The sequence below is a fragment of the Sparus aurata genome, chromosome 7 (genome assembly GCF_900880675.1).
Source record: "Sparus aurata chromosome 7, fSpaAur1.1, whole genome shotgun sequence".
Lineage (NCBI taxonomy): Eukaryota > Metazoa > Chordata > Actinopteri > Spariformes > Sparidae > Sparus > Sparus aurata.
In genome coordinates, this window is record NC_044193.1 from 7,934,674 (window position 1) to 7,991,845 (window position 57,172).

Below are 57,172 nucleotides of genomic sequence, written 5' to 3' on the forward strand. Positions count from 1 at the left end.
ATGTGTTGTGTTCTATAAGGGTCAAGTAATCAGATGAATATGATGGAGTTTTAATAGTACAATATCTCCCCAGCAGTAAAAGGAAGCATGACATGTCATTGCACAAGTTACAGTGCAGGTACCACAACATTTGAATTCAGCTCTTGGGTAAATGTGCTGAGTTGTTTTGACATGGTAAGGGCATGAAGAAACATGGCACACCTGACGTTGTACCTCAGACTTCCTGGTATCAGTCTTCCATTGTACGGCACTGTGTGTATGTGTATCTGTGTGTGTGTGTGTGTGTGTGTGTGTGCGTGAGGTGACTCAGACTTTTGCAGAGTCACCCTTGGAAAGCTCTGACTCCCCTCACATTCAGGAATTTCCTGATCCTTGCTCGACTCCCAGTGAAAATGATCTGCAGGCTAAGAAAGAGACTTACAGGCAAAGATCGCCCCACCCACCCTCACAGCTGGCCAGCTATTGGGAAGTTCCAGGTTAATAACTAAACTGAGGACACATGCTGAAAGAGTCAGCAGGGCAGGGCAGATATCCTTTTCGGTCGATCGTGAATGTGGAGTCAGCACTGTGCACCATTAGGCTGAACGAGTGCACTTTTGACATTTGGACTATTTCAGAACAGTCATTTTTCTGACCTATAAGAACTCGAATTCCTCACCAAAATAACAACCATTAAAACGTGCGTGCCTAGTGGATGACACACATTGATAACACCCACTGAACGTTCAAGATGTCATTAATATGGCATAAAGCAACAAAATGAAAAAAAAAAAAACCTTCACCTCAAACTTTGTGAGTCATAACATAACAAAGTTAGGATGGGACGGCCTGTTGTTTCAAAAAGTACAATTGTGGCTTTCACATGACTTCCGGTCGCTTGTCACACCTTGATTGTAGTTTTCCAAGGTAGAGTGCATCTTGTTCCAGCCTGCTCGTTTGACGTCAGACGCAGAGTGGTGGTTGGGAGTGCTATTACTCACTCTAAGTTGCATTCCTCTCACAGCACGTACCAGTGAGTGCCTCTTATTTCCCAAACAGGAAGTTCTAGCCAAGACTGTTGCCAAATCATCTGCACTACATGAGTGTGGTGGAATTTACTCAAGATATTGCATGTGTCTCAAGACATGTTCTTCCTTCCTTAAGTCTTCACTGGCCATCATTATTGTGTTCATTCTCTGGCTTTGTCGAGTTGAGCAGTTTGGACATTGACTCTAAACTTCTCATGCCCGTGTATTAAAATTAAACTGTTTTATGTCTGTAATTCCGATGGTGAGAGCGGCAGCAAGAGCTGTTCGAATTTAAAGGAGGTGAAGAACATTTTGATGAAAGGTATTCTCTGTGTAGCTGGAAGCAGTTATGAGTTGAATAAAATGGGAGTAGAACTTGTGGCATGCAGCATCCCTATCCGCTTAAAAACTGAAAGCAGTTTATAGATTGCCAGCAGAGGAACACTTCCGACTCAACTTAATTACTGTCCACTATAAATAAAAGCATAGTTAATGAGCAAACCCAGGTACCATACAGAGAACAGGAAAGAGTGGGCTGTAGTAAAAAGCCAAGACTCCATATTCTCAGAGAGGCAGACAGCGAGCAGTGAGTTTCACAGTCCTACAGAGCCACCTGGTGGTGTTTCTAAAACACTTCACTCAGCCCCTCGAGAGGCCGAGAATAAACTCTACTCACTGTTAAATATACTTTCTGCAGCAACAATATAAAGTGCATGATCACAGTACAAAAGATGTGCTTCGCGGAGATGTTTCAGCACCCTTTAAAGACCCGCTCTAATGAAAACAAGTTATTAACCTCATTAACCATATGGTCTTTTGTGACACAAGACATATGATGTGTCGTAAATGTGTTTTAAACATGTTTTAAATGTGAATTGTGTGTCACTGTTGGGACACTGTAAGATTATATTTGATTTTATTTATTTTTCAGCTACTACACATTAACAAATAGGGACATAAACCTGCAACTGCCATCAACAGCATGTCGAATATCAGTTGTTCTGGTGGTTGGTTGTTACAGATGTGGGGATCTCCAGTTATGGTTAAGCAATTATCAGTGGTTAGACTGTTGGGCCTTGGTGGAGGTATGTGATCTACTGAGTGCCACATTAGTTCTCTAAAGTTATACAGAACTGTTATTAACCATTAATAAGAAGTACTCCTTTAGTTTGACCCCGTATTTCTACAACAGAAGCTGCAGATAGTGGACTGAAATTAATTTATTAAGACTAACTGCAGAGATGATCACAAAATACATATCTGATATCCTAGTGTGTAAACAGAAGGTCTCTAAGAATGCCGTTTTTATTACCGTTTTTGTTATCATTAACCACAATGTAACTTCACTTCTTTAATGTTGAGTTTGATGATGACACAGTGTTGGTTTGGTATGTGACCATGAGCATTGTATCTCGCATTTGTGGATGAGTTTGCCGTTTCATGTGATGCAAGTTCTTTCTAGCTAAATACCAACAAAACTAAAGGAATGATCTTTGCTTTCAGAGTGAGTGAAGGGACATACCAACAGTATTAATCCAGGGAGGCTCTACTGAAGATGGAGATAAATGCTGTAAGTATACAATAAGGGGATACAAACACGGGTGTCATCAGAAAAGATGTTATTTATGGTTTCTTTTGTTATTGTTTTTTTACATTTTAAAGTAAGTCCCCATCTACTCCAGCTGTTTGGGAGAATGCCAGAAATGTTTTGTGTACTACAAGACCTCTAAATGTTTCTTAAATGTAGCCAATTAGTGGCTTGGCGGACACATCATACTATGACCCAACAACGAGATAAAAACACAGTCATGTGTGAACTTTTATTACCACAGTCATTGTTCAGAAGTAGTACTGAGAATGAGGTTATAGATGCAAATCTGTTCTACAAACCAGAACAAATCGGCAGTAGACTTTTTCTTTTATTTAAAAAGGAAAACAACAAATGTAAATAAAAAAATACATGTTTTTGAGCTCAGCAAGTATAGAAAAACAGGAAAACCTGGTGCAATGGCTGCACAGGTGCTGAGACTTAATCTCTTGCCAAAGCAGAAAAAAAAAAATCAGCACACTGAAACCTGATTTGAAAAAAATATATATATCTAATAATAAGAGTGTGTCCCTGGACAGGGCATTTATACATTCTAAAGAAAGGTACAGCTGTCGGACTCAAGTACTGAACCATGTCGAGTCACAAAGGTAAACTGGATGCTAGCAGCTTAGCTAATCTCTTCTTAGGACAAACCTGTTGATTCACAAATGCAGCATGCTAAAAAAAACATGATCATACAATACAAAAACAATATTGCCAGCTCAGGGCCACGCCATGATACAACAGATCATCACTACAGTGTATTGTTTTCATCCCTGTGCTGGTGTTTGATTTTTGGTTTGTTCAGAATCCCTGGTTCCCTGTTCCAACTCAAGAGTTTGAGAACGTAAAGGGTGACACATTATTCAGTATTTGTATTGCTGGCGAAAAGAGTTGCGCGTTCGCTACTTTTGAGTGTCGTTGAGCTGGCATTCTTGTGGGTTTCTTTGCTGACTGAACACATCTTGTTACCACAGGTATCAGTTTCATTCAGTTTATTCTCTTGGCTTGAAAAGCCTCCGCATATTTTTTATCCACTGTGACTGAAAAGAACAGTAACTAAATGAAATTCAGGTGAAAAACACAAAAAATGTCAAGATTTTTTCCCCAACGTCAATTTGAGAATGCCAGGCGAATGGAGAATGAGACATGCCACCTTCTCTGGGGCTTTTCCACTGCGCCAAGTCAGACCGAATGGCACGGGTTTGCTCTTCCATTAACCAGTTTTAACATGGCAAGCTGAGCCGAGCGCCAAGGACGAACCCCTCTCTCCCTCAAACTCAATATATTCAACTTAATTCATGTCTGTGCATGAGACCGGTGAGAAAGATATTCTTTGAAGTATTTTTGTTCAGCGCCAAGCAATTTTGTAGCTGCAACTGAATCTCTGTGGTTGAAGTAGGGCTGTCACAATATCAGATTTTAACTACACAATAATATTAGCACGTTATCTAAAAAATAATAACAAATGACCCCAAAAATTGCATGCAATCAAATCCATCTTTAACTTTGCACTCTATGTTTTGTCTCTTTTTTGGGGGGGCTTTTTGGAGAGTTTGTAACTATAACTCAAAAAAGAACAGAAACAACTATTACTGGTAAAAAGGCCGCCAGATGACCTCGCGAATAAAACCTACGCTGGATTATTCACTCGATATCATCATACAGCAAGTGTATAAGTATTTAAAGTTTTAATAACAGGATTACTGTGAATATTGCGATGTCAGAACACCCCTAGTTTGAAGTTTGGTTAATCTTCAGCGACTCTTGCTTGTTCTCTCAGATGTCTGCTGTAAAGTTACTAATGGTCAAAACCCAACATTTCCTGATTTTGCTACTTCATAATAAAAGCTTTAAAAGAACTAAATAACGGAGGACTCTTATTGTGAAGAACTTAAAAGGAAATGACAAGTGTTTATCACCGAATTAGCAGAGCTTTGTTAGCAGCTATTCTTTGATAGTACTGCAGGGAGGAGAAGTTTTTACAACCTGTCTCCTGACCACCACTGAGGACGAGCGTGTCATTCATTCAAGACGTGCCATCAAGCTGGTAGCCCTGCTGTAATGGAAATGCAAATCCCTGCCACACTGGGCTGACATGCCGAGTCAAGACGGGCCAGTGTTCGTGCATGGAAAGGGTTCACATGTCTCTGCACCATTTTGTTTTTAAAAAAAAGACTTTTCTGTGTCACTGTTGAGCCACCAGGGAGACAAAACGCAGAGGGAACCAGTCTACATCTCACATGTGACGCACTGTAAATGTTATATTAATATTTCTCACAGAATTAAGTCAAGCATCAGTAGAAAGCTCCACTAACTACCACTCGCGCAAATGTTCTTACACAAATTCACACATACTGTATGTACTCGACTAACATGCCTCCTGCAGCCCTACACAGGCCGATAACGAGTCAATGCCCACACCAGCATGCATCTCTTATCTAGTGGGCACAGGGTCGCTTCACACTAACTTTCACATATTTCACCTTACTGTTTGGTTAATGTTGACCAAAAACAAAAATAACAAAACATTAAAAAAAAAATAAACATGTGTCCTGCTTACTGGCATATAGTCAGTCAGGCTGGTCAAAGAAATCTGGCTCCATGATACATTTGTGTAAGCAAAAGACAGTTATGGTGGAGAGAAAAAAAAAAAGTATAATCCTAACGGACACTTTAGGAAAGGATGAAAAGGAAGAACACATATACATTTGGTAAATAAGAGGACACGCATGTAAAATGGGCTGACAGGCCATTCATCCTGGTTCACAACGGAGCTAAATTAACCCTTTTCGTTATTGACACAAGCCCTCTAACCCTTAAAATTATCAACTTTGGAGCTCATCTTGTCCTGGGCATGAGCTAGACTACCGGCTGCCCTGCTGTTGAGTCTGCATTAAAGTCGGCACACGTAATGGGGATGTGACACCTGAAAAACTTAGGCCCTGAGCATCCAAGATGACATACTGAAAGAATGTTGTGTGGGTAAGAAGAATCGGCCCCCTTCATTACCGACCAGAAAACCCCTCACACTGCATTTGTAAAATAAACGAGTGAACCTGAATCTGCTGAAGTCCAAATATTCCGCTCTCTCGCAGAGCAAACCCAGAGTCAAAGCAGGCTGACTGGCCAGCCAAGTCCACTTTGCAACATCAGTGGAGAGACGGGGAGGAACAAAAAGGAGGAGAAAGGACAGACATCAGTGGAAATAGGCTCGATAACAGACATAAGCACTGAGAGCCAGTGCTGTGCACAGGCACACATTGGTTAGTAGAGGGGCCCAAGTCCCCGGCACAGGAGAATTTTCCTTCTGCTGCACTGCAGCCTCGGGTGTCTCTTGCTCTTCAGTCTCGTGCTGCTGCTGGGATTTGGTTGGAGCTCTGGAGGTGTGATCTTGGATTTCCGTGTAGCCGTCGAGCTGATTGGCACTGTCAGGAGGAGGCTGGGGGGCCGCAACGTTCCTCTTACGCAGCTCCGACTCTTGTGAGGAACTGAATGAGGCAAGAGTAGATCGTTAATGTCTCCAAAAGTCTGTTTTGTTGGATCAGAAGAGTTGAGAGATTCTCGATGAATGTTCCTGAAGATGTTTGCGCCAGCTCATCGAAATTCTAATGTAGGCTATTTAGGATGTGTTTCCCAAATAAAACTGGATTAAAGCATGCAAACGTGTTCACCTGGAGTGATCTGTTGTTACATCCAGTGACTGCCAAGTCTACAAGCTGTGTTGCTGACTAAACCTAACTGGTCCTACTGACAAAACTATCTTTAGCTTGCTATTAATCAAGGCACCTTAAAAAGAAGGAAGGGTTATAAGCTCACTGAATGTGGCTTTGGGGCCGGAGAAACACAGTTAAACCCAAACATGTCTATGTCATACGAGTTCTGATGAAGAAACAGCTCCAGATATTAATGGACACACTTCAGAGAGTAGGTTAACCACTGATTTTTTTATTGACATGTTGTTGGAAAGGCTGCTGTTTTGCAGTGTCTTTGCAGTCGTATCAGTGGAAATCAGTCAGACCTGCCTTGTTTGTTGATAATGTTATCAGGCTTGTCAAATATTTTGGGGGGGGGACATACTCTGAAGTTTGTTCTCTCATTTTCTGGAGTCGTTTCTCCATCATAAGTCATATGACATAGGTATGATGGGTTTTAGTGTGTTTGTCCATTCGTTTCCCGTGAACACCAATCATCTGTCACCCCAGCCTGGCCCCAAAGCAAGATTCAGTGACACAGTGACCCTTTCTTTTTTTAAGTTCCTTGCAAAAACCAGAAAGTAAACCCAGAAGCTGGAAAGGATTTTTGGCACAAACCACACATTCGTTCCAGATAAACTGAAACTTTAACACGATTATTTGGAAATTTACCCCAGACTGCGGATCTCCATCTGTTGGATGATGTCATCATTTTCAGGGAAAAAGGATGGCTCAACTTTGCCATTGTGTGGGTCTCTGGGAGGAGGAATAGGAGGAGGGGTGAACTCGGGAGGATCGTCTTCCTCGTTAGAGAGCTCTTTCCATGACTCCTGAGAAAAAAAAAATATATATATATATATATATATATCCCTTTGACTCATTGCAAGATTACAAAAATACTTGTACCATGTGTTTTTATTCCGTAGAGTCCAATGTACATGAGAAGTTTATCCAAATAAGTGAAGTTTGTAGCTGAATAGACAGGATGGACTTGCCTGCAGAGACGTATCTCCCTTGATGTACTTGGCACCTTCAATGACAGCAAGGTAGGAGAAGCGAAGCTGATCTGCTGTCTGAATCAAACCCATCCGATAGCGTCGCATCTCCAGCAGCACTTCACGAATCCGCACTGAAGACGGATCTTTTCGCATGGACATCTATATAACACAGCAAAACATTTTTTTTAAAGCACATGATGGATGCGACTGACATCTGAAACTCTACATTACTGGCTGCTTATAACAATGATCAAGGAATTTAGTGTTATTCTCTGCATTATTTCTCAATAGAGGAAATCTGTACAAACCAATAAGAGGCAGGTGTCAACGAGACAAAATGTCCCAGAGCGTCCGATGCCGGCGCTGCAGTGCACCACCACTGGTCCCTGGTCCGAATTCAGACAACCCGACTCTCGCACCTTGAAAAGGAAGTTAAGGAAGGAGGCAGGAGACTCTGGCACCCCAAAGTCAGGCCAGGTGGTGTAGTGAAAATGTAAAATCTCACGAGTCTCTTGAGTCTGTAAAGGAAGACAAGAGGGTAAAAAAAAAACATCCAGACATGTAAGAGGAACTGAAAGACCAAAGAAGAGAGCGATCTTTTCAAAATCGTACGAAGTCTGAAATCCTCCGTTTAAGGTGACATTGAGGATTTTTGGTATTGCAGAAACATCTTTTCCTAAATGCATTTAAGAAAAAACCCCATCTCATCTTGGTATAGAAATGTAGCTTTTACAGAATCATACTAGCTTAGGAATCTTAATTAAGGATGGGATAGATCCTGTCCTAAATCCAAAATAACTGTCAAAAATGGCAGCAACACTGTTTTTAGGTCTATATGTTGAAGTCTGACGTTAACCTGACCATGTATTTATGGATATACATCATCTTTTCCACCGACACAAGTAATGAAGCTAAAGCAAAATGCCCATTCTGATCATTATAGCATGCTAGCTAGCCAGTTTACAGCTCCAGTCAGGATTTCTTTAGTTGAAATCAGATACAAGGACTGAGATCAGACACAGTCATCAGTTTGAAAACTGCTTCTGTAATGGGAAGATTTTCCAATTTTTAAAACCCAAGATCAGATTTTAGGTTATTTTTCTGTAGTGGAACACCAGGAAATTATATGCACCCAATATTAAAGTCTGTATTCCTAATTTGAAACCATGTCTACGTTTACACACAATACCTTGAGATATAATACTTACAGACAGGTTTTCCAACTCCAGCTGACGGACTGTGTAGTAAGATTTGACGTCTTCTGAGACAAAGGTAAGCTTGAAATTGGTGTCATCAAAGATAGCATCCCTCTCCTCTCTGTGAGGCCAATATTGGGCACATTTTATCTAAAGAAGGTGCACATTCAATAAGGTAACAAAGAGAGAAAGGCAGTGAGGTTATTGGAGCAAAAACAAGACATGCTGAGACTGTCAGATTAAGAAAGAAAACAGTGCTTACAGATCCTTTCTCTATGACTCTGTTGAGCATCACCACACCGCGGCTCCTCTGCTCCCACACCATCTCCCAGAAGTTGCCACATGTATTTGGAAGGGGTCCCTGAAAAACAATGACTGTTGTGTTAGAAGAGTTATTCTGAGTCTGTCTGAATAAAGAACGGAGCATCAGTTTAAAGATCTCTGCAGGGCTACTATTCTTTAAAGGGGACTGCTTTAAACAGAGTGTGTATTGAATTTTCTGTCACCCATCTTAATTTCTAGCAAAACACACTTTCTATGTATTTTTTCCCAAATCAGATTTTTGTTTGGTTTAGTCACTAAAATCTCTCCACAGCATCCTCTTACTGTTGACAAATGGATGAGAGTAACTGATAAAAACGTTGACACACTCAACTGAACATTCACAGCATCAAGCTGTACAAGCAGCATCGAGTGAATTGTGTTTTTTTTCTAGCCCTGCATTAAGTGACTTAATCATGCAGCTCCTCTACGTTTTTAAAAAGGTTATTGGACCGTTTAATTCAATTATGAAGGTAAAACAAGTAATTTCGCCGCCGGGGATGTGACACTAAAAGTTATCCACCGTTTCATAGCTGCTCCAGCTAGTTAATAACAGCTGGAGCGGCTGGAAATTACAGGAAATTAACCAAAAGGCAGGAGAGCTCAGAGATTACTTTTTAAATTCTGGGATTAAAACTTGGATTCATCTTCACTTCAGTCAACCCGACAGCAGCAGCAATCCACCAAGGTGAACTCCGTTGCTGGGTGGTTATGTTCTGTAATGTCGACTGCTGGCTGGAGCTGAAGGGGAAATGTACTTCACTTCATGAACTTAATGTTACAGAGAGGAGAGAGAGAACCAGCGTCTCTGGTGGGTGCTGACTTCACTGAGAGCTGACCTGAATTAAAACTGGCATACACTACATCAACCCTGGATTTGTGCCATTCATTGCGATCTTACAACCTGATAAAGCAAAGTAATTTGGCTGTTTCGGGAAAATAATTGCAATTGGTCCAGCGGTCAAACTTGCATTGCGTGTTTGCAGCATAACAGGCATTTCCAATACTGGTGTTGGTATCAGAACAATCTAGTGGCCTACAAATAACAGGTAGGAACACTGTGTAAGGTAGTTTAATGTTCTAAAAGACCTCTATGCTTACCTGAGTAAGAATATAGTTCCTCTGTGCCTCTTCTACTGTTATTAGGCTGGCATTAATGTAGTCATTCGCACCCAGCTGCAGACATATTCTGCTGTGGTCAACTGAAGAAGGGGAGAGAGAAAAAAAGAGCATTATATAAATATGCATGTGTGTTGTTATCATGTCAAAACCCTCATGGGACTATAAATGCGAGTCTCAGACCGACACAGCTGCTGAGAACATACGACAAGTCCTCTTTAAACAAGACGCAGGTGTTCGATCTGAGCTTTAATACTGACATCGATAATGTCAACTTTTCATTTCAAGTTAAAAAAGTAAACAGCGCAAATACGTTTCAGATAACTGATGTTCATGTCGTGCTAAAAATAAGTCTGAATAACAGTTTCATGGCATGTACAGTAACTATTTGCAAGCTGGCCTGCATAATTTGCATAACTTAATCAGTGTGAAAAAGAGGAAACCACAGAGAGTTCAGCTGTTGGCTTGTGACGCTGTGGAAAAAGAGGTTTTATTGATAATAAGTCATTTGAAACGGCACTGAAACATTAAATGTATGGTGATTAATTATTCTTATTATAAAAAATGAGATCAAATCAGAGATTAAAAATATGAGGCATTTTAAAATCTAACTTTAATGTGATTAATGTCTGCTCCAGACACTTATTTGTCGATCAACTCTTAACTCCAACTTGTTTACAGTGTTTTATACGTGACTACGTATAAAATACGTTTGTTGGGATACATTATTCTAATGCTTTATTTCAGGTGTCAGAGTGTAGTTGAATGTGGTTGTTAATTAATGTGTACTGTTCCCTGTAGTAAACAAATTAACAGAGCCGGAACGCCCATGTAAGATTCAGTTGAGGAAGTCTCACCATGAGACTCACCCTCATCAATTCAAAAGGAGTACTTGAAATGTTCACAGTCTGCTCTGTCCAAAAAAAAAAACAAAAAAAGATGAACTCACATGGGCTAACATCTCTGTAACGATTCCGATTCTTGTTTTCGGGTAATTTTGCAACCTTGCAAGGGAGTTCACATGACTGCTGACGAATCTCCTGTGACAGAATAACAAAAGAACATTAGATCAACATCACATTAAATGTCTGAAGCGACAAGAATGGTGGAGGCTTTGTTTCCGTGGCTTTAACAAATTCAAAGTGTGGCTGCATAATACGATCAAAAAACCTAATTGCAGTAATTTACAGAGCTGATATGCAGTTTTTGGGGCTGATGCTGACACCAACATTAGAGATTTAAAAAATCCCGATATGAATAAATTGGCCGATATACTCTCATTATCTGCAGTGACCCCTCAAATGTGATTATCGAACACTTGTGACAAAAATCTGTATGGAAGAAGGATATTTTACAGTTTAACAATAAAATAACGTCAGTCTCAAATAATATCAGTGAATTGAAAAAGGAAAACCTCACTCGAAATCTGATAATTATAAATCGCCCCAGGCAACATTTTCTACGCTGTGAAGTGTTCAAGACCAAAAGATTTTCGTATTGGCCGTTATCAACAACATATACGCCGATTTCTGACAATAATATCAACCAACCGGTGTATCTGTCAGGCTCAAATTATTCTTACATGATGTTGTGATTGCGATGATTCACAACAGTGTGAATGAAACATTTTGCATCACACTCTTCATCTTCAGAGAAAAACGCTATTAAAATCCTAATAATGTGATATTTGTTTGGGTCTGTACCACACACACCAGGGAACTTGCTGCACTACAGTGCGTCACTCTTGCAATCTGAATATCACACTTAAATATACTGCAGTTTCGATTATATTTCGATTAGTTGTGCAGCTCTTAGGGATGCACGATTTCTTTTATTAGCCGATATAGTAATAACCTGCTTCTTGTGGCCGGTACCGATAAGATAATTATGTGAACCTGCGGTACAAAGTGCTTAGATGTAGTGGGTGAAGGTGATTGATTTAATAGTCGGTATCTTCATAGATCATAGCTCTTTTCTCCCTCCTCTGTGAACATCACAGCCATGTTGTCTTCCTCTGAACCTGTTAAAATACGTCAACAATCGCAACTACATGTTTCTTCTTCTTCTTGTATATGGTCAATGGCAGATAACAAACCAGCTTTGCTTGTTAGGTCAATGAATTGATCAAATTGGCCTCGTGTTTTCGACTGTTTATCAAATTGGATTTCACTGATATTGATAAAAAAAGCTAATATAATAATGTTCCAGTTTAGCAGTCAGATATTGTTATCATGCATCCCCAGCAGTTCTGATTGAAAGCAGAATCTAAGCACATATCTTGAAATGGGGAGTTTTGCTGTGGAAAATAAACACACCATCTGATAATATTGTATATACATATATATAACTTCCTAAAAGTGTCCCAGTCGTGTGGGTGTGGGGTGTTGAGCACACACATTAATGCTTACAGGGTAAAAAATATATACATCAGCTGATTCAACTGTGATCAATGGGTGTTGTGGGGAAAAAAAAAGCTGCAATATGAGGACATGAAACAAGAACCGTTCAGTCTGTACAGGCACAATGTTAACAGTGTAGTGATGGTGGGATATTCTGCCTGCTTGTGACCCAGACTCACGCATCAATCATCGGATTGGTCCAGGCAGGCGGAACACCGACCCAACTAAAGCCGAACGAGGCTGATAACTACAGAAACGCTACGCAGCTTCACACTCGTTGAGCTTTAGCTATCATTAGGCCTTAAAAAAAAAAAAGTATCAGCTTCCCCCCCAAACGGTCCATTTCCACCTTGATTTTCGCCGAGAGGTCCTACCTGATAAATGGCGCTCCAACTCCCGTTTTCATCGATTTCCCGAAACTCGGCTTCCATTTCTGACAGTCCAGCTGCCACTCCTTCGTCCTCTTCCCCAAAGATACGGACACACCGCAGCTCCCCGGCGATGAAACTAATTGTTCCGTGTCAGTGTCCCGCAGAAGCTGACAACTGTTCCGCCACTATTACACAGTAATTCTCAGTAGGGCAGCTCAGTCTGCCGTGTTACCTCTATCGGCCTGCTTTTTAGCGGAAACACGCCGCCGGCTCCTCCTACACGGTATAGCTGCCGTCCTCGGGTGGCTAAAAAAAGAGCAGAATGTGTTTTTTTAAAGAGATAAAAACCCACTCGGGATTTTCCGCCTCTTAAATGTATTCAAATGTCCTCGTCAGACCGGGACATGTAACTTTATTTGTGAAAGACAGTCACTTTACCATTCCTACGGCGGCTCTAGAGACAGTCGAGCGGGGACGCGCGGAAGGCATCTTGTTTCTGGAACGCAGCCGGACACGCGCACGTACACCCACGTAATGGTCTGTTTACGTCCAATCTGTGGAGTCTCTCTGCTGCTGCTGTGACCTGCTGCAGCTCAGTCAACGAGATATTCTAGCTGCTCTAAACTCGTATCGGGGATGATATGACATTATTGTGAACTATTAGGACGCATGTGTCGTCAAGGAGGTTCGCGCACAGTGTGACGTAGCAGAGGTCGTCATGGATTAGCTGTAGTTGAGTGGCTTTCTCCAGACAGTGTGACTGACAGCAAGGACTGGGACAAGGGACTTTGGTGCTACTGACGTTAGCTAGCAACGCAACTTAGCTAAACGTTTTGACTCAGCCTTACCGCTGCGACAGGTATTATGTAAATTCTTGACAAGTTCTTCTGTGTGTGTCGCTTCATGTGTTGTCTTCCTCTGGCCGCCAGCTCACTTTACATGGCTGTGTTTTCCTAGTTGTTGTCTGGCGTTGGCGTTAGCCCTCAGCTGTCGTTGGCTGCTGCTTGCTAATGTGTAGCTATAGTTATTGCCTCCCAGTGGTGGAAAAAGTATTCAAATCTTTCAACGGTAAGTTGCATTAGCATGACCACAGTGCACAGTTACTGAGTTAAAAGTAAAAGATGTGCATTCAAATGATTATTAGTGATAAAAAAACAAACAATCAAACATTTATGCACCAAACTTAAAAGGGCCATGTTAGTACATCAGTTTACCACATCATTTGCATGATACATTTCCATCTGCTGATCACAGCTATCAGACAAATGAGATACATCATTATAAAGTATCATATTTACATTTTATGATACAGTGGAAACCCTACAAATTGCTATGAACACATCTAAACTAGGGCTGCACAGTTAATCTTGAAAATGATCAGTTATTAATCATCATGTGGCTTAGTGTAATATCAAAATCACAAGAAGCTGCAATTTTATTTTACAATGGAGAAATGTGTGATTATAAAAAAAAGAACATTCTAATGAAGTACTGTAGTGTTGTAGAGATGTACACATCTTGATCTCCAGATGTAAGAAAACAGCAGATGTCACATCATCAACATTTTAAAGAGTGTAGTGTTAGACTTTGATTCATCCTATATCGGGGAAATTCACTTGTGACAGTAGCAGGTAGACAGACATACAATAATTACAAGGGGCATTAAACAAGTAGACCTAAAAATACCCCAAAAGATTTAGATAAGAGAAAGAAAATATGAATATGTAAAAAAAAAAAAAAAAAAAAAAAATGGTATTGTTATTTAATATTTTTTCAGGTGAAAATGAAAGTTGTGAAGCAAAATTGATCATTCCCACAAATCATGAAAACGTGCCAACCACAATACCTGTCAAAATAAATGTGTTTTCGCTTATTTTAAATCATATATTTGACCTTTTATTAGACCGGACAGTAGAGAGGAGGGATGACTTGCAGGGCCACAGTTCAGATTACAGTCTCTGTCCACGGGACACACAAACAACCACATGAGCAGCCAGGACTGACCCTGCAATGTGCTTTTATAACCATATGGTGCAGCCCTGATTCAAACAGCACTGAAGTACAGTTTACATCTTTGACTCTCAGAATTTCCGACTCACACGACTAACATTTTTGTCACTATTTAACACAAGCCATCTGTTAGAATCTCACACATTACCCATCTATTTAATTCACATACTTTATGTGTTACTGTTTGTTTTAGTTCAATATGTAAAAGTAGTGTAGTGGAGGGTAACTTGTGTGTCTGTTTTAGATTCCTTGAGTAGTTTGAGAACCTTGAGGGATTCTCAAGGCGACATGGCTCCCAAGGACATCATGACCAATTCCCATGCCAAATCCATCCTCAATGCGATGAACTCCCTCCGCAAGAGCAACACACTCTGTGATATCACTCTGAGGGTGGAGAACACAGATTTCCCAGCTCACCGGATCGTCTTGGCTGCCTGCAGTGACTACTTTTGTGCCATGTTCACTAGTGAGGTGTGTATGGCTTGATACAATTAAGGCAGTGAGGAAGAAAGATGCCAGAGAGAAAGATTATGAGTTTACCAAACAGGACAATTATAGGAATTGCTACCAGATAATACCCAAGCCTTGTAACTAATCCTTTAATGATATGAGTCTTGTTAAAATGCCTGATAGCCTCCTTTTTTTTGTGGCTTTACAGCTCGCAGAAAAGGGAAAATCTTTTGTCGACATTCAGGGGCTCACTGCGGCGACTATGGAGATCCTGTTGGACTTTGTCTACACAGAGACGGTGTTAGTCACAGTGGAGAACGTCCAAGAACTACTCCCTGCAGCGTGTTTGCTGCAGCTCAAAGGTATGTTTAGGAGTGCCTGCTGTGCCTTGATTTTAAAAGTGTGTGCCCAAGTCAGCTGATATCGATGTGATTGTAGGCAGTGGGTATCTGCAGGTCTTGAAATTCAGTTTTGTTACAAAACAGGCTTTAGAAGGTTATCAAACATCTTAAATGTAATTTACAAAAGTTTTATAAGTCTTTTCTCTTGCCTGTTGTCAGCAGTAATGTTATTTGTTAAATGTATTTGTGTCTGATTGCCGTCTGTTGTAAGACGTTATATAACTCTCAACTATAAGTAGGATTGTTGCAACAATAGGTTGTGGGTTGTAGATCCTTTTTTTGAGTTTCAGTCTGCATCATCAGACCTATAGTTTGCTACAGTATGTAGAGAGCTCATTGCCAGATTTGAGCAGAAACTTAAATTAATTAATCATTTGAAATAGATTGATCCACTTGATGCCTCTTACTTGAGTTGAGATCACATTAATTTAATTTATCTGTAATCTGTAATTACTGTTAAAGGCTGCCGGGAAGCAATGAATAGTGTGATGTATTAAGCTTCATTCTACGTGGTATAAAAGTCTTAATTCGGTGAACCCTGCAGAAACCCTGAGGCACTGCACCACTTTCTAATGAAATTGCTTCATTTGCTGAGTGACATGACAGTCATGTCTAACAGGATTTCATTGAATTTCAGTGATGCATACAAATGTATCTTTGTTCTCCGCAGGAGTGAAAAGAGCGTGTTGTGATTTTTTGGAGAGTCAGCTTGATCCCTCCAACTGCCTGGGTATCCGAGACTTTGCCGAAACTCACAATTGCCTTGACCTGATGCAAGCCGCCGAGCTCTTTTCCCAGAAACATTTCTCAGAGGTGGTTCAGCATGAGGAGTTCATGCTGCTCAGCCAGACAGAAGTTGAGAAGCTTATAAAATGTGATGAAATTCAGGTATGAAAACTGGATGTCACGAGTTATTGTCAGTTGTACTGCAGAGGCTGTTTGATCTGAACATTATCGATAACTGAATATGTTTTTTGAAATACAATTATGACCCCGCGCCCTGATATATCTGTGTATGTACCTGCAGAAACTGTAATAGTTAAAATTCGTGTTTAATTGCCTGTGAAGTATCTTGATTGAAATAGTGTTGTGTCAACTGAGTTTGATGTTCACAGCTTTCTTATTGTCTTTCACCTGAGTGTGAAAAGAAAAGAGCAAGTACCAACCTGCTGTAATCTCAGTCAGTGGGCCCCCCCGGTTCCACTCACTTTTGCGGATTGGACTGACAATGAAAATTGCAGAGAAGAGAACCTGATTTAACTTTGCCTTTGTGCTCAGGAAATTCCTGTTCCCAACCACATGCCTTGCTTTGTGAAAACACAGTTATTATCGCAGAATGATTTATAGATCATCAGTTCCCCCAAATGTCTCCTCCTGTCATTTTTGTTGTTTTTAAAAATAGAGCTAGACCATACATGTAAATCTCAGTCACGCTTAATTTGCCCACAGTGAAACTTTTCTCTTTGTTTATTATTTCTTGTGAGGAATTTACATTGAGATGTTGAGATAGTTAAAGATGGACAGCTTAGCTAGCAGGGCTGCTCACTAATGAACATCTTTAACTGCAGTTGTCAGCTTTTTTTTTATTTTTTTTTTATAATTGATGCGGTTTGATACTTGTTGTATTCTGTCTGTATGTAGGTGGACTCAGAGGAGCCAGTATTTGAAGCTGTATTAAACTGGGTCAAACACAACCGAAAAGAGCGAGAGCCCTACCTGCCAGACATGCTCGAGTTCGTTAGGATGCCACTTCTGACCCCCCGCTACATCACAGATGTCATTGATGCCGAGGTGAGATAAGTGACACACAGCAGTATGTTGTGTAATCATACGCCGAACTTTCAATGGGAGGGTATGTGTTGTCGTATTTATGAAAGTTGGCACCGTAATTAAGCGAGTTTTAACACGTTTCAGCCCCTCATTCGGTGTAGCCTGCCATGCCGAGACCTCGTTGATGAAGCCAAGAAATTCCACTTAAGACCGGAGCTGAGGAGTGAGATGCAGGGCCCACGCACACAAGCTAGACTAGGTAGAAATCTTTTTTTTTTTACATTTTCTTATAACAGTTGATCTATATCTTAATCCTACATTCCTACTTTGTCTTCTACACGGGTGGTAAAATTGATTGATGGGGCTTTTCAGGTGCCAAAGAAGTCCTGTTGGTTATAGGTGGGTTCGGCAGCCAACAATCGCCAATAGACATAGTTGAGAAATATGATCCGAAAACACAAGAATGGAGCTTCCTTCCTGTAAGTATTTCATGATTGAAAGAGACTGTTGTGATTTTTTTCAACCTCAGTTGATCTGGCTAATACAGACATGTATGTCTTAAACAGAACATTGCACGGAAAAGGCGCTATGTCGCCACGGTGTCCCTCCACGATCGAGTTTACGTGATCGGAGGCTACGACGGCCGGTCTAGGCTCAGCTCCGTGGAGTGCCTGGACTACACAGCAGACGAGGACGGTGTTTGGTACACAGTCGCCACCATGAATGTGCGGCGTGGCCTCGCTGGAGCCACAACACTCGGAGGTGAGGGAGCTTCTGTGCCAAATGACTCACGCTGTCACTGGTGTTTTTTTCTTTCTGTGAAATCTCCTGTGTATGTGTCATTCTCCCTCAGAAAAGTACAGAGTTACAGAACAGTTGTGTTTATTCTTTTCTGTTCCGTCTTGGCTCTTCACAGACATGATCTATGTTGCCGGTGGCTTCGATGGCAGCCGTCGTCATACCAGCATGGAGCGATATGACCCAAACATTGACCAGTGGAGCATGCTGGGAGACATGCAGACAGCTAGGGAAGGAGCTGGCCTTGTGGTGGCCAGTGGACTCATATACTGTCTAGGTATGAGGAGATCATTTTGACAGCTCAGTCTTTCATAACTTCGACACGTATGAGGGTTATATTGGGGCCGATTATGTTCGTAATTAGTTGATTGCAATCTACACTTTCAATCGCAACTTCTAGAGAAACAGATATTGTCTTTGGCCAATACGTTCACTGACTCATAACTTCATCTCATATCTCAGATAGTGCAGCTAATTATTTACATTGTCCATTTATCTGTCAATATTTCTCTTGAATAATAAGCTAATCGTTTAGTTTATGAAATGTCAGGGAAAAAAGTAAAAAACATAATTTCCTCAGGGTTAAGATGCTTAATTCAATATGTTTAATTAACTATTACATAAGACAATGAATAGACAAATGCCTTGACATATGAAAGGTTAGACCCGGGGAAGGACTTAAATATTAAAATTGTTTACAGATTTTTCTCTCAATTGATTCATGACCCAGTCATTTCCTTGATTTTTCTTTCATAGGTGGATACGATGGACTGAATATCCTGAACTCAGTGGAGCGGTATGACCCACACACAGGCCACTGGACAAGTGTTACGCCCATGGCCACCAAGCGGTCAGGTAGGTAAAAGAAATAAATAAATAAATAAATAAAGTGAAATATTCCAGCTATTTGTGCGTGTTACTGTTCATCTGAGACTTTTCTGCTGTTTTCAGGAGCTGGTGTGGCTTTACTAAATGACCACATCTATGTAGTCGGAGGCTTTGATGGCGTTTCACACCTCGACTCTGTCGAGGTCTACAACATCAGAACAGACTATTGGACCACTGTAGCCAGTATGACCACTCCTCGATGTTACGTAGGGGCAACCGTTCTCCGAGGACGACTCTACGCCATCGCTGGGTAAGAAGAGTTGTCATGAGGCCTCTCTTTCTGTGACAGTGGATTTAATTAATTGAATCCAATTAGACTTTGTTCAGTGCGACTTCAGCCCAGCCGTCAGTCTGTTAACACAGAAGACTTTCAAAAAGACAACTAATGTTCATCAGGCAAAAAAATGGAACCAGGCTCAGGTTTGCTGCAAGGCGATGACACATCGTCCGTCAACTCGCTGCACTGACCAATCAGAGAGATAGCTTCAGCATTATATTTGTGAAGATAAAGATGAAGATAAAATGTTTGCCATCCAGTGCAGTAAAATCATTTCTCTTAGTATTACAAACCTCTGTACAGTGTTTTGGTGTCTGATACGTCAGTATTGGCACTGGAAAGTGACAAAAGGTTGTCATTTTCAATACAGACACAAAGCATCCTTTACTTAATATCAATGAGCTCAAAAACACTGTAAATTTGAAAGATCTCCAGTTGATTTGATGTGCAGAAGCCTCCCGTTTGCTTCAGATAAACTTTGGTTTATACAGTATATACAACCCAGATTCCCCAAAATATGAGACACTGTGGTAACTTCAAATCTAAATACAAGTGTTAAGTTACAGAAAGCACAATTTGAGCACTGATTATCTCGTCTTTGTCCAACATTCAGTTCAATATCGAAGATCAAAAAGGATTTGCTAATCATTATATTCTGTTTTTATTTATTTACATTTTATTCAGCAGCCCAACGTCTTTGGAAAGGAAGCCTGTGGAATAAAAAATATACACAGAATGAGTTCACTGTGGATTTTGTCCATCGTCACTAACACTGAAAGTGTTTTAGGAAGAGATCTCTTGATGACAAGTATAAACAAGATGAATAATTATAGCAAACAAAACTTGCTTCAGTGTTCATGTCGACAGCTGACTATTGTTTTAAGACAGACTCTCTTCTGAGTTAAATGTCCCACAGAAAAGTGTCGTCTTCCTCTGTCTTTTGTAACGCAGAGTAAAACTGTCTTCTTGTCATCAAATCATCTTTTTCGCTTTTTACCAGAAAAGTTGTGAAGTTTATCTGGATGCACAAACTGTGAGACATGATGGGCGACTGAACAGAGGTCCCGACAGCGTTTGTGCTAATTCCTTTACACTCTGCTAGTTAAGCTGGACCTTCACTCTCCATGTTACACAACGCGTAGAATTAATTAACTTTTTATTGATCTCATGGTCAGTGGTTACAACACACTGCCGCACTGCATCAATGTAACCTCTTTCAGCAGCTCAGTGTGAAGTTAAAACTCTCTGCTTGTCTCATGTCTCTCTCCAGATATGATGGGAACTCCCTCCTCAGCAGTATTGAATGTTACGACCCGGTTATCGACTCCTGGGAGGTTGTAACTTCGATGGCGACACAGCGGTGCGATGCGGGCGTCTGCGTTCTACGAGAGAAGTGATCTCTGCCAAAAACCACGAGGGGAAAAGCAGACAAGAGGACAGGCAGCTAGGCTTTGCTAAAAATGCCACTAAAACAGAGCCACAAAGGGAGATGTTTGTTCGCCAGTATGCAAATAGGTACTCTGAAAAAGAAGTGCGGCTGTTTGGGCTGCCTCCTCGACTGGACGGTCGACCCGCCGACACGCAGACTGTACAACAGAGATTCAGCTTCGCCGTGGTAGACTTCACCTCAAAAGAGGCCTCCAAGGAGCCCATCACCACTTGCATGACTCTCTTCGGTGGTACTTGTTGCTGTCGTTACCTGTGAGATTATTTTTTCAGTTTGTCTTCAAAGTGCAATATATTTCTACTTCATCATAGGAAAACATAAAGAGAAGGAGTTGATTTAGGCTCCAGCTGCTGCTATATGCCTTATGACTTTGGCCTACATCAAACAGTGAACATCCGTGTTGCCTCCCATTTGACTTTGGTGATAGTTACAGTACATTGGCTTATTATCAAGTGTACTCATTTGGCAGTTCCGAGGTCATTAACGGGTCAGTCATTCAACCCTTTTTGTAATTCTTCCTGTAAACAGTGCTTTTAGACTCAAATCACTTTAATACAAAAGGTTTAATACTTATTGTTGCTCTCAGAGTATATATTTAGAGATAAATATTGTTTTAGAAAATGACTGAATTGTACCAGTTTACTTTGATTATTTCGTCCATCTATTTGGCTCAGTTGAAGAATCACAGAGTAGTAAGTTTGAGGTGCATGTGATTTGTTTTTCTTCCTCAGCTCATAAACCTGGATGTGTACATGTAGGACACAAAGTCATAACATCACTGTTGCCTGGGAAGTGAATAAACACACTGAGAACTGACACGTTCGGTGTGTGTTTGTGTGGTGCAGCTTTTCTGTTTGGCGATGCAGAAAGAGAAAACACGTTCGTCAGCTGAGTCAGTGGTAAGAAAACTCATCATTCACATCCACAGAGCAAATGTGGAGATTCATCCAGCCGCTCGGAGCAGTTTAACATCTCAAATTCACCAGAAGGACCAGGCTACATGCGTCTATTTTTATCCTCGTAAATCTTTGTTTCTTTTTTTTTTTTTTTTTTTTTTTAATTTTTATAACATTTAACAACAAAAGAAGACACATACATTGACATCTTTGTGTCTTAACGTATAGAAACAGTAAACACTGAATGTTCACATGCTACCAAATTATTAAATTCCCCATCCAACTTCCAGATGTTTTTTATTTTAAGAGGAAAAAGCATTTTATAACAACTTTTGGCCCATGCTCACGCTCTGGTTCAGACTGAGGGATTTTGACAACGAGGATATAAAACAAAGTGAAAAGATTTATGATTCAGAAGTACAAGCAATACAAGAAACACAACATTTAAAATTAAACTAGTGCAGTTTAAATCGAGGGTTTAGAAAAGACAAAAGAAAACAGTAAAAATAAAAATCATGAATGTTGAATCAGGTAGCGTACAACCAGTGAATAATTAGACCTCTCATTTCAATTCATGATTAAATAGGAAGTTATTTTGCACAATTGCCAAATAATAAAGCAGCCCAGAACAATTAAACTATGATTTTGATGATTAAAGTCACGTAACAGGAGTTAACTCGCTCTTTTATTGGTTGCTCACCTGTGTATGATCTCAGTGGTGAAAAGTAACCGACCGCATCTACTCGAGTACTGTAATTTCCTAAAGTACCTCTATTTTTTGCTGTTTTTACCGCTTAAAATTAAAGTACTTCAAAAGTAGGTTATGTAAGCTTTGAAATGGACCCACTACGATGAGCTGCAGCATTAAAATGCATGAGTACAATGCAGTAACACACAAATTAAGTTTTTGTCATTGTGTCATGCATAATAGTATCAGCCTTACAAGAAGAAAAAAGTACCTATTGATAGATTATCGTCAATCATCAGTTCCTACAGTATGAAAGAAAAACTGGACTCACTGCCCACCTCTCCCAAATCAGACAGGTAGCTTCATCTGTTTCCTGCATGTTGTTTTTAACAGAGCAACATTAGAAAGAACCAGCGAGTGGCACCTTGATGAACTGAGTCAGATGCACGAATATTAATCAAAAAGTGACAGATGACCAATCCAACATGTCTAACTTCTTTGAAAATGTTCTTTCTTGTTCACACCAGCAACAAGAAAAACAAAAGGTACTAAAACAACAACTCCTCCCTCCTTCCCTCCCTACCTACCTACCGTCCTCCCTCCCTCCATTTATCAATCTATCTGCTCCCTCCCTCAGCGTCTGATGCCTGAATAAGCACCGTCAGACACATCAGTGAGCCTGTTTGCAGATATAAAGAACGCCAGGCGGCGGGTGGGACAGAGCAGCAGAGTGTCGGTGGAGAGACGTTTATCGGTCCCAGAACAGAGCAGAGCAAAGAAAACTGACAATATCCTGCACCAAAAGCTACTCCTGTCATCCAGAGCAACATGGTAAGATCGCTGCTAATTATCAGAAATGGGGAATCTTATCCTGGGAAAGTTTGATATTCAGTAAAAAAAAAAAAAGTTTCCATGAATGATATATTTGCTTTTGGTGAAGTGTCCACTGAACTGTCTGCAAGAGAAATCTTTGCAAGATAAGATCTGAGTTTTTCACCCTCCGCAAAAAACTCCAGTTGCATGAATTTTAAATGAGAAATGCTGCAGTTTGTTTTAACCTTCATGTAGCTGCAGAATGTAAAAGCTTAAATAATGCAGTCACATTAATCTTTGTACTTTTTAATCATTTTCTGAGTTTATAATCACTGACAGAAAGACAGAAACTTCATCCTCCGCCTCAGAACTTTAAACTGGCCCTCAGAAAAGCCTCTTAAAGTTTTATCTTTTGTGAATATTTAAGTGTTTTTGTGTACTTTGTTCACGTTCCAAACTTGAGTCTAGCCATGTCTTACAAATGTCACTCATCAGCAAAAAAGCATCTCAGGGGATGTTCCTCCTGCAGGGAAGACAAAAGCTGAAATTCTCAACATGTCGAAACACGACGGCTGGAAGCACTTTAGAAAATGCAACAGTGCTGTGTTCGAAATAAGTCGCTCCTGGTTTTTTTATATTGTTTACACTCAACAAGTGGAAAAGCATCTTAAAGACAGTAAATGGTACAGTCAGTCATCAGACATGATTGGATTAAACGCTGCGCTGATGTGTATGGAAGCAAAGACGGGCCAACATAAATTCACTTTTACAAAACAACAATACCTGCTGTGAGTGTGCAAGTGTCACTGTTGGAACGAAAAACAACTGAATTTATAGCAAATTAAAAATATTTTATTCTAAAAAAAACATGGGTGTGAATGCTGTGATTTTTATTCCTCATTAAAATTTCCAGGAGGTCATTTAAAGTGGTGCAATTAAAATGTTAATCACGTTCCTAAAGTGTTTTGGGTGTCTAGATTTTACAAATCCGATTTAAGACACTTTTAATTTTATCGTTATAAAACCTGATCACAACCGGGAAACTAGAGTCCGTGTAGATGCACACAATGTACAAAATGTTCTCCTAATTAAATGACAGAATAAGTTTTTGGCTTGTGCCTTCTAGAATGACATGAAGAAGTGTTTTCTATCCCGATGCCGCTGACAGCACGACGGCATCATTTCTGTCTCGGCTCTAAAATCATTACTCGTCACTGTAGAAGGTAAATCCATTTAACGACGTGACAACACTTTGGACTGATGTTCGGTTTAGGCGCCAAAGCCACTTAGGGACGCGTCATGGTTTTTGGTCTTAACCACTAGAATAATGAACGTGTTGGTAAAGGTATTGAATTACTTTAGTCAGAAACAGAAAGACGTTGACTCTCTTAGATGGAAACAGACAGCTTTCTTTAATTAAAAAATGTTTTGTTGACTCTTTGTAGCTTTCTAATAATAATGAGAATTATACCCAGCTGGAATTTTGTAATCAAAATTTTACATTTTTGTTACTGTTTTTTATTTTGAGCATCTTGCAGCACACCTGTATGGATCATTCTATAATAAAGACTCAAATTAATATAAAATAACTCACAACAATTTCACAACTATAAGATGGATTAATTTATTTAACAGTTTACAGCGTCAGAGAATGATTTTTATCCACCGTCTTCTCCTCTGGTGCAGTTGTTCCCAAAGTGTGTGCGGTGTGGCAAGTCCAGGTGTGCTGTTGCAATATACAACAATACAGCATTCATTTTCACTTGCGACATCACAATGTAGTCGCAGCCAAACACAGCAGCTCCCGCCTCCTCTTTCCTTTTGTGCTTTATTTTTTTATTTCAGTATATTTTCATTTTATTGTATTTTATATTTCTTTTAGTCAATTGTTACCTGAAGCTATTTTCTTGTATTGTTTGTGCACTGTTTGTCTGCTCTTTCCCTTTTGCTGCATCTCATCTCATCTTCATTTCCAAATGCAGAGACTAATTCTATGCCATAAAAAACCCTTTAAAACACTATGAGTAAACAACAAATAAACATGTACAAACGTTATGAAGGTTTTTGAGCAGGGATATGAATACAGGCGTGCCTTGAGATTTTGGCTTGCTGCGCCTTGGGCACCAACGCTTAAAACCACTGATCTAGCAGGTTAACATTTTTGCCTTTTCGTGAAATGTCATGACATGAAATTTGGTACAGATATCCAAACTTGCAGAGAGAATTAATCCTTAATGTTACCTTTAGTGCCATCATCATGTCAGAGTTTGAGTTTCTCCAATATTAGTTTAAGACCAAATGCCTGCAAATGTAAAGACTTTCCCATCAGCCTCAGCACATGATAAACTAAGATGTTCTGCATGTTCATGGCTGCTGAACACTGGACACCTCAGTTCTCTGTTTTTATTTGTAAACCCAAAAAATCAGGGGAAAAAAAAGTTTTAGCAAGTCTTTAAAATTACAGAACTTGAAACGTTACGAAATGCAAACCATTAAATGTAAGTATTTAATTGCTTTAAATCTGCAATAACTGATGTGTTGACCACTTGGGGGCAGTAGAAACAAGCTGTGAACTCAGCATCGACATATAATCATCTTTTAAGTTTGTTTGCTTTTCCACATCCTGGCCTGTGTATTTTTATCTGTTTGAAACAACTTTCATAATTAAGAGACCTAAAACAGTGCATATTATATATGGATTGCACATTTCTAACCTGATGAGAGGAAAAGCTCTTCATTCATTCTTTATTAAATTTATATTTTCCTGGAAACCATAAATATTTTAAGAGACTTCCACATTGTTTTTGTTTTTTTATCTGTTCAGAGAGAGTGCATCTCCATCCATGTGGGTCAGGCCGGTGTCCAGACAGGAAATGCCTGCTGGGAGCTCTTCTGCCTCGAGCACGGCGTCGGTCCGGACGGCGTCTTCCTGGACAGTCCCGCACAACAGAACTCTCGTGAAGACCCGTTCAACACCTTCTTCAACACCGGGAGCTCTGGGCGTCATGTCCCCAGAGCGTTATATGTGGACCTGGAGCCCACTGTGGTTGGTGAGTCGTCTTGTGTGTGTGTTTATTTTTACCTTCCTTATCTCTGTGGTTTTTATTATAGTTCCAGCCGTTCTATTATGTGTGGTCGTGCGGGTCTACATCCACACAGTTCATGCAGGTAACTGCGGATGGATGGGAACACTGGTATCTAAGCAACAAGTGCAGCGGTGACTCCTCTACCTTTTGTTCAATACTGCCTAACATTTACAGAGGTGTATTATGTAAATAGCAGGCTGTGCAGTGCAATATTAGATGGATTTTTCACCAGGCCATATGTCCCTTTAATTCACTGGTTTCAAACTGGGGAGGCAGTGAGTCGCGAGGGGGGTGATGCTACCGTGTTGACCTTTGTTTCACTATAAACATGGGTCCGTTTCGATAAGTCTCGAGTAAAAAAAGCATTTTAAGTTTGCTTAAAACCTCGAAGATGAAATATTATTGCATTTTTCAACATTGTCACATATTATAAAACTGCTTCTCCCAGCTTATAATGATGCTACAAGTGATTTTTAATTTGAAACCCTGAACCTCTGGGTTTTAAGTGCCGTAAACATGTGGCTGGCATAGTGTACAGGACCATCTGTGCTGAGTATGGGCTGTAAGCCCCAAGGACAAAACGGTGACGACAAAACCTCCGAAGGTGGTGTCTCCCATTTGTCTCCCATTTTGCCCATTTTGGGTTCAGGGGCTGCGACTATTGTTTTAAAATAGAAACACTTTTTGTTTTTTCAACTTCACCATTATATTAAATGGGAAACTCTCACATCATTGTAGTTAGATTTTGTTTTTTTCTTTGGAAATGATCAGATTTTGACAGGGAGAAAGTTGGTAATGTGTTTAATTTATTAACAGACCTGCCTTCAAAACCATCAATGGGATTAAAAAGGTTAAAGATGTGACTGTAAAGCTGATAAACTATACATCTGGACATTTGTTGTTCAAGTGGAAAACATCCAAATATGTCTCTGGTCTGGTCTGTCAAGTTGATCTCTTGACCTTTCTAAAACTTCTCTTTTCAGATGAAGTGAGGACGGGAATGTACAAAGACCTTTTCCACCCTGAGCAGCTGATCTCTGGGAAGGAGGATGCAGCCAACAACTACGCTCGAGGACACTACACGGTCGGGAAAGAGATCATCGATGGAGTCATGGAGCGTGTTCGTAAAATGGTTGGTAATAATGATAAAAACAAAAAAAGGAAATAATTTAAGTGAGTTAAACAATAATTTGGGGGGTAATTATCCAAAACACTTGCACGTCTGTCTGTTAAATATCTGTTTTGTTTTGTCTGGACAGGAAGTAAACTAATAGGCCACTTCCTTTTACTTTTCAAGTACTGTCTAAGTATTCCTTTACCAGAAGCTGTCCTGTCCTTCTTTCCTTCTCAGACTGACCAGTGCACTGGCCTTCAGGGCTTCCTGGTGTTCCACAGCTTCGGAGGTGGCACCGGCTCTGGTTTCACCTCCCTGCTGATGGAGCGTCTGTCTGTCGACTATGGCAAGAAGTCCAAGCTGGAGTTCTCCGTCTACCCCGCTCCCCAGGTGTCCACTGCTGTGGTGGAACCCTACAACGCCGTCCTCACCACCCACACCACCCTGGAGCACTCTGACTGTGCCTTCATGGTCGATAACGAGGCCATCTACGACATATGTCGCCGCAACATGGACATTGACAGTCCTGGTTACACCAACCTGAACAGGTTGATCGGTCAGATTGTGTCCTCCATCACTGCCTCCCTTCGTTTTGACGGTGCCCTCAATGTTGATCTGACAGAGTTCCAGACCAACCTGGTGCCATTTCCCCGTATCCACTTCCCTCTGGTGACCTACTCACCCATCATCTCTGCTGAGAAAGCTTACCATGAGCAGCTCTCAGTGGCTGAGATCACGAGTGCCTGCTTCGAACCAGCCAATCAGATGGTCAAGTGTGACCCTCGTCACGGCAAGTACATGGCATGCTGCATGCTGTACCGTGGTGATGTCGTCCCAAAGGATGTAAACGCTGCCATCGCAAATATAAAGACCAGGCGCTCCATTCAGTTTGTCGACTGGTGCCCCACTGGCTTCAAGGTGAGGAACATCATGAGGGTAAAAAGCGCAGCTTGAGGAACTTTATCTGATGTTTTTTCTTTGTCTTAACAGGTCGGCATTAATTACCAGCCTCCAACTGCGGTCCCTGGTGGAGACCTGGCCAAGGTCCAGAGGGCTGTGTGCATGCTTAGCAACACCACTGCTATTGCAGAGGCCTGGTCCCGCCTTGATCACAAGTTTGATCTGATGTACGCTAAGCGCGCGTTCGTCCACTGGTACGTGGGTGAGGGGATGGAGGAGGGAGAGTTTGCAGAAGCCAGAGAGGACCTGGCCTGTCTTGAAAAGGATTACGAAGAGTTGGGTCAGATGAACACCGAGTCTGATGACGACGACTACGAATACTGAACCTTGTGCGGCAGTAATTTCATACTGTACTGATGACCTATATCTTCTAAGCTAGAGTTAACCAAAGATCTCTCTCACTGCCATGTTCTCACTTCAGCTTTACATTAAGAAGACAAACCACTATAAGTTGTATTTGAAGTGTTCTATGAAATAAAGTTTGTTTTAGTATATTCTGTGTGTAATTTGTTGAGAGACGAAGTGGTCTGAGACGACAACACGTAATCTCCAAGTTCCCATTACAAATCCGTCTGGGAATCTATTTAGAGATAACCTTTGCCCCGTGTTTCCTGTCTGCCTCTCCACTGTGTACTACTGAATAAAAACAAAGGTGCCCAAAAGATTTCCTCAAAACAAACTTCCAACCAAACCAAACCATGATGTCCTCTTAATAAAATGACAAGCTAAAGGGAAATCTTCAAAAAGTTCAGTCATGCCCCTGAGTTTTGTGCTGCAGGGATGACGTATTTTTGTGGGCTAACCCGGAAGTTAGCATCGCCCTGGTTCCCTCAACAAAAAGCAGATGGGATTTCTCAGTTCAATTTTGGAGTACTGTGGAAAATAAGCTCTGTAGTAAACACAGATTTTATTATATTTATGCATTTTGTTTAGCAGGATAATCTTCACAGAACAATACCACTTATATGATTTATGAAGCGTTAATGAGACTGCCAGAGGATAAGAAATATGACATTAGGCTAGAAACAAGCTACGTCACAGTCTACCCTAAACTATAGACACTTAATTGATCAACCCACAAGTTTGAGAGTTTAACGTAGAATAACATGCATCTAAAGTTCGCCTGTAAAGTTCACATATATAAAAAGCAGATAAATCTCTGTATTTTGCAGTAGTTTCTACATGCTGTGTGTCTGCACTGGCTCACTTGTAGCTGCGTTTTTCTTCAAGATTCTCACACAGAAGAGAGGAGTTGCTACAGTGACGATGTGGAGCTTACAGCAGAGAGACTTGGCTGCCACAAGGGAGAGACAAAAGCTCCATACTCAGCTTTAAGCGTCCTGCTTTGTAAAAAGCACTGCTGACAACTGAGGTCTCTAAGAACCCAAACATAAGAATTGTAATGCATCATTTTATGTTGCTGATCTCTGAGACATCAACTTTGTGGCTGAACACTCTGTACTTTTACATAAAGGATAAGTTCACAATGTAAGTCTCCAGAAGCCCGTAGATCCCAGATTGATCTGAAGAAACATTATGTACACACTCAACATGTGGTCGAGCTCACACACCCACTTCAGACTCAGGGGTGCACATTAACGCTTTTAAATTAGCAGCTACAGTGAAGATTTCAGCTTTAAAAAGGATGTAAACAACATCTTTTAAAAATCCATTTGGGGATCTCGGGGCTCAGGACCTGCTGTAAGGTGTTCCTTGATTTGATTTTGTTTTTTTCTACACTTTATTCCCCACCTACTTCAGTTTTTCATTAGAATGCTGCAATGCAGTTTGGCTGTGAAGCTCCAGAAATGTTGTGTGGACTACAAAACGTGAAATAATTCTTCAAAGATGCCCTATGTAGTTAATAACATTACTGAGGTAATATTACAAACTCAGAAATATTTATTTTTCATATGGTCCCATGAAAGCTGTTTGAAGCGGGAAAGGTGGTAGGGTCCGCTGAATACATACAAAGTAAAACAATCTGAAACGGTTTAGTTTGTTTTTTTAGGCCTCGTTTCCACGTACGTATGTGTACGGAGGCCAAGTCCATTCGTTCCTACTGGAATATTTGTGATATCCAATGTGAACTGACAATAATATTTCAGTCTGGAATCAGTGGATTTTGGAGAGACTGTGAGCTAGCTTAGCTAACTAGCTAACAGTCTTTTTCCTCAAATGCAGTTACTTCTGTTGTTTGTCAAGTGAGACTGTGTAAAATAACTAATTTATATAGTTCATAACACTTCTAAGTGATGTTATCCTGCCAAAATATGTTTACACGTTATATACAGTCATCGTCTTTATCAGTTTGATATCTCCGTCCAGCTCTCCTGCTGTTGTTTACCCCACGGCTAACAGAAAGTGTCTATCCATCAATATAAAGAAAGCCTTTCCTTGTTTCGGACATTTTGGGGCATTATCCGTATATTTACAAATTTATGGACACCAGGCATACATGTGAGGAAACAAGGCTTTTGGGTCAGTTTGTTTATTCAGTCAAGAAAACAAAGAGTTTGTCTATTTAGCTTGTTTTGGTCAATTAATTTATTTTTCTACTACCCCAAAAACTGCATGGTGCACCTTTAGATACATGTGTAAAAAACATATAGAAATGATGATCTTACCCTTCCATTTATCACATAAGCCTCAGTGGAAGCTTCTTTCTAAATCTGATGTTGGAACCTGAGGTAGTTTAGTTTCTCTGACCTGGACATCAGCGCAGCAGCAGCTGTTACATCAAACTGCACTCAGCCACCAGTTAAACAACGAGTCCCGGCGGCCGTTAAAAGGTGTCACCTGAACATATTCATCCGCGCAAGTGTAAACACAAGACAGTCTAGCAAAGAAATGACGGATTAAAACGTCCCACTTATTAATAACCCCAAACTATAAGTTGATTTTAAAATGATTCACTATTAGATTCTTGTTATTGTTGGACAGTGATAACGTCGAAAATGTCCAGAATAGACCTGCTACAGTTGGTGATGTCTAACAAGATTTTAGGGTAGCTTCCCTTCCCACCATAGTCCTCCATCACACTTTAATACATGTTCATTAAACATCATGTTAACCGTTAAATAGTGCGGTTCAGAGCCGGATTATACACCATTTATAGATACAGCCAAACTCAAGTGATAAAGTTGCCTCAGGGCTAATTATTCTATTTATCAGTTCATCTTGATTTTAACTGTTGCATAATGGCTGCACATCTAAAAAGGACCACTAAAGCTCAATCTACCATCGGTTAAACGGTAAATTAGGGTTAAACCCACATGTATAGTTTGAAGCTGTGAGGAGATTATAAACCCAACAATATGATGTCTTTATATAACATGGGGTGTAATTAATAAAAACTATACAACTGATTTATCGCACCATGACACGGACATAAATTGGTGCCACACCTCTGGTTGCTCGTGAGAAGTCGATGCAGCGCCAAACATCGTGGAAACTCATTAATCACACGCGCTTTCATAAGAAGTGCCCGGTGTCTAGTTTTTTGAGCGGACGTGCTCACTGCCTTGGAACATTCTCCTCACTGTGCATGGATGTGTGTGTGCGAGTGTATGTTTGTGTGTGTATGTGCGGACCGTGTGTGTGTGTGAGAGAGTGAGTGTGTGTATGTGTGTGTGTGTAAGCAGCCTCCTCTCGTGTTGATGACGACTGACTGCCACCGAGTCTGACGGTGAACAAACGGGATTTTGTTTGGTTTTTTAAAAAAAACAAAACACGGCGATACTTTTGAAGAAAACATCCGGTGACCTGTCCTCTCCGAGCCACCACCGGGTCGGTCCGAAACGATGAGCCTGCCTCGGCCGGACGAGTTCAAGCCTCCTCCGGAGTGCCCGGTCTTCGAGCCCAGCTGGGAAGAATTTAGAGATCCATATGCTTTCATCAATAAGATCCGTCCAATCGCCGAGAAAACTGGCATTTGCAAAGTCCGGCCGCCTCCGGTGAGTGTGATAGTCGACGATTAAACGCTGCACCGACACGGATGCTGAATTAGTCCACCGTTAAGACGGCTAGATGGACCGAGCGCTCGGGATTTAAAGGGACTGTTCAACATGGCGGATACACGGCTATATTCATTCTTTGTGCTGCCACAGCTAGCTAGCTCTCATGTGTGGGCATTAACGTCGCAAATGTGCTGTTTTTGGTCCACTTCGAGCTGGTTTGCAACAATATAGATGTCCCAGTTTATTAAAAGTGGGTTGTAGTCGTGGTTGACCGTGTGTCAACAAAGCCTCGGCGGTCCGGTCATTGAGCCTCTTAGCTAGCAGGCTAACGCTAACAGCTAACAGCTCACAAACCAACCTGTCATAATTTAGCACACGGCTTTGACATAGGTGGCTATGCGGAAGCCATTCGGCTGCGTAGAAGATGGTGATCATGACCATGTAGATAGACATGGATGTCAACACTTGAGCTTCAATTTTGTGTCCTTAGATGTCCTCAAACTCTTGCAGTTGGCATTAATTATGGATCGTTTATTGAAGAGCATCATGATGCAGTTGGGTCGCTCAGTGTGCTTGATTCTGTGTGATCCATCAGTTGACGGTCAACTTGTAGTGAATATGAGAAGAAGCGTGTGTTTTGTAGTGTTACGGGGCTGTGTGAATACATTTTCCCTTCAGTGATGTAAGAGAAATTGCCCCATGAATGGAACAACGAGCACACTGGGTTACTCAATTACAAAGACCACTGTTTTAGTTTAAATAAGGAGTTGGGACTTCTGAAGTTGTGGTTTGACCCGTCATGTTTCACATCGTTACAGAGATGGTGCACTTTTATTAAAATGAAAGTTTTCTTAAAGATGTGCCTCTGTTCATGTATGAGCCTGTGTTGTAGGGTGTTGTCCTCCATGTTGGCTTTGTGGTAAGCTGGGCTGGTGAGTGAGTCTTCCATCTGGCCATTTTGTGTGCCAGTGGGGGATGTGGGCTACTGACTTAGAACAAGAACTTTGGCCCCTTGATTGTATGTTGGGGTATTGTTATTGTGTATGCTAGGCTGTGCTTGTTATTGACACGAATATTGATCGATGTTGTGAGTTATAAGCCGAAAAGGATCACTGTGTTCTTTTCAGTGTCAGCAGGCCTCGCTTTTTCAAGGAAACTTGACTCTAACATCAGTTTAAAACCTGCAGTCGTGCAGTTAAATAGTCTTTTAGTTACGTGCCTAATTTCAGTTTAGTTAATTCACCATAATGGGTCTGAGAACGTCTCAAATGTCGGCACATTATCTGATAAAGCTTTTGTCAGAAGTGGGGCATCTTGGAAGGAATAAAAACAATAAATATGAAATATAAAAATGGCTTATAAATGCTATGATGATTTTTTTTTCTTATAACCTGCCAGCTACAGAAGGATCCAGTGGCTATATGCGTTATGATGACCTCCATGTGCCATTGTGTGTATTTTTGTTGCTGTTTAGGGTTGGCAGCCTCCGTTTGCTTGCGATGTCGACAAACTTCACTTTGTTCCTCGGATCCAGAGGCTCAATGAGCTGGAGGTGAGTTTTGTTTAGATTTTCCAACAGATTTATTTCACATTATCAATGTTTACTATAAGATTGTACATATAATCCCCACATTCTTACCTTGTTAATATGATTACTCTGTCTACACAGGGCACACTGCAATAATAGAGAGCACTGTTATTATTCCCTTTGTGATAGTGTTATGAAACAAAGGATAACTTTCTAATTTATACTTGGAAATGAAATGCATCGTTGGTAATTAATCCAAACATTTAAAAAATGAAACTGAACGTGCCTTTTATTTATTTATTTCTCAACAATAGCACACAATAGACCCTGTTCTTGGATACATATCAGCCTGTTCAAGTTATTTTTGGCTCCTATATTGTTTCCCCAGCGAATGTCTTAGTTTTTCCTTTAATACTTTGAATATCTTGTCCCTGTAGATTTTGTTACATTTAATTTATTTCTAGCTGAAGTTTTGTCTTTTCATATATTTCTTTCCAGGCACAGACCAGAGTCAAGCTCAACTTCTTGGACCAGATTGCCAAATTTTGGGATTTGCAGGGATGTCCCCTGAAGATTCCTCATGTGGAGCGGAAGATTTTGGATCTATATAAGCTAAATAAGGTTGATAATAGACATCACTGCACAACACTTTAATGTAATTTTTAGATATGCAATTCAACGACTCACAACATTCTCGTCACATGCTGTTGTTTCAGCTGGTAGCAGATGACGGTGGATTTGACTATGTCTGCCGAGACAGGAGATGGACCAAGATTGCACTACAAATGGGCTTCGCCCCTGGCAAAGCTGTCGGCTCACACCTGCGAGGGCATTATGAGAAAATCCTTTATCCCTACAATCTGTTTCAGAGTGGAGCAAACCTGCTGGTGAGTTGAACGCATGCATCATCATGACAGCACATGCACTCAATGAGAAGCTGTCATACACATGTGTCTCCCATCTGTCACCAAATTCCTAATAATGTTATCCTAACCATTTATCACTTCCCATTATTGAAAGTCAGATGTGAGGGGAATATAGAGAATGTTAAGACCAAAAACAGATAACTGGAAACAAATGCATTATTAGGATATGCATGTTCTGTGCTTGACTACAACGTTTTATGTTGTAATTTATTTGTAGCAAGCTTGTTTTTTTTCTGTTTTTGGGAGAAGTCTGTTGTCTGACTAATATACCCCGAGTGTATTTACTATCTGGTGTCTTGTCATGTCATTTTAAGAGTTTTTACACCCCAATATTCCATAATGTGATGCAAGAGAGCTTATCCAGGGGCATTGGATTGGTACTGTGTGACCTGTCGAACAGGTCACTGTAAATTGTTTAATTACCCAAGCTCTTTCTTGCCTCAGGCACCAGAGGCAGCTTCCAAACTGATGGGTTTGGAGGCTGATCCTGAACTTGAAAAGGTATGTTTGTGTCATGGTTGGAAGCCACTCTCAATTAACAAAATGCATGTTTATTTGTGGCTGGACTGTGTAATATATCTGCAGACGTAGTATGGTGAATTTAACCCTCCTTTGAACAGTTATTAGTTGGTTTTACAGCAAAATGATCCCCTTAGACAAGTGACTGAGGCCTTTATGTGTCCATGTGTCTTGGAACAAATGTAAAATACTTCCTTTTTGTTTCTGTGAGAGGCAGCAGTCAGCAATTAGAAGCTAAGTGTGTAATAGTTTGAATGTTATTGTAGATTTTCTCCTCTGTCCTTCTCAAGTGCTGCTGTAATTAATTGAACTCTAAAAATTACAAGCAACTCCTGCAAGATATATATCACCTGAACACCTTCTGTTCTCTGATTAAGCATGTCCTTCTTAGTTTCTGTGCTACCTGTTTGTGGCTACAAACTAACCACATCCTTCTTATAGCCTCTTCAGTCCTCTGGCTGTGCATTTTGAAAGTATGTTAATATATCAAGTACTGTCACTGAGTCCCAGTCTTTAAACCATACTTGGTGTCTTCTGATTCTTTAGAAGCTACCAAATGTGGTTGGAAATACATTGTCATGTGTTGTCCCTTATTTATTTTGTTACAGCCCATAAACTGAAATTTTAATCGAATAAGAGGATGATTTTTTAAAGATGAAAGCAGTGGTAGACTCACACTTCCTCTTTTGCACACGTAGACCATTTATATCAGATCGCCACATTTGCGCATACAGGTATTTCCAGTCACGCACACAAATGCTTTTTTATGGCCAGAGAGATATGGTTTCAACTGTCGTGTTGTGTTTTCTTTCAGTGCATTCAGAAGCCGGTCCAGCCGTTGGAGAGTCCAGTCAGTATGGAGAGCGTTGACACCAGGGAGCTCAAACTGCAGGACCAGGCTCAGAGGCAGGCTGTCCAGACGCCGGACAATTGCCCCAGTGCTCGAAGAGCCAAGCGCATGAAGTGTGAGGTAGGTGCTGTTGAGGTGCTCGCACACATCTGACTTGTCCACATATAAGGATATTTTTCTAAACCGATATTTTCCCAATCCATTTACAAAACAATGCTTTCCACGCGACCTTCCTTTGACAAAAAGTTAAACACCAGAGAAGAACTCTTTGAGTGTTTGTAGTACGATTATTCAATTAAACTTAAATGATACAAGAACTTACATGATGACATCATTTTATTATTTCCCAAAAGGTTAGTTTTTAAATCTGGGGTTTTGAAAAATCAGCTCTTGAAAAGGGATTTCAAAAAATATCACATTTAATGAATTGAAACGCTGTTTGACTGTGAATCTGAGACTGAAACACGATGGAAAAGGTTGGGTGTTTTTTAAATACAAGTTTCTTTAACGTCTGTAACGTGTGGACAAGCCCAAAATCATCCCAGGCATTAAAGACCTCATTCTTCACTGTTCTCTAAAGATGCCTTCAGTTTCACGTCTCACTTTTTCTGCAGGCTGCCTGTGTGAAGATTGAACCAGGTGAGCCCGGTGAGGCCAAGCCGAACCTGAGGCGGAGGATGGGCTCTTTTGTTGCCAAGCAAGAATCAGGTCAGGCTCCAGATCCCAAAGTGACACCCTAATGACATTTACAGTATTTACAGGAACACTTTACTTTAACCCTCCATGTTTAGCTTTTAATAAGCAGAATATAAACCTTTCATAAATGCTATTATGTAGCACAGAAAGATGTGTTCGATAAGGCATTTTAGACAACTATATCTACTTCTGTGAGCACCCACAAGTGGAAGCTGCAGTTACAAAGATGGTGAACCACAATGTTATAAAACACAGGTGTAAAAATATAAAATGTCCTCTTAAAGAAGTTGTAATTGTGGACCAGTGTTTAAGTATACTGCCTTGAAATGAAATGAATAGGGTTAAAGTCGAGTGTATTTACAGTAGAAGTTCTTTTGAAACAGTTACTTGGTAATGAGGTTCGTCATGTTTCCTGTTGTCTTGCAGATAAGCAAGAGATTCCCATTCCAGTGAAACAGGAACCTGTTGAATTTAAAGAACCAGTAATTGAAGCTGACAAATCCAAGTCACGGTACAAGAAATTCATCCCTCCAGTTCCTCCGAGTCCGGTAAGTTTAAAAAAAGAAAAAGAAAAAAAAGACGTTGGATGAGTCGTAGCTGCATAAGATCGCTTATGATAAAAAATTAATAGGCTCATCAGTTTAAAGCATCGTCAGAAGTCCAAGCTCAGCTTCAATCGCTTAACATTGAACTTGAAAAATTCAGTTTCTGTGTCTGCAGTTTATTGATAGGAACCAAATATTCTGCTATATTTACAAGAGGAGAGGAATAGAAAAGTTTCAAATATTGCATACCCAAAAAAAAAAGACACGCTATTGCATGCATCTTGCACAGTTCAGATTGCTATCCCATGTCAATAAAGCAGAGTGTAAATGCATCCAAGAAGCATTGAAGGCGGCGATGGTTTCAGATGCATCCTTGCCAGATGGTAAAAAGGTGTAAATGCATCTGTGTCCCCAAGAGACAAACATAATCTTTAAACCTCCCAAAGTACAACTGGCAGGAAGAAGTCGCTGATTTTCTCAATAAATCCATGTTCTGTCCCCTCTGTCCTTGAGGTAACGGCAGCTTAAGTTACACAAACATGACACTGAAATGAGCAGTTTGTTCTCTGGCTCATTAAAGCAACAAGGAAAAAACGGCTCCAGGGAATCACTACAGACACGATCAAGCACAAGCCGATCCGGCCAAAAGAGAAGCATAAGTGTGGCTAAGTGTACATGAAAGTGTCAGACATCTAGATATTAGAAATGACAAGCGTAAATGGAGCCTTTCGCATTTGTAAGAACTCTTGATATATGTAATAAATTTGGTGTGAGATGATAACAGGTGCCAGGAAGAAAAGGCTCGGTGTAGAGGAGTGATTTACAGATGTCACTTTTCATTCCTGTGTTGAAGCTGCTTTAAGTCAGTAGTCATGGTTCTGCCACAGCCTCATCACAAACTCCTCCCTCTGTTCTCCAGGTGGATCTGGTCGTGTGTCTGGTGTGTAACAGTGGGGGAGAGGAAGACCGTCTGTTGCTGTGTGACGGCTGTGACGACAGCTACCACACCTTCTGCCTGATCCCTCCTCTCCACGATGTTCCCAAAGGAGACTGGAGGTGTCCCAAGTGTCTGGCTCAGGTGAGAATAAACTGCCAAGTCTGATTAACGCGATGCAAATGGACTCTTGGCTGAATGCGCTGTGTAAGCCATCGAAACAGCGAGTCCTCCTTGTACTCATCCTTTCTTTTTTCCATCTCCCCTTTTAGGAATGCAACAAACCTCACGAGGCATTCGGCTTTGAACAAGCGTACAGGGATTATTCTCTGCGTGCATTTGGGCAAATGGCTGATGCATTCAAATCAGATTACTTCAACATGCCAGTTCATGTGAGTTGAAGAGGTTGCAAAATAAACCAGTCAGTGTCTCCTGCTGTGAAGACTTTCAAATTTGAATGTCTCTCTTCGTGGGTTCGTTACAGATGGTACCCACAGAGCTGGTGGAGAAAGAATTCTGGCGTTTGGTGGGAGCCATTGAAGAGGATGTCACCGTAGAATACGGAGCAGATATCGCTTCAAAGGAATTTGGGAGTGGATTCCCCATTCCCAATGGAAAATTTAAGGTTTCCCCTGCTGATGAGGTGGGGCCCTGAAACAACCCACCCCAAAGCCTTTGACATAGAATATCTGTGGAATCGAAATGTGGCCAGAATATCTGCATGTGATGTTTTTGTGACTGATTGTGCTGAAGTTTTTTTTTTTAATATCCTTTTTAGTCGGCGCCATCTGACCAACAGTAATTAGCAAGCTCATCATTTAATAACGGGCGAGTGAGGATTTAAACAAAAAAATAATTAAATGAACTTGAAACAGGACCCGTGTCCACATAACATTTCATTTTAGCAGAAAAGTGCAGGCAGTGTGCTTGGGAGGGCTGGGTGGGTTGACCAAAAAAAAAAAAAAGCTTTCTGTTTCTGTGTGATAAAGCTCGGATAGACAGACACAGCCAGAACAAGCTTCTCCTCCATCCAGGGTGACGGGCAACAAGTCCTGCCCCATCTAATACATGATTGATTGCCTAAAAAAGAGTGATGGTGACAACTCCGGCACCTTTCTTAACGATATTTGGAGATTTTCAACAAGAAGCGCTACGAGGAAGCCGCACAAAAAAGGGGGAGGGTGCTTAAAAAGAAGGCGCTATTTTCAATTGGTTAAGCCCTGTATTCACTTATCCAGGTCCAGATCACATGTATTATTCAAATCGTGAGGAATTTTAATTAGATATTGCTGGGAAGTATTAAAAATGTGACGTGATACTAAATTATCCTAGGCCATATCGTCCTTATTGGTTTTTCATTATATTTTCATGGTATGGTCATGAAATGGATATTAAATTGCGTTCTATGTGGTATTAAAAAGTCTTAACATTTAACACGGTGGCACCCGCCCTGTGTAGCAGCAGTATCTTTCTCTGTCGAATGATATCAGTCTAATGAAGCATTAAGTGGTATGAACAGTATATTGCACAGTAACTGCTGCTTTATTAAACTCTAAATCGTCTGTCTTGCAGAAATACCTCAAGTGTGGCTGGAACCTGAACAACCTTGCGATGATGAAACCGTCTGTACTGACTCATGTGACGGCTGACATTTGTGGGATGACGCTGCCGTGGCTCTATGTCGGCATGTGTTTCTCCTCCTTCTGCTGGCACATTGAGGATCACTGGAGCTACTCTATCAACTACCTGCACTGGTACTTAAGTAGAAAAGCTACTGCAGCTCTGCTACGCTCGGGGCTTTCCTTGAGGAGAGCAAACAGATTGTTTACTGTGGCTTGTGATGGTAAACATCAGATATTTCATTCTAAAACTTGTTATGTTATCTTATTCTCTATAAGGGGGGAACCAAAAACCTGGTATGGAGCTCCCGGATTTGCTGCGGAACAGCTGGAGGAAGTGATGAGGAAACTGGCCCCAGAGCTGTTTGAGTCTCAGCCGGACCTGCTGCACCAGCTGGTCACCATCATGAACCCCAACACCCTGATGGCCTACGGAGTCCCTGTACGTATTTGTGTGGCTTTATTCACATGCACTGATGCTGATCTGCAGTAATGCACGGCTGATTTTTTTCCTGAACAAGCAGCTGGTCTTTGAAAAGGGAACATAAATCATCTTTTGTCTCTGCTGTCCTTCAGATTTACCGAACGAACCAGTGTGCTGGCGAGTTTGTCATCACATTTCCAAGAGCCTACCACAGCGGCTTCAATCAGGGCTTCAACTTCGCTGAGGCAGTCAACTTCTGCACTGTGGACTGGGTATGTACCGTTCTGTGTTGTTCCTATACAAACATATTTTGCTGTACAAGTAATTAAAATACAGGTCAAGTAGGGTTTAACTAACAATTATTATCATTATGGTTTGATCTGCGCAAATTAGGTCATTTAGTCCATAAAATGGCAAAGTGTGAAAAATAGTCATCACAATTTCCCAGAGCACAAAAGTACATCTTCACGTGTCTTTTTTTTGTCCAACCAATAGTCCAAAATCTGAAGATTCTTCATTAACTATCATTATTTACTATATTCATTTACTGCCATAAATGACAACAAATAACTGGACCCAGCATCTTTTGAATAACCAATCAACTAATGAATTAACTGACTAATCAATGCAGTTCTGTCCTCAATGAAATGGCAGCCTTTGTAAAAGGCAGAGAACTCATTTTCAATTCTTCACTGTTAATGATTTTAAAACAGTTCTTCAGAAAGAAGCAATGAATAATTGATGTTAACACAAAAGTGCTCGTGTGAGTTTTTGTCATTGGTTAATGTTCAGTTGAATTACTTATTAAGATTATTGCAGATTCATTTTTGGTGAGATTCATGTGTGTTATGTTGTACTTTCTGTGGATTCAACACAATATAAACTGACCTTGCAACCTATTTTTTTCCTCTTTATATCTTCAGATGCCTCTTGGCAGGCAGTGCATTGACCACTACCGCATGCTGCACCGGTACAATGTGTTCTCCCACGATGAGATGGTGTGCAACATGGCCTCGAAAGCAGACACACTCGATGTGGTCCTGGCCTCAGCTGTCCACAAGGACATGGTTGCCATGATCCGAGATGAGCAGAATATGAGAGACAAAGTGAAGAAGATGGTAGGATAGTCCTCATTAACATATCAAGACAACATTATACTGTTTATTATGTTGATTTTTTTCCATTGTGGAAATACTGATTCTATCAGAGTTGTTGAACAGGTGTATTGATGAAGCACTGGATTTTTACTTAGGTTTCGTCGCACTTAGAGTAACGGGCAGAGTTGTCATCACCTCGAGTAAACTTCAAGTTATGGTCACATGGTTCTCCTCAATGGTCTCTACTGTTAAAAAGTGCAGGAAAAAGAACTGCTAACATCACATTATCAATACTACAGTCTTTGAAAACTGAGCCTCGGGGCCTGTTTTCTCTTTTCTCTATATAAAGATGCTTCTATTGAGGCAAAATAGCCATTTTACACATGAGAAACCACCCCACCAACAGCCCTGGTGTGTTAGAAATCTCTCCATTGTTCACAACTGAAAACATAAATAAAATTCCAACAAGTAAGTGATGAGGATCAATGAGATCGGGGAAGGGGGCACGATCTTTTCTGGTCTCTATAGGATGTTAATTAATTTAATTATTGCTTCTGCAAAGGAGGAATGTCTTATTTCCAGGTTTAAAGAATACACTTTTCCCCAGCTGTGCTACAAAACTCATTTTAAGACCTTGTTCGTCTCCTGAAATCCAGATCCTGGAGTCAGATGAGATTTAATTTTTTTCAAAGCTTTTAGAAGTTGCATTTCCAAAATTCTTCCAGATAAGAGCAATCCAGAGCATATGAAGTAAATCACCATCACAGCTTCTACATCTCTGGCAATCGGGAGAGGCATTATGTCGTATTTACTGCTATGCTAGTCTTTGTGGACTGTAATAAGTTCTATTAAAGATTAGCCCCTGGGCCCGTTTTAATACCTGGTTTCAGTACCCATCCCCTCTTGCACCTGGCCTAAATATAAACAGGATGTGCACACAACTACCTTTCTGCAAAACTAAATTTTTTCTCAGTCTGTAAATATAATGTGTCACTTTATGAGTATTTTTTTTCTTTACAGTAATTCCATGTTAAGTACTGCGTAAAGTGTTCCTTCAAGCAGACACACTTGCCGTGTTCACTCTCCTTGGATTTGTTTTTAACACCTTCGTTGTTGTTCCACACGCTCAGGGGGTGTTACACCGCAAGGAGGCAAAATACGATCACCTCCAGGATGACGAGCGGCAGTGTGCCAAGTGCAGAACCACCTGCTACCTGTCTGCCATCACCTGTCCCTGCAGCCCAGGAGTACTCGTCTGTCTGCATCACATCAGTGACCTCTGCTCCTGCCCTGTCGACAACTACACACTGAAGTAAGTCCCACTGGAGCTGATTATGAGACAATACACGGATCAGAGTACACTGAATCTGTGACATGCGTGAATATAATGACTATACGACTGTTGAGATATATTTAATCACTGAACAAGCTGGACCTGATCCTGGATCATTACAGAGTACCTCTATAACTTGTGCTCTATGTTCTGTGTGCTCCTGCAGTTTCAGATACACACTGGACCACCTGTTCCCCATGATGAATGCTGTGAAGGAGAGAGCTGAACTGTATGATGATTGGGCCTCCCTCGTGACACAGACTCTAGAGGCCAAACTGGAAAAGAAGAAAGGTAAACAGCACGAGCAAATGAGAAAACAAAGCGGTAAAGCACCCGACAAGCCAATAATACCCATCACAAAAACAGTGTAGCTGGGAGGGATGAACAACTCTGTCAGCTGTGCTGTCTACGTACACTGAGCGCGCTCAAACCTCTCACTGCTCTGACTCTTGAGGTTTCCAAATGGCACAGCTTGGGCTCTGGGCTAAAATGATGAAAATCAAGTAGATGCAGGTGTGAATTTATTTAAATCGTTAATGTTTCGTCATGTGTCTCTCCTCAGGCCTGCCAGTGTTTCGCTCCCTTCTTTCTGAATCCGAGACCAGGCTGTTCCCCGACAACGACCTGCTGCGTCGACTACGTCTGGTCACACAGGATGCAGAGAAGTGCTCCTCAGTGGCACAGCAGCTATTAAATGGCAAAAGGCAGACCAGGTACGGCTAACACACTCCACTATATCAAGTTATAGATTAGCTGTCTTCACATTCCCTTATGTTTCCTCAAGTCAGAAAAGAGCATTAGTTCTTAATTGGGTTCAGTACTTTGATTCATCGGGCTCTGTCTCCTAGGTATCGGTGTGGTAATGGGAAATCATGCAGCCAGCTGACTGTGGAGGAGTTGAGTTCATTTGTGAGGCAGCTGTATAACCTCCCCTGCAGTCTCCCTCAAGCCCCTATGTTGAAGGTAAGCTTCAGCAGGATTACAGCAAGCAAAACCATTTTCAGTGTTCATACGGACACCTGACATAGTTTGCTGTGGCATATGATGAATATGATTTTGATTAACACAGACATCAAGTATGTTAAAGCATCAGTTTTGACTCTTTTGAATGATGTCTTTCTTCAGGAGCTCTTGAATCGCATCGAAGACTTCCAGCAGCACAGCGAGAAGGTCCTGGCAGACGACGTTCCCAGCGTCGCCGAGATCCAGAGCCTGTTAGACGTGAGCTTCGACTTTGACGTGGAGCTGCCCGAGCTGCCCCGTCTGAGAGTGAGGCTGGAACAGGCGCGCTGGCTGGAGGGAGTGCAGCAGGCCAGCGCTCAGCCTGCCTCGCTGACTCTGGAGACCATGAGGAGGCTCATCGACCAGGGAGTGGGCCTGGTGCCTCATCCGTCCGTGGAAAAAGCCATGGCGCGCCTGCAGGAGCTGCTCACTGTGTCCGAGCACTGGGAGGACAAAGCGAGCAGCCTCCTTAAAGCCAGGTGAGGGCAGCACCGACCCACCGTGATGCTGGCGTCCGAGCCACGGGGGGAAAAAACATCCAGGAGGATGTAGGGATAGGTGACTTTAATCCCAAAACATTTCTGTAATGTTTAACACTATATCGAGGTATTTGCACTGATTTTAAGTGAATAAATGTAATATTAAATCAGTGCTCCTGATTTTGCTTCATTTTAATTACAGCTAGTGCAAAATGCTGCTGCTAGAATATTCAACAAGATCAACAAAAAGTGAGCATCATGTTTAGTTCCGCCCTCATTCCATTGGTTCTCAGTGCTGTTCAGTTTTAACTGTCACAAGTGCTTTTCAAAGGCTTTAATGGCATGGCTGTCAGGAATTTGCATCTCTTCTCGCGACTTCAGGAAAAAACTAATTTCAAGGCAAATTTCTACATTTTTCAAAAAGTATTCTGTTCCTCCACTATGCTCAGTGCACTGCAGCTTTGAATTTTGTGTTTCATGGTACTAAATTACTGTTTTTAAATGCCCAAGATGTTCTTTTCTGTGTAAAACGTCAATTTTAGACTCTGTGTTTACAGGATGTTTTGAACAAGTGTTGGTTGGAAAAAATGATTCTTGAAAGCTTTCCACGAAGATGTCCAAAGAAAAAATGTCATGGCAGTTCTTGTTCTACTGAGTTATTAATCTGATGGAGGTATTGTGTCCAGGCGTATTACCTGCTGTACATCATGTGTGTTTTACTGCCCACCACAGACCTCCACACTCCATAGAGACTCTTAGTGCTGCTGCTGAGAAGGCATCTGGCATCCCCGCTTACCTCCCCAACTGTCTTCTCCTGAAAGACACCATCAGAAAAGCCCGAGAGTGGCTTCAAGAAGCCGAGGAGCTTCAGGTGAGGACACATTTTATTCCTTTTTTTTCCTCTGTTTGGGTTAATGTGAGTATGATTGTAATAATGAATACCTTCTTATTTCAGGCCAGCGGTGGCAAACTGATGATTAACAGCCTGTCTGACATGGTGCTGCGAGGACAAGCCATCCAAGTCCACCTGGAGCCTTTAGACAGGCTGGAGACTTTGATGGTGGAAGTGCAAGAATGGAAAGAATCTGCAGCTACAACTTTCCTCCAGAAAGACTCAACCCTTGCCTTACTGGAGGTAACATCCAGCATCCCGATTTCAAATGAATAACAGTTCACAAGGTCATAAAGATGAGCTCACTTACTCCTCATGTCATGTCGACTGGATCTTATTGCATTACAGCTGCTTCTGGGTTTTAGCACCCACTGGAAGTCCTTCAGAGGCCGAATGTTGCTCTTCAGCTGCCACATCATTTTTCTTTTTTCACATGAATAGTCAAAACACATTTGCAGCTTGTTTAGTTGTAACAGATGCATCATAGCTGTACTTCAACTTCCTCTTTGATTAGCTGTTGTTATACTCTTACATGATCTGTATTCATGATAATTTTACAAGACGACATTGTGATAATAAAAGGATCTGACGAGCAGCGCAGCACCTTGAGAATAGCTGCCTGGTTACTACATCTAAACAGATTAATATGTAAGTAAGAACTAGAAAGTCACGTGTCCGACTGTAACCACACAGCAATTTATCTTTAAAGAGATCCGGAGAGGAACAAGATGGAGGTTTATAGAAACTGTCTCTTCTTCACAGGTCCTGTGTCCAAGATGTGAAGTTGGAAACGTAGGCTCTCCGAAGAGGAAGGCCAAGAAAGGGAAAGAATCACCTAAAAGTAACAAAAAGAAGACACCCAGGCTTAACACGCTCGGTGATGTGGAAAAAGCGCTTTCAGAGACCAAGGATTCTACCTCTGCAGTAAGTGTCGTATGCAAAGATAAATATATTACACTGTGTCCCAACAGCCTGCAAGCGTCAGACGCTCATTGTCCACATCGAATCTGTCAAGTTTGCTTTCCGTAATGTAATTTAAACAGACCACGTGCCTGTCAGCTGTGCAGTGGAGATCAAACTGGAGACATAACAAACTCATCCATCCTTAAATTCAGTGGTTAAGATGGTTCATACCTTTTTATAAACACATTTTATTCTGCGTTATTTAAAAGTTTCTCTACTGAAGGTGACATACTGTACAGCCAACAGGAAGATGTTACGTTTTCTTTCTGAAACTTCCAGCTCCCCGGCAATTTACCTTGTGCCAGCTGGCTCCTTATTTAGGTTTTTGTACTTTAGGAGACAATAATGCGTAGATGACTCCTCATACAAACTTTCTGAACCAACCGGTTCTCATCCAAGTTGCACTTTCAACATGAGCGACTGGGACAGAAATAGAAACAGGTTGTCAGACACAGGAACGGCATGTAGCAGGAGTCATTAACAATCACCACACTTAAAACAGACAAACAACAAAACCATTTAGTAACTATGCTGCCTAATCACTCATGCTAGATGCACAAAAATCGAGGAAAAATAACCAAATAAACATGATCTGAGTCAACGATATCAAACGAGACTGCCCAATGGAATCAAGGTGTGACACTCGCTCGCGTCGCTCGCAGTTAACACACAGTGTTAGAGTTTGTTGGAGTCGATGGGACTAATAAACTCTCTCTTCAGGCGGTGCTCTAACTCACTCTGTGTCTTATTCACCAGATGGCAACTCTGGAGGAGCTGCGGATGAGGGAGATGGAGGCTTTCACTAACTTCAGGGCAGCAAATGAGTCAAAGCTCCTTCCCACAGCCGACTGCATGGACCTGAGGGTGTGCGTCTGTCAGAAGGCGCCCATGGGTGCGATGCTACAGTGTGAACTCTGCAGGGACGCCTTCCACAGTGTTTGTGTCAGAGACCCGTTGGACTTGTGCGAAACACAGCCGTGGCTCTGTCCGCAGTGCCAGCGATCAGAAAAGCCCCCGTTGAACAAAGTCCTCTCTCTGCTGGAGTCTCTGCAGCACATAGGGGTGCGCTTGCCAGAGGGCGATGCTCTGCACTATCTGGTTGAGAGGACACTTAACTGGCAGCAGCGAGCACAGGAGATCTCACAGTCTTGTAACCTACCTGAGCTGGAAGAGAGACCAGGAACTCCTCCCACCCTCACACGCTGGGCGTCCGGCAGCAACGAAACTCAGAACAACACTCAGGTCGCTCTTCATCTCCTTCTGCCACCGTTTGTTGCAGCTGTAAAAGTTTTGTTTACAAGTGTTAAGTTTGGGATTTGATGTTTTGGATACAGGCTCCATGTTTGACTCCAGAGTGGAATAGGATAAGCCATGCTCAGACCGTCTTCTACACAGAGCAGAGATGCATCCCACTGCAGGGTCAGTGTAGTCTTATTCTGAGATTCTAGATCATAAATAAAGTTTACTTATAAAGCTTGAAAGCAATGAGTCACAGTCAGTCGGGTTTATGTTCTCGGTATTGTTCTGTGTGACAGGCCTGAGTCAGGATCTGGAGGAGCTGATGGTGGAGGGGCTCCTGCTGCAGGTGTCTCTGCCGGAGGTACAGTGCCTCTACCACGTGTTATTGGACAGAGCCAGCAGCCAGGAAACAGACAGGTGCATGTCGCCAACAGAGGACGAGTCCACAGACTGTGACAAACACATGCAGTTCAACTCTCAGGGAAACAATCTGCAGCTGAACCAGGTACAAAATCTCAGCAACAAACAAACTGAGTAAAACGCATCACAAAACTGCATCAACATCAGTTTTAATTTGTGTTGCATTTTATTTTCAGGATGGCGTCAATGGTGTGAGGGAAACTGTGATTGGCTCAGAAAAGAAAACGAAGCGTCACATGGAGAAGGAAGGTTTAGAAGCAGAGCGCAGAGCGAAGGACAAAAAGCACTCCCACAAAAGACAGAAGATGAATAAGAAGAACCTGCAGCGCAGAACCTCCAGCTCTCCTCGCTCGGATTTCTCTCAGTCTGACGACTCTGATGAGGAAATGGCCGTGTGTCCAGCAGAGAGGTGTCAGCTACCTGAAGGAGATGAGGTGAGGAAAACACTTGTAAATTATTAAACATACAGTTTCAGCAAAGGCCAGTTACTTTTCACTTTAGGACGCCATTATATAAATGTAAAATATAGACAATGAATATTGGGTAACATTCATCAAGTTTAGCAAAAGAGAAATTTGGACTCTATCAATATGAACCGCTCGCCACCAAACTGCAAACAGACGCTGATAGAGACGAGCTGGTGGACTTATGGGAGCGTAGTTTAAATAAAAAGCCAACAAGTTTGTCTTGTTAACATTTAAAGTTGTGTCAGTGTTGTGTTGCTCCCCCCAAGTTGCCCTGATGCAGGTTAAATGTTAGCAATATTAAGTATGAATGTCATTAATAACTTAGGTGTGTCTTTCAGGTGGATTGGGTCCAGTGTGACGGCAGCTGTAACCAGTGGTTCCACCAAGTCTGCGTCGGCGTTACGGCCGAGATGGCGGAGAAGGAGGACTACATTTGTGTCAGGTGTACACTGAACGATGGACACATGAGAAAATGAAGAGAAAGATTTTTGTTTTTTCCCTGAAGAATGGCTGAAGAGTCGCCAGTCCGTTTGTTGGAGCCACCAGTCTGGATGTGTCACTGATCCTGTCCCCCCCCCCCCCCCCGTTCACCCCCCGTCCCGTCTGTCCGACCCTTTTGTAACAACGGTGCTATCTCCTCTTTGACTTGTTGTCCAGAACTATAATGTTTAGTTATTTTTTTGTATTTTTACATATATATATTATATATATATTTCTTTCTTCTTTTAATGAATTGTTTGTGGTTGTCAAAATGAAAAAAAAAAAAAAACGAAAAAAAACAACACAGGATGTAAAGTGTGCATGGGATTCCATTACATCGGCAAAAGGGAGTCTTACAACATGAGGCGCCCAGTACAGAGGGTTAATCGAGGGTTAATATTATCTTCTCTGGGACCTCCTTGCATGTTAAAACCAGAGAGCGACAGAAGTTTTTCATCCTCTATCCCCCGCCCCAAAAAATGACTCTTACAATTCTTTGAAATTCAGTGTTTAGTACATGCATCTTAATATAATTATTCCCTTTTTTTTTTGTAGAATAGGTTTATTTATCTGAGCAATAATGTTTGTCTGACTTGACCTAAATGGCTTGATCTCGGCTGAGTTGTGTTGGTGCTTTAGCGATGGTTTGATGTACAGAGAGCTACGCAGATGGGTGGATTACAGCTGTGGAGTGGCGATGCAGCGGGACACTGCTGACGTGAAACATCACAGGGTGTAACCCGGCAGAGGACGCAGAGGGGGAAGGACTCGGGGTAGCTGAAGATGTTACAAGTTTATATTGTGGAATAAAGCCCTTTTGTTCTATGAAAGAGAAGTCTCGTCCTTTCAACACTAGATGTCCTCGTAAACACGATTTAAAAGGGGGAAACCATTCAGAGTTTAGCACTTTTATTCCTCCTTAAAATGTACATTTACTCCCATTAAGCCTAATGTCTTTGTTTATGATGATAAGTGTCGACCATAAAGGGGAGACATGATTTCCTAGCAGAGAGGTTTTTTTTTTTGTTTTTCTTCCTGTTGGTGTTAATAGATTGGCGGTAGCAAGAGACTAATGTGATGGAAATAATATTAAAAACCACTCAGGCAAAACCTAATTTCACAAAATCAGTTTGAGGCTTCAAGTTCAGTGTGACTGATTGTCTTCCTCAGCTTTTCACAAGAGGATTTCACAGCTTTCTAACCACGAATTAATGACTTCAAACGCCATAAACATCACCAAGTTTTCTATTTATCCACTCTGAATAAACATTAACGCATATTTATGTATATTAAGGATGCACTGATAGTTTAAACAAGAATTTAGCTTACTGCTTATGTTGATAAGGTCTAGTTTATTTTATTTATTCCCCTTTTGTTGGTTAATGAAGTAACCTTTCAAGCTGCTCTAAGTGTTGTAACTTCCTGTCTGTTTTGCAGTCGGCAGTCCGCTCCCTCCTCTCTACGTCACGACACGTACTGGGAGCAGTAATGTCCTGATATAGCATCGACATAGCTCATTCACAAGCAGTCTTTATGAAATTACCTGTCCTGATTGGATTAAGTTGGCAGGGATGGCAGAATTTTTTATTTTCTCTTTTCTCTACACGAGCAGAGGGAGGACGGACATGAGCTGCTGACCAACCACTCTAACAGTGAGTGATGTTGGAATAAAGAGCTATTTTATGTTCAACAGCTGCTTTAATATAACCTTCCACATGAAAAAAGGAAAAAAGATGCTGTTTATAAAGCTGTTTGTCTGTTTTACAGCTACCTACACAACAAGAAGATATTTTTAGTGCTTATATAACCTTGTAGATTGATGGCAGGGATGTCAGGAGCCAGTGGCTGAAGACGTACATCAACAAGTCTGAAATATTACTCGTATTCTTGCAGTTATGTTTAATGCATTATCAGTTGGTGTTCAATCAAAGAGGTTTCTGTTGCTCCAGATCTTCAGGCTAAATAACTCCCATCTCCTGCTCTGTTCTCCTCCTCTCCAAACCTCGACCTGCTGCACAGTTTTGTGTTTCTTGTCCGTATATCAGGGTTTTCATTACCCCGTTTGTGATCAGATGGTCCTATCGACTACAAAAATGCAGCTGAAAGGTCCAGATATTCATTTTAGTCACTTCCATCCTTGGACACAACACACAAACATCGTCGACAGCCATGTTGTCAAGGAGGTGAATAATGAAACTGAATGTAAGGATGAAGGGGGGGAGGCTGATGCCAGCAGGTCCTGCCAGAAGGAGATCCATTAGTGAGTGACCATGAAGCATCGACGGCAGGTGTGAAAAATACATCACATGAACTATGCGGGCTGTTAATGAACAGCTATGACGGCCGCTGAGTGCTGAAGAGATGCAGGATAAAACACTACCAGCTGCAGAAGAGGTTGGATTTCTGATGTGTCTGTATGGGCCTGTAGGTAATGTTTATCAGAAATGACACCAGCAGTCGTCATGAACAGACCAGAGGCAGCCAGTTGACTTTACAGTGAGGCATTCAAGTGTCACAGATGAGTATTATAATCTCATTCCGCCCAAACAAACTCAGAAGTGTCTTTGAGATTGAAATAAATCCAATGAAAGCCTTCAACAGATCATAGCTACAAAATAAAACATGTAAGGTGCTTTCATAAAAAGGAAACAATAAATCTCCTGTTACATAATCAAAAACCACATTCATAATTTATTATAATCTATTGCACGTTTCCTTTATGTGGAGTCTGCTTGTCTGACATCAGAGTGTGGAGCTCAGAAAATAAAACAGCTAGTGTGGTTCTGAGTGTGAAGACAAATTAAATTCCTTTACAGGAAGCTGCTGCCAAACCACAGAGTCCCTGAAAGGACGAGATACATGCAGACGACTCAGCAGTATTGAATGTCTCCTCCAGCAGACTGGATCAACACTGTGCAGCATCTGTTCATCAAAGCCCTGACGCACAAACTGTATCCAGTGACCATTTTAACCTCTTTAAACAGATGAATGTGAGTTCTCATTTGCATTTCAGCATCACAGTCCACCTGCAGTGAAGGTGCATGTAGCTCTGATACTCTGACAGCGTAAACTCAGCTCCTGATCTGCTCCTCGCTGAGGGGGGAGCCAAACACCAGCAGAGCCAGAGGAGGAAGAAGAGGAAGGGATCAACACGGAGGAAGCTATGACTGCTGAGACGCCTTAAAAATGCTGCCACACGCTAAACGCTGACTGTGGTGATTTCAGTGTATGGTAAATGGTGTGACGGTAAAAAACATAACCGAAATACAATTCTGGGCAAAAAAATGCTGAAGTAGAGAAAGATAAAGAACGGTTGCAACAGTTTTTTTTTTAAGTTAAGTTATAAAAAATCCAGACTCAGAATCTTTCTATTTACAATATTAATGTGGTAATAATATATTTTTGTTTCTCCATAACTGAACAAACAAGCTGTTCTCAGAGGAAGATAGAGAGGTGGCAGGGTCCGCCACATATAAACGTAAGTAAAACAGAATGACATTGTATTGTCCTTTATGGTCAGTTTGTGGATTCAGTCATGAAGCATAATGAGTTTTGTTTATTTAGTTGGTTGAGGCGTATAAAAGATCTTTCTCTTCTAATTAAAATGTCTTCACAGAAACTACAGAATGCACCTTTAACTAAAGTCATACTAGCAGGACACAGTAGTAAAAAGCACAGATGAAAACAATAATCGTAATTAGATATAATTCCGTTTAGCTGCTTCAGTTCCCTCATTTGGCTCAGTGTCACTCTGTCATGGCTGATGGAACTGAGTCATCGTTGATGTTATTGGTAACATCTGTGCTCCAGCTGTGACAATTACCTTTTTATTTCTTTTCATATTGATTTAAAGCAGAGAAGAAAGACATGACGGAGATGCACAGGAATTAAGGACACGGCATAGAAAAGAAAGAGGAAACAAACGGGATTTACAACGGAACATATGAAGGTGAGAGGTGTTTAGATATGAAAATGAATGTGATCTGTAAGGTCAATAAAACAGGTAAACAATCATCCATGTGCTGCAACGGGACAACAGGATCTATTATGATACATACAAAACCATCAACACCACCAACAAACCTTCCAGAAGAACAGAAAGTATGACGCTAACACATAGATTGAGTGAACTCTTTGAGAAAGTTGGAAAGTTGGACCCTTTCTTACACAGTGTCCGTACAGTCAACCGAGACTTGGACTTTAAGTTGAATTGGCATGTTGCAATAACCCGGTGGTAGATCCTCAATGCCTTGTCCACAATTCCAGTTGAATATAATCTTTGTATCTGTTTGATTTTTTGAGATACGGTAACATGAAGACAACATGGCAGAGGGAAGATGAGACACTGACCCTTACTTTGACTGAGGTCACAAAATCTGTGTGTTTCTGCTCGTTAAACATCAAACATCTCGTTTTTATTTGTGATAATTAAAGCTGACTGGCAGACAGCATGACACAGTGGAGGGAGAACTGCTGCAGAGATTACATGTTGGACTGTATGCTTGGATCGGATGAACCTGATGTTATTTCATTGTGTGATATTTAAGTAGAAAATGTGGCAAATATCAAATCTTGAATTGAATTTGCGTCACTGCTGCGCATAAGAACACGTGAATTAAAACTGGTGTGACAGGTCGACTGGTGGAGCAGAAGTGACTCCAGCAGATCATTTTTAAAAGTGTTTTTAGAGCCAAATAATCAATAATGTGGGTCATTCTATGGAAGCATCCATTTTCTGTCCCAAGCCTTCCCAAAAAAAATCACACCTGAAAAACACTTGAGACATTTTTCTTTCATATTTCATAATGAAACAGGTTATAAGAACAATTACTGCCTCGTGGGTCGTCAATTTTAAGTTGTGTTTTTTAATCAGTTATTCAACATTCCAGCTACCACAGAACTACTTGTCCCAGCAGCCATGTGTGGAAAGAAATTGATGCTTTTTGAGTTCAAAATCATGTTTTTCTGCCATTTGAAATGCAGTAATGTATTCATGGATAACAAATATACAATAGAAATGACACAAAACATGGAATTCCAAAAATAAATAACAAAATGAATTGTCTCCCGGAGTCGTGTTACTGGAGTTACCATGTGACAAGAGTCTATCATTTTGAAGTAAAAATAAAGCTGATTACATCACTGTACTTCCTTTGGCCTATTTCATGAAGAACTATGAAGACATTTCAACATTTCATGGTCAGATCCACTGTCTCCTCAGTCAGAAGTCAATTTCACAACTATCTCAGGATTTCATATGAAGCTTTTAGTTGACCACAGTGCTGTGACCCACTTTATTAGCAGAGAAGTTAATTTCTCGTGAATATTTGTCACTGGTGTTACCTTCGTTATACCAGCTACTGTAGCAAAGTCACTAAGCTTTCATTAATGTGTGTTCATACAGTCGATGCGTTGCGGAATAATGTGGTCTAAGTTTAACTGTAAGAAGAGGAAGTGAGTTTTAATTTCTGTAAAATTAACCCATGTGTTGAGCAAACTGAGAGATAAACCTTTCATGTGTGGTCACCAGTTTATTTATGACCACAAGTAGCAAAGCATCTGTCGCTCACAGTGAGTCAACTCAGACGCTCACGCACGACCGACAGAGCACCACGAACTCTACTCACTTATTTCTGTTTACCTATAATATTATCTTAAAGCTGTTTATAACTTCTACATCTGCATTCTACGACGATGAGCGTGGTAATAACTCTAAAAATGTCTGGAACATTTTGTTAGTGTAACGCGGCAACACTGACCCCAGCATCACTACATCAAGTGATATTTGCAGTCATAAGTCATCTGATCGCCTGTCATGAACTCCATATTTAACCATCGTAATGAGGAAGATATGCAGAAAGAGTCGCTCATCTGATCCGTTCGGTCACTGGGCTGTGACCCGCTGGCTGTCTTTCATGTGGGACTCTGTCGTGCCAGCATGAACAAAGACTTGGCAGACACACAATGACAAAACAAATATGTAGCCTTGATAAAAAAGAGGACGCTCTACTGGAGGACATACTTAAAGAACACCATGAAGACTTTATGTCAGTCCAGCCAGATAAAAACTCTGACCTGCTGGTGATGTTAGAGGAAAGACGAGGAGATCGTCAAAGTCAGCAGGATTCATCCTCTGGGGAGCATGACTGTCTGTCTGAAACTTCATGGCAAACCAATAGTGAAACCAAAAAGCCGACAGGTTAGACTTGAACGTCTGCCTTGTGATCAATAAGAGACCATTTATTAAAAGCTTTTTAGTTTTTGCAAAGCTGTGTGAGGTCACACCACTTTGTTTACCTTTTTCATGATGCGTCCTCGGATCCAAAGAGCACCTATATTTTGTTTCATGCAGCTACTGGCATTTGCTTTGTTTTGTTTTTTTACCATTCAGTTCATAGTTTTTAACATATTTCAGTCTGGAGTGACAGACCGACTGAATAAACAGACATAAAACACAGTGGACGACACACTGGTGTAAATGAAGTGAACCTGATGTTTGTGAATGCTTATTGCTGAAAAGGAGACTCACTTTTCTGGTGCGACTTCGTTCACACATAAACTCCCTGCACCTCGAAATGAGATCCATGAAATAGAGGAATTTTAGCCATTATCCCTCAGTAGGTCTGTGTTGTTGACACGTTAACCTCTCAGGTGTATAAACTTACAGAGAAAGGCAATAGCTAAGGTGACTCACCTCTTCCTGTAAAGTGTATTGCTTATCAGGAAGTGGGATCAGCAAAACATTGGCAAGACAGATGCGTAATGACCGAGGTTCCTTCAGTGCGGCCAGATTATAAGAGTCCACCGACTACTGGCAGGCACTCAGTCTGCTCAGCAGCACCATGTGATCTGCAAGTTAAACATGTACGGCCTTATCAGATCAGTGATTGAGAGGGATACAGTTCATATGGCAGACAAACGCTGTGCACGATCCATCCGGGGGGAATAACATCATATGCCTGAAAACACAGAGAAACAGGAACCGAACCAACTCAGGCTGATGTGTTGAACTACATACGTGGCTGTAATCAGAACTTGAGATCAGACGGTGAGACTGTACAGATGCCAGATAAACATCCTGGCAGTGTGGTCGTGTTATAGATTGAACATTAAAAAACCCGTCTCGCTGTGAATCTAAAAACGCCAAAGTGAACAAACGCAAGAACGGTTTCGAGTCACATGGGGTGCATCAAAGCTTGTTACTGGATTCAACTTCAGACTTCACCTCAGAGCTCACCTGCCAAACATCTGCTCTCAAGGCAGCTGTGCTACTTTTCAAAGTCAAGGCAGCGTTTCCTCTCCGCTGTGTGTTTGAACCTGCGTGTTTGAGCGGCAAAAATGTAACTTTTGAGATGTTATGAGAGACGTGAACAAGAGCATAAACAAAGTTTGAATCTTAACTATCATTATCTGCACTGTTTACTGTGAGAATGTGACATCTTTTGGCAGCAGGTGATTTGTTATTCTCAACGGTGCGGATGGACCCGTTTCGTTTCATCCACCTGAGACTATACTTCTTTTGGTTTTTAGAGCACATACATACAGGTTCTGACCTGCACAAGCCTCCACCAGATAAAGGATCAATGAGTCAGACAACTAGACTAACATGTTCAACTAAAAAAGGTAATGCAGAGTTGGGGGGTGGGTCATTTTGCTAATGGAAGGAATGGCCTCAAATCACCGTCTTTACATCTTTAAACAGAAAATACACTTTGCACACAGCCCAACGCTGATTCTTGTCCTACAGAGAAAATATAGGTACAGGTATATAAAGGTAAGGTATACAAAACATTAAACCTTATTCAGTAATTTCCAGGAAAAAAAGAAACCTGTTGACTTTCATTTTAACCAAAGTAATAATATAACATATCTATACTTTTACTCAACAAGAACTTTAGAGCCCTTTTTACAACTCTGTGTAATTTTTATGTTTATCTTATTCATTACTTGATATTTTATAGAAGTGGACCGATTTTACATATATATGTCCAATATGCTCTGATACGAAACCTTTTTTTTAACAGTCCTATTTGTAAGAAAAGTTTTTTTTGAGTCTGATCACCAACATGGCAAATACTGATGCTTTGGGATGGCGGTCGACCCGTCCTACAGTGTCAGTATTTAACAAGTTGGGAATGAGACTCAAAAATGTAACTTTTCTTACAAAATGGGACATTGAAAAAGATTGTAATGCATTAAAAGATGCTTATTGGAGTTATTATTGAATCTCCGGTGACGCTGTCTCAGTGCACCGATGTCATTTTACACAACAGAGTTAATAATTAACATGTAAACTATCCTGCCATTTGTAAGTGTTTGAAAACCACATTTAGGTTATCATTGCAAAATTTTTGTGTATATTGAATGATATATAAATTTCTGTATTTTTCATTCCCTGAAATCAGGAAGGGCATTTTAATCCATGTTATTTTTTATATAATTCTAATTGTCTGATTTCATTTGCATCATTGCAGGCTTGTTATTACTAATATATATCTTTTTTTTTTA

The 57,172-nt window shown here is 41.1% G+C and overlaps 4 protein-coding genes across 9 annotated transcripts; 3 read left to right on the forward strand and 1 right to left on the reverse strand.

Moving 5' to 3' along the window:
- Window positions 1–2,530: 2,530 nt before the first annotated feature.
- On the forward strand, window positions 2,531–21,553 carry klhl12 (kelch-like family member 12). Of its 5 annotated transcripts, none has more exons than XR_003984725.1 (13): window positions 13,152–13,762; window positions 14,949–15,175; window positions 15,363–15,516; window positions 16,226–16,443; window positions 17,197–17,346; window positions 17,470–17,584; window positions 17,698–17,804; window positions 17,892–18,087; window positions 18,242–18,400; window positions 18,880–18,978; window positions 19,075–19,261; window positions 20,559–20,989; window positions 21,467–21,553. XR_003984725.1 is itself a non-coding variant. In XM_030424037.1 (13 exons), exons 2-13 carry the CDS (start codon window positions 13,705–13,707, stop codon window positions 20,683–20,685), a joined length of 1,797 nt encoding a protein of 598 aa, XP_030279897.1. In that variant the 5' UTR covers window positions 13,152–13,553; window positions 13,652–13,704; the 3' UTR covers window positions 20,686–21,551. The 5 variants fall into 5 exon arrangements, 4 of the variants coding, with proteins under 4 accessions (XP_030279899.1, XP_030279897.1, XP_030279896.1 ...); XM_030424037.1 differs by having other exon boundaries at window positions 13,152–13,553; window positions 13,652–13,762; window positions 20,559–21,551; XM_030424039.1 differs by lacking the exon at window positions 13,152–13,762 and adding an exon at window positions 2,531–2,577 and having other exon boundaries at window positions 20,559–21,551.
- On the reverse strand, window positions 2,803–13,142 carry ptpn1 (protein tyrosine phosphatase non-receptor type 1). The gene is made up of 9 exons (XM_030424043.1): window positions 12,698–13,142; window positions 10,874–10,964; window positions 9,907–10,007; window positions 8,747–8,845; window positions 8,497–8,634; window positions 7,597–7,806; window positions 7,286–7,447; window positions 6,963–7,120; window positions 2,803–6,086 (listed from the first exon to the last, which is right to left on the reverse strand). The coding sequence occupies exons 1-9, from the start codon at window positions 12,752–12,754 to the stop codon at window positions 5,795–5,797; spliced, it is 1,308 nt and encodes a 435-aa protein (XP_030279903.1). The 5' UTR covers window positions 12,755–13,142; the 3' UTR covers window positions 2,803–5,794.
- Window positions 21,554–21,698: 145 nt separating the features above from the next.
- Window positions 21,699–28,786, forward strand: tuba5 (tubulin alpha 5). The gene is made up of 6 exons (XM_030424041.1): window positions 21,699–22,864; window positions 22,957–23,150; window positions 25,957–26,182; window positions 27,202–27,350; window positions 27,570–28,250; window positions 28,323–28,786. The coding sequence occupies exons 2-6, from the start codon at window positions 23,148–23,150 to the stop codon at window positions 28,614–28,616; spliced, it is 1,353 nt and encodes a 450-aa protein (XP_030279901.1). The 5' UTR covers window positions 21,699–22,864; window positions 22,957–23,147; the 3' UTR covers window positions 28,617–28,786.
- A 3,030-nt stretch (window positions 28,787–31,816) lies between these two features.
- Window positions 31,817–49,494, forward strand: kdm5bb (lysine demethylase 5Bb). Of its 2 annotated transcripts, XM_030424034.1 has the most exons (28): window positions 31,817–32,248; window positions 33,726–33,803; window positions 34,278–34,400; window positions 34,496–34,666; window positions 35,150–35,206; window positions 36,039–36,194; window positions 36,689–36,782; window positions 37,197–37,318; window positions 38,235–38,393; window positions 38,522–38,641; window positions 38,734–38,892; window positions 39,822–40,003; window positions 40,148–40,310; window positions 40,445–40,564; window positions 41,216–41,410; window positions 42,520–42,701; window positions 42,889–43,013; window positions 43,285–43,435; window positions 43,571–43,685; window positions 43,848–44,203; window positions 44,936–45,074; window positions 45,159–45,338; window positions 45,858–46,019; window positions 46,815–47,300; window positions 47,393–47,477; window positions 47,594–47,802; window positions 47,894–48,151; window positions 48,523–49,494. In XM_030424034.1, exons 1-28 carry the CDS (start codon window positions 32,096–32,098, stop codon window positions 48,658–48,660), a joined length of 4,638 nt encoding a protein of 1,545 aa, XP_030279894.1. In that variant the 5' UTR covers window positions 31,817–32,095; the 3' UTR covers window positions 48,661–49,494. The 2 variants fall into 2 exon arrangements, with proteins under 2 accessions (XP_030279894.1, XP_030279895.1); XM_030424035.1 differs by lacking the exon at window positions 35,150–35,206 and having other exon boundaries at window positions 48,523–48,660.
- The last annotated feature ends 7,678 nt before the right edge of the window (window positions 49,495–57,172 follow it).

Excerpts from the sequence above, each read along its gene's own strand:
- ptpn1 (XM_030424043.1), bottom strand. The coding sequence starts at position 12,754 with ATGGAAGCCGAGTTTCGGGAAATCGATGAAAACGGGAGTTGGAGCGCC. Across the intron at positions 10,965-12,697 it reads GTTGGAGCGCCATTTATCAG|GAGATTCGTCAGCAGTCATG; the intron begins GTAGGACCTCTC and ends ATTCTGTCACAG. Across the intron at positions 8,846-9,906 it reads GGAACTATATTCTTACTCAG|GGACCCCTTCCAAATACATG; the intron begins GTAAGCATAGAG and ends ATTGTTTTTCAG.
- klhl12 (XM_030424036.1), top strand. The coding sequence starts at position 13,705 with ATGTGTAGCTATAGTTATTGCCTCCCAGTGGTGGAAAAAGTATTCAAA. Across the intron at positions 15,517-16,225 it reads GTGTTTGCTGCAGCTCAAAG|GAGTGAAAAGAGCGTGTTGT; the intron begins GTATGTTTAGGA and ends TGTTCTCCGCAG. Across the intron at positions 18,088-18,241 it reads TGGAGCCACAACACTCGGAG|ACATGATCTATGTTGCCGGT; the intron begins GTGAGGGAGCTT and ends GGCTCTTCACAG.
- tuba5 (XM_030424041.1), top strand. Across the intron at positions 26,183-27,201 it reads CCTGGAGCCCACTGTGGTTG|ATGAAGTGAGGACGGGAATG; the intron begins GTGAGTCGTCTT and ends TTCTCTTTTCAG. Across the intron at positions 28,251-28,322 it reads GGTGCCCCACTGGCTTCAAG|GTCGGCATTAATTACCAGCC; the intron begins GTGAGGAACATC and ends TTGTCTTAACAG.
- kdm5bb (XM_030424034.1), top strand. The coding sequence starts at position 32,096 with ATGAGCCTGCCTCGGCCGGACGAGTTCAAGCCTCCTCCGGAGTGCCCG. Across the intron at positions 35,207-36,038 it reads CTGATCCTGAACTTGAAAAG|TGCATTCAGAAGCCGGTCCA; the intron begins GTATGTTTGTGT and ends GTTTTCTTTCAG. Across the intron at positions 38,893-39,821 it reads AGGTTTCCCCTGCTGATGAG|AAATACCTCAAGTGTGGCTG; the intron begins GTGGGGCCCTGA and ends TCTGTCTTGCAG.